Raw genomic sequence first — 60,948 nt, 5'->3', positions numbered from 1 at the left:
AATAACGTTAGCTGACTGTAGTTCTGACTTGTGTTTTAGTAAGACCATATTAGGACCGCCTCAGTTTCAGCACAACTTTTTTTTTTCAATCTCAGCAGGGCTAATCCTACGTTTAGATGGTACAAGGAAGACGCAAACCGGATGTCATTGTTTTCAATGAGAGCGCAACGGTAAATGCCGTTGAGGCTGGCGGTGAATGCCGTCGGCCACCACAGTAGACGGGACTTGCCGCCAGAGTTCCAATATTTCAACTTTTGCCGTCTGCTGTGGTGTTTTCTACCAGATGTTTGATTTGCGCTGATTGTTTACTGAAATCACCGTAGCAACGCATACGGTCGTGCTGGCCCTCTTTCTTGCTTTCTTGTCCCGCTATGCCGACTGCTATGACAGTTTTTGCGTCCCTCGTCTAAACGCAGCATTAGATTGAAAGAGGTTGTGCTGAGACCGAGGCTTCACTAATATGGACACTGTACTCCTCAGGAGTTTTCAGAGTTCGAGCTCAACACTCGACTGCAGATTTACCTGGCTCCAGACCAAGAAAACAGAACTTAACAGGCCATCTAACAGGGAACCTCTACCAGTGCCTCTAGCAGGGACCTTTTATGTTCCAGCTCATTGGTAGGAAGTCCAAACACCTCATTTACAGAAATCTCAGGCTATGAGATCAGGTACTTTAAAAGCCATCCCAACCCATTCACACCCCGTTCGGGTGCAAACAAATAAAAATACGATATTGCCCCAACTAAACTAGGATGATTCTGTCTTAATGTGCCATTTCAGGGACCAAGGAGCCCCTTGGTCGTTATAGTGCCGTAGACTCTCAGGTAGTAATGTCTGTCGCAACACGACTCATGCCTTCCAGATGATCAAAGTCACGAGTTCTGCCTCTGAGACCTGAAAGCCACTTCCAAAGGGATATTGGATGGAGTGAGATTGGCAGCTTTCAGGACTTTGGTCCATTTCATCCGCCATTACTCCCAAATAGGAAGAGCCAGCATGTGGAGAGATGGAGGGAGGAGAGGAATCGGAGATTACCAGACAGCTCATACAGGTGTACATGGAGTAGCTCAAGTAGCGTACAGGAGCCCTTTTCAATACACCAGCCCACGCACAGTGCTTCTTGCATGGAGGCTGGGATCTCTGAGGTATATGCTCACCAATTTCTCTATGACAGGATTAGCCAAGAGCTCTGAATGATTTCCTCCAATTCTGTGACTCAACAATTCCGTGATCCAGGTTCTAGCGGCTTTAAGAGCCGCTATCCCAACTTTGAAAAGCTTACCCTCTGGACAAGGGACACTCTGGGTATTTTTTATTTTTTTTCGAGATGGTTCCGCTTCCCTTTTTCTGCTGCTTTCAGGCGTTTATCAAACCCCCCCCCCCCCCTTTCCTCTCCCTCCTTTCCCTCTCTCCATCCCTCTCTTCTCACTACCTCACCATCTCTTTCCCCTCTTGTACATCTGCTGCGTTGAGTAATTTTTCTTCCTTTCTTTCCTCTGGTGGCTCGCTTGGCCCACGGCCCTTATAGCCAAATTGGTTTACATTGGGGAGATAAATGCACTGCAAATGCGCTTAAACACGTACAGTCAAAAATGCAGACAGTGCGTGTCAGGATTAGCACCGAAGTCAGGGGGAGAAAGGAGAGCGTCTCGGCTGCACAAAGCTGGGGAGCCGCTAGCGAAGCCTGCAGCTACAGGCCGTCTCATCCACTTTTCAGAAGAAAGAGAGAAGGATTTAGCATTTGCATGCAAGTCTGTAATTCCAGGAATTATAGGAACTTGTCGGCCAACAATCAAACTCCTTACGCTGTATTGTGAAAGTATTGTTTCACACGGGTGAGCAGACCTGGGAGTTACTATACGCCGCTGGTGGAAGGAGTCTTGGAGTTGGCCTAGTAGCTGGTCTAGGATCAGTTTCCCTGGTCTTGGTGATGCTCTATAGGGGAATTAGTAGCAGCCCATACCCTGACCTGGGGATAGTTTGGGATTTTGGCTTCCCCAAAGTCAGAAACTTGCGGATACCATTTTTATGTATCTGCCTGCAGTTTGAAGGAAGTTGCTAACTAGCGTTAGCATTTAGTTACTGTTGCTAACTATCATGCTAGCTGTTCCTGTAGACCAATCATTGCGCTAACACTAGTTAGCATTGGCTCGCGAAACTACCTCTAACTTCCTTCACACTGGACGCAGATACATAAAAATGGTACAATCCAAAAGTATCCCTTTAACCACAAAGTGGTTATTACCTAATCTTAATAGGAATGGGCATGTGTAATCGAGTGCTTGAGTACTCGAACGAATTTCAAAACCATCCATAACCAGAGATTCTTTTTATTATTTTTTATGCTGTAATACTATTTGTGATTTCTTTCTTTTTTAATTTTTAATTTTTTCATAACTCTTGTCAAAATAAAAAATGTGTTATATTGAGATGGAGTGGGTTAACGATCACAATACAACTTATTCAGTGATTCACTTTGCAGAAATCGCTCCGCCATTTCTTGGTTGCTAAATTTAGAATAGTTTGGCAAATCTTTGTTTATGTGACAAAACAAGCAAGTATAGCGTAGTAGAGAATCATTGTACCATCTACATCTCTTTGAAATATATTTTCCATACCCATAATATTGTATTTCAGCTGTTTTAGGTGTATAGCGGGAAGTTGGCACTATCAACATGGCGGCCAAAACGCAGCGAGGTTTGGAAGTGTTTTGATCAAACTGATGAAACCCATGTGTAATGCAAACTATGCAATATCAAGCTCTCCTTTTCACAGCACAACTAGCTTAATTAGGACGCATATGCTTGCCAAGCATAAAGAAACGTTCTTGGAGTGGGACAAGCGGCACCAATCTCTCGACATCTTTTGCCACTGCAAAGCACATTGACCGCGCCAGAGCCGAGCAGCTAACGGCTCATTGCAGTTTCAATGAATGATTCTCAAATGGCACTTGTTTTTATTGACTGAATATATGTGTGTGTGTGTGTGTGGAAATTTCAGTTCATGTTTAATTACTTAACCTACCTTTACATAGTCCTTTTGATTCCTATTATAAGGCTTCTACAAGCAGAGGTTGCTGCCTTTTTTTATGATTGTGTTCAATATAACAGAATTGATATTAGTTTCAACATGAATTTTAAATGGATCTTTATTTTTTTATATTTGTTATTGAACTGAATATACAGTTGAAGTCGGAAGTTTACATACACCTTAGCCAACTTCATTTAAACACAGTTTTTCACAATTCCTGACACTTAATCCTAGTAAATATTCCCTGCCTTAGGTCAGTTAGGATCACCACTTTATTTGAAGAATGTGAAATGTCAGAATAATAGTAGAGAGAATGATTTATTTCATCTTTTATTTCTTTCATCACATTCCCAGTGGGTCAGAAGTTCACATACTCAATTAGTATTTGGTAGCATTGCCTTTAAATTGTTTAAATTGGGTCAAACATTTCGGGTAGCCTTCCACAAGCTTCATACAACAAGTTGGGTGAATTTTGGCCCATTCCTCCTGACAGAGCTGGTGTAACTGAGTCAGGTTTGTAGGCCTCCTTGCTCGCACACACTTTTTCAGTTCTGCCCACACATTTTATATAGGATTGAGGTCAGGGCTTTGTGATGGCCACTCCAATACCTTGACTTTGTTGTCCTTAAGCCATTTTGTCACAACTTTGGAAGTATGCTTGGGGTCATTGTCCATTTGGAAGACTCATTTGCGACCAAGCTTTAACTTCCTGACTGATGTCTTGAGATGTTGCTTCAATATATCCACGTAATTCCCCCCCCCCCCATGATACCATCTATTTTGTGAAGTGGACCAGTCCCTCCTACAGCAAAGCACCCTCACAACATGATGCTGCCACCCCTGTGCTTCACAGTTGGGATGGTGTTCTTCAGCTTGCAAGCTTCCCCCTTTTTCCTCCAAACATAACGATGGTCATTATGGCCAAACAGTTCTATTTTTGTTTCATCAGACCAGAGGGCATTTCTCCAAAAAGTACAATCTTTGTCCCCATGTGCAGTTGCAAACCATAGTCTTGCTTTTTTATGGTGGTTTTGGAGCAGTGGCTTCTTCATTGCTGAGCGGGCTTTCAGGCTATGTCGATATAGGACTCGTTTTACTGTGGATATAGATACTTTTGTACATGTTTCCTCCAGCATCTTCACAAGGTCCGGGATTGATTTGCACTTTTGGCACAAAAGTACGTTCATCTCTAGGAGACAGAACGCGTCTCCTTCCTGAGCGGTATGACTGCTGCGTGGTCCCGTGGTGTTTATACTTGCGTAGTATTGTTTGTACAGATGAACGTGGTACCTTCAGGCGTTTGGAAATTGCTCCCAAGGATGAACCAGACTTGTGGAGGTCTACAATTTTTTTTTTCTGAGGTTTTGGCTGATTTCTTTTTGATTTTTCCATGATATCAAGCAGAGGGGCACTGAGTTTGAGTAGATGTCGTAACTGACTTGCCAAAACTATAGTTTGTTAACAAGAAATTTGTGGAGTGGTTGAAAAACAAGTTTTAATGACTCCAACCTAAGTGCATGTAAACTTCCGACTTCAACTGTGTATGGGGCAATTAGGATCTCTAATGGTTATGATAATTTGGACATTGTTGTGCACTGTTGACATATAAATAAATGCGCTATTTTGTTTCCAGTGCGGGCCTTGTGTTCAAGTACTCTGAAAAAAATGTTGGTAGGCTACTGCAGGGGTTCCCAAACTTTTTCACTCAGGCCCCCCTTCCACACCCCTCTGTCCCACAGTTTGGGAACCACTGGGCTCCTGGAACTGTGAAATTATTTAAAATGGCCATCCCTAAACCTTAACCCTTCATAGTTCTTACATCCTTGAAGTCATGATGTTGACGAGAGAATGTTATCATTTTGACAAGGCGCATATCATATTTTGATGTTCCAAAATCCGTTGGATAAACGTTGACTATCAACCTGAGCTTGTTAGGAAGTCAGGATGCAAATCAATTAAGTTTGCGTTGTGAGATGTGCTGAGAGTCAGCATCAGATCCTAACCAAGCTAGCAAAGAACTTTCCCGTCGTGGTCCCTTAATGTTCTCCTTTGGTTATTTGAAATATAACTTTTCCACCCTCATTCTGGGAACCAAAATGTGTTAGCTGAGAAGTGACTAAGACGTAATGACCCAAGATGAATGCGTAAGTCATTTGTGGGATTGTGTCATAACAAAAGGGGTGTGGATTTGGATAGTTCTCCTTGTTTAACACTATATCACGTTGTAGAGAGAGGTTAATTGGCAAAGTGCTCAATGCAAATATAGACCCAGTCCTGGCGGAGGGAGAGTGGGTGGTGCTGAATGGAGCATCGCTGACCTTTGACCCGTGTCATGGTGGCGTTTTCTCAGATTCTCAGCGGTGAACAAGGAGAAGTAAGTCAGTGAAGTAATCCTGTGGTCATGGCTGTGGGTCCATTCACCATGAATAATAAAGTCATATATGAACTATTCATGTCATTGTCTTCTATGTACTCTAGTCAGATGCAGTAGCACAACCCATCAAGTAAACCACGTCGTTGAGTAAATGAAACTCAAACCACCTACAGTCGATGAGTTATTAACTCAGCCCATGTAATCTATCGCTACTTTCCCGAGTCGGCCAAACATCAGGGATTTTACTGGAGAGATCACTGTAATATTCAGATCGCAATAGAGCTCAGACGGCTACATGTATGAAGCAATTCCTCGTTCAACACATTTTTTGTTTTTATATTACATGCCTGATTGACGTGAGATAATATTTGATGAATATGCCGTTGTCCCACATCGTGTAATTTGAATAGTATATATAGTATTTCGAGCAATACGGCTATACACCTGCAAAACCTACTGTTGGGCACTTGGACATCAAAGTGAATAAGGACAACTTTGCAACGTCAAATGCAGTCAGTCACAGAGTAAAAACAGCCTTGAAATGTAAAACGTACAGTTCTTTACAGCTCGACACAAGGGAATAATGTTCTACTGCAAGTCAAGGTTCTCAGGGCGCTGCTCCTCACCTGATGTTGTTCCTCATTGTGGGGACACCACCATGCCCGCCTCCTCCCTGTCCGGTAGCGTCAGTGTAACAACCCTCAGCATGCACAGCCAGTGGGGGGGTTGGTGTGCGCATGTGTAACTTCCCAAAGAGACCGTAGTCCTTCACCCAGCAGCCCTCCTCGTTCTCCTCGTTCCCCTCATCCCCTCTCTATCCCACCCCTCCCTCCGTATCCACGCCTCTAGACCTCCCAACACAATGCCCCAGCACAGCCTGAGCACACCCAATATCATAGTGCACCATTCATTCAATCATTGTTCCCTCCCCCCCCCTCTTTCACCCCCTTCATGGGCCTACTAAAGGTTTTAGCTGGGCAGAGGAGGGCTGTCACCCAGGGAACCTTAGCCCATTGATGAAGTGACAGGCGCTGCCAGAATATGATCCTAATCCTGTTTCCAGCATTATCTTAGCCCGCTGGCATGGCAATTCCTCCACACATTCTCCGAGCTGTCAACGATGAAAATCCCTCTAATAGCGCATTGCCCAGATACACATCAAAGAGCTCCTGGAAACCTTCCTTCAGTGGCTTAGCAGCGCCGTAGACACACAAGCACACACATACATGATCTCACACACACGCAAAAGTGTACACGCACACAAACAAGTGTGTGTGTGTGTGTGTGTGTGTGTGTGTACACACGCACACAGCGTTCACATGAACCATTTCGTACACAACTCACAATATGCAAAGTTGTGTACACGCGCAAACCCCATTGGTTGACAACATAATCATACAGGCTTGAACATCTTTTAAACCCAATATTTCTATGCCAGGATCTTTTATATCAACAAATGATGTTTAATGACATAGCTAGGATGTTGTTTTTTCCCTTCAAATAATTATTTTGTACACTAAGTTGATAGCCTTCAGTTAAAACTGGATAGAGAGATTTCTGATTTGTATGGGTTGTTGAGGGAGTGAGAGACAGAAAGGAAGAAAGAGGGAGAGAGGGACCGGAGAAAACAGGTGTCTGAACTTTGCTGACTCTAGGAACCTTTTCAGTTCTATTTCATCTTGTTCTATTCTTACTTAATCCATCGATATCCCAACCCAACTTAATCTTATTATGGCAAAGCATTCTGTTTCGGTGTAGCCGAACCTCGGATGACAGGGCCAAGAAGGGGAGTGGGGGATTGGGGACTCTTCAGAGCCTGACACTGTGCTTCAGTCATTTCATTTAGGATTAGTTACTCTGCATTCGGTGAACAAGTGGCAGGGGCTGTGTGTGTGTGTGTGGACGTGTTTAACTATACTTGTGGGTACCAGAAGTAAACAAACAAAAAAATATTAGACATTCTGTTAGTTCCCACAGGGTCAAATGCTATTTCTAGGGGGGTTAAGGTTAGATTTAGTCTTAGGGTTAGAATTGGGTTCATGGTTAGTAGCTAGGGTTAGGTTTTGTGGTTAATGGGTTAGGGTTAGGGAAAATTGGATTTTGAATGGGACTGAATTGTGTGTCCCCAAAAGGTTAGTTATATGAGACTTTGTGTGTACTGTTTGGCATGAATGTCCTTAAACAGGGAGGGACTTCAGTGCTCTGTACATAGGCGTTGGTTGATGGAAACAATTCCTACGTTTTAAAACTTTTAGAAATAATTTTTTGTAAGACTGTGTGTTCATATGTGTGTTTGTTTTCTGTAGGCCAGGTTCCCTGCTGTGATAGTGATTTCACACTGCAGGGTGGTGGGAGATGGGTGAAGCCTCCTGCTGTGTGATCCTCCATGGTTCAGGAGTTGTTCTGGTAGTCTGGTGAGCCACTCTGACTTAGCTGCTCCACCAGGTAGCCACCCATGATCCCAAAGCTCTGGTAGGTACGGTAGCCCTAAAGGGCAAACTACACAAAAATATAAATGCAACATGCATGTAATATAAACGCAACAAGTGTTGGTCCCATGTTTCATGAATTGAAATAAAAGATCCCAGAAATGTTCCATATGCACAAAAAGCTTATTTCTCTCAAATGTTGTCCACAAATTTGTTTACATCCCTGTTAATAAGCATTGTATCCTTTGTCAAGATAATCCCTTCACCTGACAGGTGTGGAATATCAAGAAGCTGATTAAACCACATGGTCATTACACAGGTGCACCTTGTGCCAGGGACACTAAAAGGCCACTCTAAAATGTGCAGTTTTGTCATGCAACACAATGCCACAGATGTCTCAAGTTTTGAGGGAGTGTGCAATTGGCATGCTGACTGCAGGAATGTCCACCAGAGCTGTTTCCAGATAATTTAATGTTCATTTCTGTACCATAAGCCGCCTCATCGTTTAAAAAAAAATGTGGCTGTATGTCCAACCGGCCTCACAACCGCAGACCACGACCGCAGCCTAGGACATCCACATGCGGATTTTTCAACTGCGAGATCGTCAGAGGGGGGAGGGCGGGGTGCTGAAGAGTATTTCTGTTTGTAATAAAGCCCTTTTGTGGGAAAGAACTCATTCTGATTGGCTGGGCCTGGCTCCCCAGTGGGTGGGCCTATGCCTTCCCCACCCATGGCTGCCCCCCTGCCCAGTCATGTGAAATCCATAGATTAGGGCCTAATGAAATTATTTTAATTGACTTATTTCCTTATACGAACTGTAACTCAGCAAAATGTTTGAAATTGTTCCATGTTGCGTTTATATTTTTGTTCAGTATAGTTCTCAAAACACGAGTAAAAAAAATAGAAGGCTTACACATGTAAATATGCAAATTGTCTCTGTTGTCTGTGATGTATTCACAACATAATTATTCATAAATTATATTGCATGATTTTAATTATCGTCTAAAATAATAATCTCATTCACCAATCGATCTTCATACATGTGGTTTATTCCCTTGCATTTTAACAGATAAATTACTCACATTTAAGTAAACAATTGAGAAATACATGTCTGGGATCTACAATGATAAAATACATACAGCATTGGCCTGGGTGCCAGTGTGTTTCTGCTTAAGTCAATAACACCATTTTTTTGTCACTGTCTTGACTCCGTAAAGATGTAGCGCTCTTAAACGCATGCAGAAACGACCTGGTACCCAGGCGAACATAACATAGCTAGATTAAACAGATTCATATTTGAACGTCGCTCTGTTCCCACCGTAGACTATAATCTTTACACCAGCAGGTATTGGCTCATTCTACTGTAGGTCCTTTGCATAAAGCCACAATGGAACAATTCAAAAATAGCTTGAATGTTTCCTGTTTAAGTCCTCGACACAAAAGGAGACACCGATTTATACTCCCTAACCAAGCAGATGGGATGGGAACAAACAAGGAGGAATATTTACAGTACAATGTGGAATAAATTCTTGCAGGTGGGATGTAGCTCTTTAACAGGAAGTACCATCCATCTGCCAGGTGCAGGGCATTGTGGGATTTGTAGGGCCAGTCTGTGCTGTTGTAAATCTTTGAATGGGTTTGATCTGAGGCTGGAATCTTGGTTCAATCTTTGTGCAGTTGTAATCCTTGTCTCAGGATGCATGCAAAGCTCATCTTTAATATTACTGTCACTCTCGCCAGCTCTAGTGTTGAGATCATCAGATACTGTAAACCGTCATGCATTTGCCCCAGTATGAGATGACGGCTTTGTGATATAGGAGTGTTGCTTTGAGTTCTCTGATCCACATGGTTTGGTAGGTAGCAGTAGTGAGATTGGACTGGGTCTATGCATCTAACCTGCGAGGGGTCAAATAAGCAGTGTCCAGTAGTGTATTGATCTAATGTCCAGTCCCAGTGTCCAAAACTGATGCAGTGTCTATAATGTCCAGTCAGTGAAGATGTCAGTAGAAGGAGTCGTAATGTCTGGCTGCGTCCTTGGTAGCTGCCCTGCACTGGGGGGGGTCAGGGGGTCAGGTCAGTTGGGTAGTGTGTCCAGGCCCAGGGAGGCTGCGTGCTGCTTTGCCCTCAGACGCAGGTTCTCGATGCTGGTGGTCTTGCTGTTGAGGCTGGGCATGCTGCCCGGAGGAGGCCAGGGGGCTGTTCCACACCTGCTGGGCCTGGGACATGGACTGGTAGTAGGATTGGCAGGGCAGGGAGCTCAGGGGGGAGGGCATGTTGACGTTCATGCCTAGGTAGGGCAGGGAGGAGGGGGTACCCATGTCGAAGGAGGGGTAGTGGACCATGTTGTTGGTGGCGGCCATGTGCTGGCGGAACTGCTCCTGCAGGCGGAAGAGGCTGAGGGGGGACGAGGCGTAGGAGCCCTGGGACAGACCACTGCTGCCCATGCCACCACTGGAGGAAGGGAGGGAGGGAGAGCCCAGGGGAGAGTCTGATGATGAGAGAGGGAGAAGAAGATTTTGGTTTTAGTTAGGTCAAAAGATAATTGTAAACCGGGTAGTTTGGGTCCTGGTTGCTGATTTGGCTAAAACAGCATTTCAGCACCTAGGGGTTCGTGGTATATAGCCAATATACCATAGCTAAGGATTGTATCCAGGTACTCCGCTTTGTGTTGTGCATAAAGAACAGCCCTTAGCTGTGGTATATTTAAGCAATAAGGCCAGAGGGGCTGTGGTATATGGCCTATATACCACGGCTAAGGGCTGTTCTTACACGCAACGCAACGCGGAGTGCCTGGACACAGCCCTTAGCCGTGGTATATTGGACATATATCACAAATCCTAGAGGTGCCTTATTGCTATATAAACTGGTTACCAATGTAATTAGAGCAGTAAAAATAAATGCTTTGTCATACCTGTGGTATACGGTCTGATATACTACAGCTGTCAGCCAATCACCATTCAGGGCTCGAACCATCCAGTTTATAATGGCCAATTTTCCACACCCCTTTGGGCTTTCTTGCATAAATAACCACCACTGTTTATGTATTGTTTTGTGTTTGTTGCAAAGACTATTAAAAGACAATTCTGTTTTGTAAGCAGGCTCAGTCTCTATGTATGGCCCAATATCTGTGACTGTGATAGAGGAATTCACACCTGATGTGGGGCTGAGGCGTTTGCAGGACGGAGAGCCGCCTCCCGGCTGCAGCCCTGCATCCCCCTGCTGCATCTCCCCCTGAAGCTGCTGCTGCGTTTCCTCCTGCAGCCTCTCCCTCCTCAGCTCTTCCTCTCCCTCACCGTTGTCTTCGGCGGCCGACTCGCTGTCTGAGGGCTCCGGGGAGGTGACGTTCACCTCCACGTTCATCTCTGCAGGCTGGGGCTGCATCGACTCCAAGAGGGAGGAGGAAGTGGAGGAGGAGGGAGGTGGAGGGCTCTGGGTGGAGGGCACACTTGTGGTGGAGGTGTCCTTGGTCTTGACATCCTCCTTGTCAACCCCCTCTCCGTTGGCCTCCTTCTGTTTCTGGAGCTGCTCCTTCTGGAGGCTGCGCTGCTTCTTGCGGAACTTGGCGCGGCGGTTTTTGAACCACACCTGGTGAGAGGAAGGATTTCAGTTGTTTTACAGTACTATTTAATCTCAGATTATCTTTTGGCTGAAATGTATTGCTACAAAAACTGGAATTCTCTATAATAGCCAAGGCTTCTGATAATGTCAATATTGGTCATTTTGATTTTATATACAGTACCAGTCAAAAGTTTGGAGACACCTACCCATTCAAGGGTTTTTCTTTATTTTTACTATTTTCTACATTGTAGAATAATAGTGAAAACATCAAAACTATTAAATAACACACATGGAATCATGTAGAAACTAAAAAAGTGTTAAACAAATAAAAATATATTTATATTTGAGATTCTTCAAAGTAGCCACCCTTTGCCTTGATGATAGCTTTTCAAACTCTTGGCATTCTCTCAACCAGCTTCATCTGGAATGCTTTTCCAACAGTCTTCAAGGAGTTCCCACATATGCTGAGCACATGTTGGCTGCTTTTACTTTACTCTGCGGTCCAACTCATCCCAAACCATGTCAATTTGGTTGAGTTCGGATGATTGTGGAGGCCAGGTCATCTGATGCGGCACTACATCACTCTCCTTCTTGGTCAAATAGCCCTTACATAGCCTGGAGGTGTGTTGGGTCATTGTCCTGTTGAAAAACAAATGATAGTCCCACTAAGTGTAAACCAGATGTGATGGTGTATCGCTGCCATCACATGGTAGCCATGCTAGTTAAGTGCACCTTGAATTCTAAATAAATAACTGACAGTTTCACCAGCAAAGCACCATCACACCTCCTCCTCCATGCTTCACGCTGGGATCTACACATGCAGAGATCATCTGTTCACCTACTCTGTCTCACAAAGATACCGCAGTTGGAACCAAAAGTCTCAAATTTGGACTCATCAGACCAAAGGACAGATTTCCACCAGTCTAATGTCCATTGCTTGTGTTTATTGGCCCAAGCAAGTCTCTTGTTCTTATTGGTTTCCTTTAATAGGGGTTTCTTTGCAGCAATTGGACCATTAAGGCCTGATTCATGCAGTATCCTCTTAACAGTTGATGTTGAGATGTGTATGTTACTTGAACTCTGAAGCATTTATTTGGGCTGTAATTTCTTAGGTGCAGTTAACTCTAATGAACTTATCTTCTGCAGCAGAGGTAACTCTGGGTCTTCCTTTCCTGTGGCGGTCCTCATGAGAGCCAGTTTCATCATAGCGCTTGATGGTTTTTGCGACTACACTTGAATACATTTTTTAAGTTCTTGAAATGTTCCATATTGACTGACCTTCGTGTCTTAAAGTAATGATGGACTGTTGTTTCTCTTTGCTTATTTGAGCCGTTCTTGCCATAATATGGACTTGGTCTTTTACCAAATAGGGCTATCTTCTGTATACCACCCCTACCTTGTCACAACACAACTGATTGGCTCAAAACGCATTAAGGAAAGAAATTCCACAAATTAACTTTTAACAAGGCACACCTGTTAATTGAAATGCATTTCAGGTGACTACATGAAGCTGGTTGAGAGAATGCCAAGAGTGTGCAAAGCTGTCATCAAGGCAAAGGGTGGCTACTTTGAAGAATCTCAAATATAAAATATAAAACACTTTTTTGGCTACTACATGATTCCATGTGTGTTATTTCATAGTTAGAATATCTTGACTATTATTCTACAATGTAGAAAATAGTAAAATAAAGAAAAACCCTTGAATGAGTAGGTATGTCCAAACTTTTGACTGGTACTGTACATCTTTGATGCGTCCAATGTGTATATTGTTGATTCTTACAAATATAATTTGAACTAATAACACATTTACTTCTACACTGAACAAAAATATAAACACAACATGCAACAATTTCAAAGATTTTACTGACTTACAGTTCATATAAGGAAATCAGTCAATTTAAATAAATTCATTGGGCCTAATCTATGGATTTCACATGACTGGTAATACTGATATGCATCTGTTGGTCACAGATGCCTTAAAAGAAAGGTAGGGGCGTGGATCAGAAAACCAGTATCTGTTATGGCCACCATTTGCCTCATGTTGCGCGATACATCTCCTTCGCATAGAGTTGATCGGGCTGTTGATTGTGGCCTGTGGAATGTTCTCCCACTTCTCATCAATGGCTGTGCGAAGTTGCTGGATATTGGTGGGAACTGGAGCACGCTGTCATACACGGTGATCCAGAGCATCCCAAACATGCTCAATGGTTGACATGTCTGGTGAGTATGCAGGCCATGGAAAAACTGGGATATTTTCAGCTTCCAGGAATTGTGTACAGATCCTTGAGACATGGGGCCGTGCATTATCATGCTAAAACATGAGTTGATGGTAGTGGGTGAATGGCATGACAACGGGCCTCAGGATCTCGTCACGGTATCTCTGTGCATTCAAATTGCCATCGATAAAATGCAATTGAGTTCATTGTCCGTAGCTTATGCCTGCCCATACCTTAATCACACCGCCAGCATGGGTCACACTGTTCACAACGTTGACATCAACAAACTGCTTGCCCACATGACACCATACACGCTATCTGCCATCTGCCCGGTACAGTTGAAACCGGGATTCATCCGTGAAGAGCACACTTCTCCAGCATGCCAGTGGCCATCGAAGGTGTGCATTTGCCTACTGAAGTTGGTTACGACGCCAAACTGCAGTCAGGTCAAGACTCTGGTGAGGACAATGAGCTCACAGATGAGCTTCCCTGAGACGGTTTCTGACAGTTTGTGCAGAAATTCTTCGGTTGTGCAAACCCACAGTTTCATCAGCTGTCCTGGTGGCCTGAAGGTAAAGAAGCCGGATGTGGAGGTCCTGGGCTAGAGTGGTTAAACGTGGTCTGCGGTTGTGAGGCCGGTTGGACGTACTGCCAAATTCTCTAAAACGACTTTGGAGGCCGGCTTAGGGTAGAGAAATGAACATTAAATGATGTGGCAACATCTCTGGTGGACATTCCTGCAGTCAGCATGCCAATTGAACGCTCCCTCAAAACTGTGACAAAACTGCACATTTTAGAGTTGCCTTTTATTGTCCTCAACACAAGGTGCACCTGTGTAATGATCTTGCTGTTTAATCAGCTTCTTGATATGCCACACCTGTCAGGTGGACGGATTATCTTGGCAAAGGAGAAATGCTCACTAACAGGGATGTACACAAATTTGTGCACAATTTGAGAGAAATAAGCTTTTTGTGAGTATGGAACATTTCTGGGATCTTTTATTTCAGCTAATGAAACATGAGACCAACATTTCACATGTTGCGTTTATATTTTTGTCCAGTATATATTGCTCTTCCTGTCTGCAGAATTCAAAATCATCCACTAGTCATGGCCAGAAAAAAATGTGTCTTCCCAAGACCGACATCATTGGAGATCTTTGGTATGTGCCTTGATATGTTTCTCCAGGAATGAAGAGGATTAAGTAAATATCGCTCTTTATCATCCTCGCGCCCACTCACTCCACCCCAGAAATATTTATAGTAGAAATATTTCCTTTCTTTTGACTCCGTAGTATCCTCACCTGTACACGGGCCTCTGGTAGGTTGGTGCACATGGCCAGGCGCTCACGCATCACCACGTCAGGGTAGTGGGTCTTCTGGAAGGTCTTTTCCAGGGCCTCCAGCTGCTGGGCAGTGAAGGCTGTGCGACTGCGCCGCTGCTTTCGGTGCTGGGAGCCATACCGGGCCTCGAGGATGATGTCTTGAAATGTGCAGCCGTTGAAGGAAAAGAGACAGGGCCAATTTAATTGAGAGTCTGGCTCTGAATATGGATTTAAGTAGATGCTTCAATTTATTGTGTAAGACACTAGTTCAAGAGCCCTTTAACACAAGGGCAACAGACTTGTCCGTCACATAGCATTAGCCTAATTGTATTGCAAATATTTCTGACTTATGGACAGATTTAAGCTATATATTCAGAAAATGTGCAACCAGTTCTTACCAGCCAGCCTCTCTGCCAGGGTGAGCGCGTGCACGGACGGCCGGTAGTCAGGGGCATGCTGGGCCTGCTGCGCCGCCTGCTGGTGGAGGTTGTACATGGCGCTTAGCGAGTTCATGGCGTGGAGAGAATATCCATTCACTCCGTAGTGTTGCATGGCTGCCGTCAACTTAAAAAAAGTGGGAAAAGTTGTTGTTTATGGGCATTTGTGAGTACACAAGTTTGAGGTTAAATGTAGCTACAAGTCAAACAATGTATTGTTATTGTTGAATTATAGCCTAAAACCATAGTGTAATATTAGTGTGGATTGATAAAGGCTATAGTCTTGTTAATAGCCTGTAGATGTAGATTAATAGATAATTCAAAGATCAAGTAGGCTTAAGTTATTATCACCTATTTTTATTATATCTTCATTTTCTATTTCCATACATTTTATTACAACTATTTCGCCTATCAAAAGCTGACTTCTTATACCTTTAATTGGGCATCTGCATTTGGACACGATCCAATATTGCATCAGCTATTATATGGCTATAACTGTAAATATGTGTAGTTGTAAAGATTAAAGCTGAGAGTGAGACATTATAATGTAATGGCATTGAGAAGCCAAGCCAGCCTCCACTAACCCTAACCCTCTGTTCCCACGCAAAGCTCGCTATTTAGCCAGCCTGTCCCAAGAGAGTTCCCCCTCCACTAAAGCCCCAGGGGCTGTATGAAATAATTAGCCTATTCTCCTGTGTTATCGCAACATTAATGCTGATATTGATATTCATTATTTGTATGTCGCACTTGACGTTGTGCCTGAAAGCAAAGCGACGTGGGCCTACTAAATTGGCAAAATATAGAGTCCCTACAGCACTAGCTGAAGTTAAAAACGTCAACTGAAAACTACACAATAATCAGAAATTAATCGGGGACTTTGCTCTGAAAAATCACACAAAAGCAAATAACTTGGCGTGACAAGCAGTTTAAATTATTAAATTCTATAACGTTTTCATTAAGAGTCCTATTAATTGTAGACTTATTGTCATATCCATGTGTAGCAAATTACCGCGTTTAATAGCCTAGCTAATTTGTATTTACACATACATTACGATCAAATTATCCAAGCCTACGACATAAATCTAAAATGTGTCAGTGCGTTGAGAATTTAATCGCAAACTGCTCATAAAACAAGTCACGACGAATCATGTTTATTTTTGCTATTATTTGTATTATTTATTTATTAAGACAAGTTGGCCTAGCTTCATGTGCGTGCATATTGCGTTCATAATGTGGAATACTGACTGCAATGTTGTTATTTTAAGAATAATAATTTTAAGTAGGCCTGCAATAATATTTGTCTGAATATAATTTCAACCCTTCAAATAGGTGGATTCGCCTGTTTTGGATCTATTTATTTGCTATATTTAGCAGTCTTGCACTATGTCCAAAAGATCATATAGCCTACGGTATTTTATTGTATATGCTCTTGGGAATGAAAGCCCTAAGGGTGACAGCGGGAATGTGGAGGCTAACACAACAATAATCTAAATACAGTAGCCTAAATGATAGTGTTAGATCCCAATCACGTTAACATTTCATCTTGTCTTTCATAAGGCAGAAATGTAGAATGTATGAAGTGAAATTATTAAAATTGGTAATTAAAGTTGAATATAATAATATTAATAATAACAAATAATAATAATAATAATAATAGTAATTGAACGCTTATAACCTGATAGGCCTATTACGTTATTTTCACTTTCATATATTGTCACCAAATGCAGGAGCATTAACATTTATCAAGATCTAACAAAATCTGAATGTTTGAATGCTGCAAATCTTGATTTGTCAGTTATGATGGAAGCCTATAGGCTACCTATTATATATTGACAAATGTTTTGCCATGCCAATAATACAGTAGTGTAATGACAAGGTAATTTCAGACACATTTACATGGATTATCATAGGCCTAAAATACAGCCTATACTAGATAAGGCTTGCTTTTAACTGTAATGTATTTGATAAAACATGATTTAAAATTACAATAAAATGAGTTACAATAAACTGGAATATGCCATAGCCCACAGGTCAAGGAATCTGTTTTTTCTGTATTCGCTAGCGAGTCTTTGCCAGCCAGCCATGAGGGAACACTTTACATTGGCCTGGACGAGGAGAGAATGTGCATTGCTAAATATTTACTTATCTCCCTGAGTGTTTGAGTTAAATGGGAGCCGTTTCTCCCGATCTTTGGCTGCTCGCGTCCCACTGCCCGGAGGCTTGCTGTGGCGGGGAGATGTATGAGGGCTCTTCAGTGAAATATGGTGATCCCCAGTTGGCTACCCCGTCTAATGTAGGTGCAAATAGGTTTCAAATGCTAGGCTATTTCATTTGTCATCCGTTCTGACACGTGAAAGGTGTGTGTGTGTGATTAATAATGTCAATTTTTGAATATGACAGTTCATCTTCCTATAAGTGCCATTGCCTGTAGCCTACATATGGTTTACAATTGGTTTGAGAATGTTTAAATATTAATATCTCCATGTGGAGAGAGTCAGTTAGCCTTGGGTATCTGATTTAAGCCTCATTATGCTAATTGCCGTGGATGTATATGTTCTACCCCAGACACTGAAGAGGCTATATAGGCCTATCGCCCAGGGGCCGCCGATATGTCTGTACAAGCGACACACTCCTCTTTGTGCATGCACCCCTGATTCAAGTTATGCCCAAACCTACGCTAATATACATGGATAATTTAATAAACTATTCATGAGATTAACATTTCATAAAATAATGTTGACATTTATGCTAAGTTTAGGCGTTTCCACTTATAATAAATGCATTTTCATAAGACTACAACAATATTTTTCTCCAAGGTTTAAATTGTTCAGATATTTTGACAGGCACACTTAAGAATGGTACTTTTCTAGCATGGTCCATCCCTGATTTGTTTTACTGATGCATGCCCTTCAGAAAGTTCTTACCTCTTGCACACGCCGCTCCTGGGGGTCTTTAAGTGGTGTAGCCTATGTCCGGCTGTTTTCAAATGGAATATTAGCTTTCAAAGTATCACCTCGTGTGTTTACTTATCAATTCCGTGCTGTTTAGTCCTGCATACTCATTTTTGAACTAGTGTCCAAACTCCTCAAAGCGCTGTCTTCTTTCAGGAATACAGTAGTCCGTTTTCAGTGCGCGGTGCTCTCGCTCTCCTGTCGTTCTCCCGAGTGTGGAAGAATCCAGAGTACTGCCATATATCAGGCTCGCGCACGAGGTAAGGGCTTTAAAGAACTCGAGCGCCCGGTGAGGTCATGCAAGATTTCAAATGGTTCTTTGCTGTGCCAATCAAAAGAGGTTACTTCTACTCCTGTCTTTCTCATGACTGATTTAGATTTCATTTCTGAATCCATGTCTGGACATGAATGTTAGCGTAATATTATAAAGAAAAAAATGTGTATGTGGATCTGTGATAATTAAAAGTCTTCATTTAGAATACTGACATTGGCAAGGTATTTTCATATTTACTCTATCAAATATCGAAACGATCAAATGGTGTTATGAGTATTTTCATCCTCTTAACTTGTAGGGCCATTGCTGTATGGGTCGTTCCACGAAATGCGTGCCCTTTGTGCCCCTTTTATTTTAAGTAGAAATTGTGCACCAATTTGGAATTTTCAACGTTTGTTATATTCAAGGAAGTGCCCTTTAATATAGACCACGTGGAGATTTCAATACATACATTTTTTTTCATATGTATAAAGACTAGCTAAAGTGTCAAAATTCTGCGTTTTGACATGTCACTTCATGCACCCTCTGTGACTTCCAGGAAGAGTTTAACCCACTTCACCCCAAAAGTTCTCACCATCATTGTAAAGCCTTAGTTATTTTGTTGCTTTGTCGTTATTTCTGAATATTATTTATTTAATGTGATTGGGTGATCTTTGGCAATTGTGATTCATTTTAAGGTAAAAAAAAATATACAACTTTCCCTCATTTTAAGGTTGTTACCTGAACTGTACTGTCGTTTAAATATGATAACTATTCCTTTAAAAAATATATATAAATAAACATTGAACATGTAATAGTAAAATCATAATGCATAAGCAGGTGAGCTGGCTCTACTCTTTTTGGTAATTTTCTAGTGTTTTGTGGTGGAAAACTGAGTGGGTCGAGAACTAGCCAATCCTGTTACCCATAGTCAGACAGGATAGAAATGTTTAAACAAGTGATCTTTTTGTGAAGCTTGCATTCAATTGCCCCTCCTTGCTGCACACAACAAGCTTCCATTCCCCCTGTCACAAGGGGATTCATGGCTGACTTAAGATAAAATCTTCAACCGTGTTATGTCAACCCTTTTATGGTCAACCCTGTTACTTTATTTGGCACATAAAGGCCCAATGCAGCCGTTTTCATATCAATATAAAATAATTTCTGGGTAACAATTCGAAAGTACCATATAGATTTCCATTAAAATATTTTTTACTAAAAACTTTTCTCAAGCAAGTATTTTGCTTGGACTGTCTGGGAGTGGTCTGAGTGGAGATGGGGAAAACTGAAAACACGCTGTTATTGGCAGAGGGGTTTGGAACTCTCTCTGTTATTGGTCTGTTAAGATAATTTACCGCGTGGTGATGTCACTATGCAAAGACTAAACTCCCCCAATGCAAACCTGCTGATTAGAAGGTCCTGTGTATGTAGATTGTGTTTTCAACCAGCAACTATCAGGAAATTACACATTTTTTTCTCTCACACTTTTACAGTGTTAGTTTCATCAGCTGTTGTACAATATGATATAACACGTATGAAAATATTGACTGTACTGGACCTTTAAAGGGCACTTACCATAGTTTAAAAAAAAAGTATTTAACCTCTTGAGATTGGAAAACGTGTTTTATTTTGAACATGTGCTCTTTATGACAGAATGTTAAAATGAGATGAAATCATGCAATAACGAATCTCAAATGTTGCTCAGTCTATAATTTCATATGCAGAAATTAAGGCTGTCAGAGTTCGTCTGTTAACTCGAGTGAATTTCTTGTAGTTTTAGTGCACTCTTTTTTTTTTTCATCATGATTAATTGCGTTGTCTCAAAGCGTTCAAAATAATCAAAAATACGGCATCTATACAGCTAAAAAAAAACATTCCATGTTAAAACAAGTTGACATTGAGGTCAAAGAAAGTGTGCTTCATCAATTTACCTGATTCTGCTTACCATTAGTCTACTTTGGACAAAATCAAGACATCAATATAATTTTAATGCTTTCTGTATAAAACGTCTTAAATTACAGCTCATTTTGAGCGAATTCTGCATTTGTGATTAATTATGATTAATGAAATCAAATCCCGCGATTAACTCGATCACATTTTTAATCATTTGACAGCCTTAGCAGAAATATAGCCTAAGTGTTTCTTTCCTTCAGTCTCATTTTCTTAATTAAAATATAGCCTGCATTTGGCAATTGCTTTGCATTTCGGCTTAAGCACTTTGTAGCCTATATCTTTGATCAATGTGCAGTCTTTTTTCAAATGGAACTTGGAACATCGACTAAAATCCACTATCCCATTTTGCAAACCCATGCAGTATTATATTAGCCTATATGTAATAGCCTAAAAGTGTAGCTATAATAATTAATATATGTTTGTTTATTCAAGAAGTGCCAATGGCTTCAATAACGCTTTGATTACAATGGTTTGCATGCAGGTTTTGGGTTGTTTTAAAGGGTTGATTTACTCATGCAATAATTTTATTAGCTTTTTGACTTTGTCGAGCCATTTGCTGAGGAGACTGCGGTGGAGAGATGGGTAATAGATGCCAGGGTACTACTGCCTTTAGAAACTCTCCCGGCCTCAAGGGATTTAGGTTAGGATTGGGGAGACAAGACGCCATTTCAGCCTCTAAAAAAACTGTCTTAAAATGACTGCTGGTAAGAGGATTAAAACAATAATGCCCCCTCTCTTCTTCAAGGTTTTAAGAAAAGATTTCTTCTCCCGGAGAAAACCCGTTTAGGCTGGAATTAAGGGCAGCGAAATGTAGCCTTCTAATGTAGCCCAACGCTTGCATATTTTGTTGAATTTCTCCAAGAGAGGAGAGAAAGAGAAGGGAGGGTGTGAAATCTTAAACTCAATTTGATCTTTGACCATATTCATCCATAGAAGTTTAGACTTTAGATCAAACACTGCACGAAAAGAAAACGTATGCACTCTCACGACTTGAGTTTACAATCCAGTCTTGACGTGAAATGCCAATAACGACTTTTCCTGGGAAATCGTCAAACACGTGCGCAATACTCAATATGCTGTTGTATTTTCTTTTGTAGGTTGTGTCATTCTCACATCTTAATTGATTAAATGTATTTCATGTAATACATCAACATGTAATAACAGGGTATGGGAGACAATTTGGGAAACCTCTGACGCAAATAGGGAAAATTATAGGTCTATTAAATGGTTGTAGATAATGAATAAGCCGTGTTGGCGTAGCCTGGTGGATTGAGCAGGTTGGCAGGGCGCCATGTGACATCTTTACACAGTGAATTTTTTAGAAACAATTTACTGCTGTCATTTATGCGTCACCCATCGCGCCCCCAGGAGTGCATTACGCGCAACAGATAGCCTTGTTCAATATATCTTACCAATGTTCTTGTTTATTTGTAATCCTTCATTAGATTACGTAAAATAATGATCTATGGCAGCTCTAGTATTTTCAGTGATGGGTTTATGCAACATCCGAATTGTTTTTTGATGGAACTCAGGCCTTCTCTTGTTTAAAAATGTCGATTTAGTGACACAATTTGGCATTAAGACATAGTTCATTATTCGGGTCTTGCGACTCCAAAACTATGATGACGTGATAACTCAACAGTCATGAAATTCCATTTCATAATAATGACAATGATATAACCCTAATTGTAATTTTCAAAATTCAATGAATAAGCCTTTTAACTTGTAATTAATGATAGGGTTGATCATGAAAATAAGGACAAGACATTTAGCAATTAAATAATAAAACAGATTTGTGACTTAATTCGTATATATTCACATTTGTTTCCAATTGTTTGTTCTTATTTTGGGGGAAGTTTTTAATGCTTCAAGCCGACCCTCTGTTCCTCTCCGTCTTTTGTCAGCACAATATATCACTGAGTATTTGGGTCTGGGAGAGAAATCGGATTAACTTGTGAACCGATAGAAATAAGAACTTAAACGGGAGGTAAATCTGGGCAATGTCTCTTTGTGGAAACCGTTTCTAAAGCAATTAAAGCGAGAAGGCATTCCTCTCAGCTGCTCTTCCTCAAATCAGCTTTCCATATAACTTAATGCAGGCTAATGTCCAGCGCGTTTGAGGTGTTTAAAGCCAAGTGTAACGACGAAGACGTACTCCTATTAGAGCAATATTACTGCCCCCACTGGAATCGCTCTCCCTCTCCCTCTCTCCGTCCTCTCTATCCTCTCTCTCGCTCTCATCCTAACACCCTCTAACTTTTCTAGCCCTTATTTCGAAATTCATCTCAGATTTCCACGGATTTGGCACTAGCGCTCATTGTTCTCCGCATACCCGGCAACGGCTCCTTTCAGACTTTATCATGTATAAGCCTCGACTGACGTGAATTATCGTCTTTGCTCTCCATCATCTCTGAATGACGCATAGGCCTGCCTGCTTTCAGGATCTAAAACTTTATCCAGTCATATCAGGATTTTGGCAGTCGATGCCTTCATAAACCAACTCGAGCGGTAAAACACTATGCAAACACTGAACGATTTTCGGTTACAGTTTAATCATGTTTATCATGCACAAGCGTGTGTAATTTTTACACCTAAAAAATTAAGGACAGTTTCGACTGATATTTTGCATAAAATCGAGTGGAAAGTTGAGTCTCTCAAAGCAGTCATCGTTAGGTTTTCACAACTTAACGAATACATTATTCTTCCAATCCTCTAGCTTTTAGCCTCACCTGCTCTCAGTCAAGGGTATTCAGGCCTGTGCTCATTTAGGCGAGATTAATCATTTTGATGTATGGGGAAGAATTGAGTACTACCTGGGGACTTGTTTGACAAGAGTAACAAAGCAACTTGTCAGGAGTAATCTTTCAGACATGTTATTAGCAGGGCCTTCACCTTAAAGATTTCCCCCCATCCGTGAGATACCTGCTTTAAGGGGACAACTCCACTTTACTTTGTAGAAACCTCTGTTTTATTTTTGGACTACATGAAATGGAGTGGTGAGCAAGTCCCCATCCATATCGAAGGGGCTGTAGTGGAGTGGGTCAAGAGCTTCAAGTTCCTTGGTGTCCACATCCCTAAAGACTTAAGAGCCTGGTCCTCCCAGGGTTTCTCCATTGGTCCCGACTAATAGGGAGTTTTTGCTACTGGCCGCCGTATACCGTCTCAAACGTGGTTAGCTCCAAGGAGTACAGGCTGGGTCAAGGGAACCATTGAAGTACAACTGTACCCCGCCATCCATCCCAGATATGGAGCGTCATGGTCCTTTCACACCAGCACGGTCGTGAAGAACGCAAAACAGCGCCTCTTCTCCCTCTTGGAGGTTGAAAAGATTTGGCATGGCCTCTCAGATCCTCAAAAGTTCTATAGCTGCACATTGAGAGCATCTTGACTGGCTGCACCACCGCTTGGTATGGCAACTGCACCGCCTTCAATTGCAAGGCTGTACAGAGGGTGGTGCAGAATGCCCAGCACATCACTGGGGCCGAGCTCCCTGCCATCCAGGACCTCAATACCAGGCTGTGTCAGAGGAAGGGCCGAAAAATTGCGAAAGACCTCAGCCACCCAAGCCATAGTCTGTTCACTCTGCTACCACATGGCAAGCGGTACCGGAGCGCCAAGATTGGGACAAAAAAGCACCTGAACAGCTTTACCCCCAAGTAAAACACACACACACGAAACACACACACACACACAGCACACACACACACACACACACACACACACATACACGTTCACACTCTCCACATACGCTGCTACTACTCTGTTTATTATCTATCCTGATTGCCTAGTCACTTTACCCCTACCTACATGTATAGTTGATGTCAGAAGTTTACATACACAGCCAAATACATTTAAACTCAGTTTTTCACAATTCCTGACACTTAATCCTAGTAAAAATTCCCTCTCTAAGGTCAGTTAGGAATCACCACTTTATCTTAAGAATGTGAAATGTCAGAACTATAGTAGAGCTTTTATTTCTTTCATCACATTCCCAGTGGGTCAGAAGTTTACATACACTCAATTAGTATTTGGTAGCATTGCCTTTAAATTGTTTTAACTTGGGTCAAACATTTCTGGTAGCCTTCCACAAGCTTCCCACAATAAGTTGGGTGAATTTTGGCCCATTCCTCCTGACAGAGCTGGTGTAACTGAGTCAGGTTTGTAGGCCTCCTTGCTCGCACAAACTTTTTCAGTTCTGCCCACAAATGTTCTATAGGATTGAGGTCAGGGCTTTGTGATGGCCACTCCAATACCTTGACTTTGTTGTCCTTAAGCCATTTTGCCACAACTTTGGAAGTATGCTTGGGGTCATTGTCCATTTGGAAGACCGATTTGCGACCAAGCTTTAACTTCCTGACTGATGTCTTGAGATGTTGCTTCAATATATCCACATAATTTTCCTGCCTCATAATGCCATCTATTTTGTGAAGTGCACCAGCCCCTCCTGCAGCAAAGCACCCCCACAACATGATGCTGCCACCCCCGTGCTTCATGGTTGGGATGGTGTTCATCGGCTGGCAAGCCTCCCACCTTGTTCCTCCAAACATAACGATGGTCATTAAGGCCAAACAGTTCTATTTTTGTTTCATCAGACCAGAGGACATTGTTTCAAAAAGTACGATCTTTGTCCCCATGTACAGTTGCAAACCGTAGTGTGGCTTTTTTATGGCATTTTTGGAGCAGTCTTCTTCCTTGCTGAGCGGCCTTTCAGGTTATGTCAAGATAGGACTCGTTTTACTGTGGATATAGATACTTTTGTACCTGTTTCCTCCAGCATCTTCACAAGGTCCTTTGCTGTTGTTCTGGGATTGATTTGCACTTTTCGCACCAAAGTACGTTCATCTCTAGGAGACGTCTCCTTCCTGAGCGGTATGACGGCTGCGTGGTCCCATGGTGTTTATACTTGCGTACTATTGTTTGTACAGATGAACGTGGTACCTTCAGGCATTTGGAAATTGCTCCCAAGGATGAACCAGACTTGTGAAGGTCTACAATTTTTTTTCTGAGGTCGTGACTGATTTCTTTAGATTTTCCCATGATGTCAAGCAAAGAGGCACTGAGTTTGAAGGTAGACCTTGAAATACATCCACAGGTACACCTCCAATTGACTCAAATGATGTCAGTTAGCCTATCAGAACCTCCTAAAGCCATGACATAATTTTCTGGAATTTTCCAAGCCGTTTAAAGGCACAGTCAACTTAGTGTATGTAAACTTCTGACCCAATGGAATTGCGAATTAATCTCTGTAAACATTTGTTGGAAAAATGACTTGTGTCATGCGCAAAGTAGATGTCCTAACCGACTTGCCAAAACGATAGTTTGTTAACAAGACATTTGTGCAGTGGTTGAAAAACGAGTTTTAATGACTCCAACCTAAGTGTATGTAAACTTCCGACTTAAACTGTACATATTACCTCAACTGCCTCGTACTCCTGCACATTGACTCAGTACTTGTTATTGTTATTTATTGTGTTACTATTTTTATTTGAAAATGTTCTTACTTTTTAACTCTGTATTGTTGGAAAAGAGCTCGTAAGTAAGCATTTCACTGGAAAAGTCTACACCTGTTGTATTCGGCGCATTTGACAAATAACATTTGATTTGATTTGAAATCGCTTTGCTGCATGTCAAGGACTGTAATGTCAAGTAGACCTGCTAGGCCTGTGTTTATCAAGCGGTGCTGATCTAGGATCAGGTCATCCCGGTCTATAGTAATCATATTAATTATGATCTTAAAGGCTAAACTGATCCTACATCAGCACTCCTACTCTGAGGCACTTATAAATATGGGCCCTGTTGATTCCTTTAAATATGAGACATGGTATTCCATCTGATTCTGAATCATTGTTTTACCATTTTACCCTAGGCAGTAAAACTCTTAGGTTAACCATAGACCTCATAGCAGCTCATCTCAACAGATGGGCAGGTTGAGATTCATTGGCGTTACAGTGCTTACAATAACCTACATCAATAGGACACGGATACCCCTATTAGCACTGTAAAGTAAGTGTAACTAGATAGGTAGGGCATATTTTGATTTAAACCCATATTGGGTAGTAGTAATGGATATTTTGTGGCAGTGGCACCCTGGAAGAGTTTGACCTAACTAATCCAATGGACCCTGTAGAATATAGATTTTACCATATTGCGTAACCTACGGACCACCATACATGCGCCACAGCTACTCTGGTGAACGGTTCCTCTGGCTAACTTGACATATTGAAGTTGGCAGGTTTGTTTCCTCCCTTTTTCCCTGAGCCAGTGTTTGGTTGTCCCCCTCGGGCTGCGGCCTAGCACAAGGGCCCCTATTGTAGCAGCCTAATCCAGGGGCAACACAGCTTTAGCAACATGGAGGGATAAAAGCCTATCAAACCACTACTTTATGGGGGCAAATCTTCCCTAATCCCTCGCTTTATCTAAACAAAAGGAGAGAAACAAGAGGATAGAAAGAAATGGTGCAGACACAGGGCAAGACCTGGAGCTATGAGATGCAAAGAAGTAGTTTAACTGGAGAAGCTAACCATTTCTGACAGGCTTTCACCTCCACACTGACAAAAAACGGGCACCAGGATTCCAAAAGGACCATGGAGTGTTTTTTTCTCCAAGCATATGCTTTAGGATCCCAAATAAAGTTGGGTAAAACATTAGTCTAACATTGTTTCTAGTAAAAATAAGTGTGAATACGTGAATGATACAGTATATCGTTTAACATTTTTTAGCTTGAGGTAGTTGTTAAATATGGCCGACGTTGTGTGATATGGACCCTTTTCTTTGCTCTTTTCTCAGTCCGAGACAAGGGACTACGGGAACTTTTCTGTCCCAGCACACACACTGTTTAGCAAATCTGCTTCATCACCCCGAATCCCCTACACACCCGGACTTGTGTCCAAACTCTCCCACAAATCCAGATTTGAACCAAGAACTTCAGTTAATTCCAGATCAGAGTGAACTCAGTAGAATATCCCTAGGCTATGGAGATGTTGCAAGACATGTTAAGAACTCTAGGGGAGTTACCGTATCATGTCGCAAAGACTGGGATCACATTCCTTGACTATTATACAGCCATAATTCCATTGTTTTATTGGACCCCCTTCTAAACCAGAGGTATCTCCTCACACATGCTGCCTGTCTGTGTCAAGACCAAATCCCCTGACCCCATTCCATATCGGCTGCCAATTCCAATTTTCCTCTTTGCGCCATATTGACTCACTCCGAATCCTAAGTGCAGCATCTGCAAATTACTCTGGGAGGGAATGAGGTAGGTAGGGAGTTTGGGATTACATTTTCTGCCACAGCCCAAATGGTCCACAGGAGAACCATTTGGACCCAGACAGGAGGTAGAGATTGTGAACAAGACGGATTCTCTCTGGTCCCATGCATAAACTTCCCCCAGTCAGCAGGCTTTCAAACTGCCTCTCCATTTTGGTTTCATTGGACAAGGAGATGGTAGATGGTCGCTAAGTTAAACTCCATTTGAATGAACATCTGACAGAAAGGAACATAGCCAGATAAGGCAGAACACATTTGATCCCTTAAAAACAATTAATAAAGACATGAATACAGAACACATGAGATCTACTTCAACTGTGCGAACTAAACTTCCCAGAGTGCCCCCTGCTGGCCAGAATCTGGGCCTTTACTAGTGTGGGGGTAATTAGGGGATAATGGACTGGGGATGCTCGTCAGGGACCTGGTGATTACTATTTCATTACAGGGGCTTAGTTAGAACCAGGAAGGGGAGAGTAGCGGGGGGACAGAGGGAGGAAGGGAGGACACACTGGCACAGCCTAACAAATAGCCAATGGATTTATCTGGGGTAATTAAACTATCAACCAGGGGACAGAGGGGCAAGAGAGAGACCGCACTGGGACTAGCAGTACCCCAGAGTCACACACATTCACCACAGGTGGTGGTGGTGGTGGGGGTGGGGGGTGGGGGGTTTTGTTATGTCAGGGTAGACAGTGAATTATGTGTCATTTAGGCTCTGGTTAACGTAATTAGTGTGCACTCCTTTAAAGGGAAAGTTCACCCAAATTACAACATTACATATTGGGTTCCTCGTCTGTCTTACCTTGTCCACAGACTGCTTACAGGGTAAGTAAACCAAGATGTAATTGAGGAATTTGGGTGAACTATCCCTTTAACTTGATTGCACTTAAAAGTGGGGAGAACATTGTAGAACAATCATCTGAACTCGATAGCGCAAGTGGTATGAGATACGAATCTTCATTTATAAATGTTCCAATTTAGTTTAACAAATTGAAATGTATGTATGAAAAAGTACAGGGTGAGTTTACACCCCCAACTTCCACATAGTCTCTCCAAAGCCAGCCTACCTCCCACATGTAATCCTCTCTGGGTGCGTATCAGTGTCAGAGCGCAGACTAGCACACTTACATGGAGAAGATGATTTTCTCCTACTGTTTTATCTGATTTGGGAGCACTTAGAAACGTCTCCAAGTCTTTTCTCAATTAAAGGAATTGGGGTAAAACTGTACTGGTGTGATAATAATATGATAATACCCCCTCCCCAGCTACCTCTCAGCCCTCTACATCTGTCTATAACTGCTAAATCTGATCTGAAGTGCTTTACAGCATCAGAGGTTTATCTGGTCCCCGACATTTAGAGAACTGAAGCTCATCTGTTGAGTTTAAGTCACTGTAGAGTTGCAATATGAACCACGTTTTGATCGCAAAGATACGACAGCAGAACAGTAGCTCTGGTTTCGGCACCTGTGTAAGCCCCTCTCTTGGAAGGAATAGCATAAATGATCTACACCTGAGAACTTGGTTGAAGTATGCTCCTAATGTAGGCCTAAGGAACCCCACCATTGACTCCTAGTAAATGTACTGATTATCTCTTAACTCATCCGCCATGAGCCTTGGATCCAAGCAGCCAGTTCTTAGAATAAGTGTGATCCCACTATTGACCTGAACCTCAGCTACAGTGCCTACACCGCCTAGCTATCTGAAGCTGTTTATTCAAGCCCAAACCCCTATAAGCTCAACTGTACAGTGTATTATGGAATGAACATAAGGGATTGTTTTATTGTTGTTCCCCTAATCTGGGATTTATGCCTTGTCCTTACAAAAAGCCCTTTTTAAAGGCTTTAGCTCAGCTGGCATGTATAGTTCTCATCCTGCATTAACCCACTGACTGACCACTGCCTGAGTGGAGGGATGGAAGCTACACTCTTAGAAAAAAGATGCTATCTTTAACCTAAAAAGGTTATTCGGCTGTCCCCATAGGATAACCCTTTGAAGAACCCCTTTGAGTTCCAGGTAGACAAAGGGTTCTACATGGAACCCAAAAGTGTTCTACTTGGAACCAAAAAGGGTTCTACCTGTAACTAAAAAGGGTTATCCTATGGGGACAGCCGAAGAACCCTTTTGGAACTATTTTTTCTAAGAGTGTACAGACAGGAAAGGAACAGAGAGAGGAGCCTAGAGGAGAACACCTTACTCAAGTCAAAACGTACACAAAGGCCGGCCAAGAAAACCGTAGTGTACATACTCTAGTAATACAGACTGGGAATGTCAAATCATTTTAGCCCAGCATTTGATATTTCAGCATGTTATGAGATCTGCTGTATTCTGGTGCAATTAGGGTTGCAAAATGCTGGTAACTTCACAGATTTTCTACTCATTCCCTGAATATTCCAGGAATCTTCCAACCATTTTGGGGAAGTTATCAGCATTTTACAACCCTAGGTGCAATGGTACATTTCAGTAGATATGTTATTTTATGGTATAACCTTGCCTGAAACCTGAAGCCTTGTGTTAGCGCCCCCGAGCTTAGCGGGTAAATACAGTCTTGACGTGTGCAGGAGACCGGGGTTTCGAACCCTGGTTGGTCACATACTAACCAGGTATGCTCCCAGCCATTTGGCTCTAATTATAGTGCTGTGAAGGCCTCCGTAGAGCAGACAAGCCAGTGTGGAAATAGTGCTTAAGAAATTACTGTATGAGTTGGCCTGAGGGCTTCAGTATCTCCACAGGAACCTTTTAGCCATCCCCTTAACCTTGATACCTGCTCAAATGGATCACCGGAAACAGGGACAAACATAACTGTCCTTTATTCTAAGGGGGAGATCAAGCTGATCCTATTCCTAATCACTATAGGCCAATTTCTGTCTTTCCCTGTTTATCAAAAGCATTACAAAAACTTTCTTGATGTCTATAGTATTCTCTCTGGTATGAAATCTGGTTTCTGCTCAGGTTATGGCTCCTAAATGATGTCACCACTGCCCTTGACTCTAAGAGTAGGTTGTGCTGCTACCTTTATTGCAGTAGTTTGTGTCGGGGGGCTAGGGTCAGTCTGTTACATTTGGAGTATTTCTCCTGTCTTATCCAGTGTCCTGTGTGAATTTAAGTATGCTCTTTCTTTCTTTCTTTTCTTTCTTTCTTTCTTTCTTTCTTTCTTTCTTTCTTTCTTTCTTTCTTTCTTTCTTTCTTTCTTTCTTTCTTTCTTTCTTTCTTTCTTTCTTTCTTTCTTTCTTTCTTTCTTTCTTTCTTTCTTTCTTTCTTTCTTTCTTTCTTTCTTTCTTTCTTTCTTTCTTTCTTTCTTTCTTTCTTTCTTTCTTTCTTTCTTTCTTTCTTTCTTTCTTTCTTTCTTTCTTTCTTTCTTTCTTTCTTTCTTTCTTTCTTTGGACCATGCTTCAGGACTACCTGGCCTGATGATTCCTTGCTGTCCCAGGTCCACCTGGCCCAGTCCTGCTGTTTTCAACTCTCTAGAGACAGCAGGAGCGGTAGAGATACTCTGAATGATCGACTATGAAAAGCCAACTGACATTTACTCCTGAGGTGCTGACCTGTTGCACCCTTCGACAACCACTGTGATTATTATTATTTGACCCTGCCGGTCATCTATGAACATTTGAACATCCTGACCATGTTCTGTTATAATCTCCACCCGGCACAGCCAGTAGAGGACTGGCCACCCCTCATAGCCTGGTTCCTCTCTAGGTTTCTTCCTAGGTTCTGGCCTTTCTAGGGAGTTTTTCCTAGCCACCGTGCTTCTACACCTGCATTGCTTGCTGTTTGGGGTTTTAGGCTGGGTTTCTGTACAGCACTTTGAGATATCAGCTGATGTAAGAAGGGCTTTATAAATACATTTGATTTGAGGGGTTTAGAGCTTGAGGTAGTCACTTCATACAAGTACTTGGGAGTATGGCTAGACAGTACACTGTCCTTCTCTCAGCACATATCCAAGTTGTAGGCTAAGGTTAAATCTAGACTTGGTTTCCACTATCGTAATTGCTCCTCTTTCACCCTAGCTGTCAAACTAACCCTGATTCAGATGACCATCCTAGCCATGCTAGATTACGGAAATGTAATTTATATATCGGCAGGTAAGGGTGCTCTCTAGCAGCTAGACGTTCTTTACCATTCGGCCATCAGATTTGCCACCAATGCTCCTTATAGGGCACATCACTCCTGTAAACTGGCCATCTTTGTATTCCCGGCACAAGACCCACTGGTTGATACTTTACATTTTTTTTATTAGCCTACCATGAGCTTTATGGTGCTATCAAGACAACTGGAAACTCTGAAATATACTAGGTCAAATCATGACGTCAGTGATCTTTCGGCCGGAAGGTTGGAGCTCTAGAAAGAGGCCCAAGTTCCCGAGTTGGAATTCCGAGTTGGATGACCGTATTTTTGCTTTGTCATTATGGAGTATTGTGTGTAGGTTGAAGAGGGAAATATGTATGTATGTATGTATGTATGTATGTATGTATGTATGTATGTATGTATGTATGTATGTATGTATGTATGTATGTATGTATGTATGTATGTATGTATGTATGTATGTATGTATGTATGTATGTACAGTTGAAGTCAGAAGTTTTCATACACCTCAGCCAAATACATTTAAACTCAGTTTTTCACAATTCCTGACATTTAAGCCTAGTAAAAATTCCCTGTCTTAGGTCAGGGAATTTAGGTTCTGACCCACTGGAATTGTGATACAGTGAAATAATCTGTCTGTAAACAATTGTTGGAAAGATTACTTGTGTCATGTACCAAGTAGATGTCCTAACCGACTTGCCAAAACTATGGTTTGTTAATAAGACCTTTGTGGAGTGGTTGAAGAAAGAGTTTTAATGACTCCAACCTAAGTGTATTTAAACTTCCGACTTCAACTGTATACACATTATATACTTACACCAGTGCGGTGTGATACATTAGTGTCACACCGCACTGGTGCTCATTGACTCTGGGGTCGACGAGAGCTTTATGGACGCAACCCTGGTGTCGGAGCTGGCAATCCCCACACACCCGTCCCTGTTCTGCTACGGGCAGAGCAGCTTATCAGTCCCCGCTCTTCCCAAAGCAAGAGGCAGAGGTCAGCACAGCTTCTGCCCAGGTATTCGTCCGTCGCTATCGCCATACCTGGAAGAGAGCTCAAGCTGCTCTTCTCAAGACGACCTCCAGGTAACGATGACAGGCGGACCACCACTGGACCCCTGCTCTCTGCTACCATCTTGAGCAGAGGGTATGGTTGTCCACTCGGTATCTGCCCCTCAGGGTGGAGTCCCGCAAACTTTCCCCCCATTTTATTCGTCCTTTCCCTATCTCTAAAGTCCTTTGCCCCTCTGATGTTCGTCTTCTGTTGCCCCGTACCCTCCGTATACATCCCACTTTTCATGTGTCCAGAATTAAACCTATGTCTCACAGCCTTTTGTCTCCTGTTCCCAGTATTCTGCCTGCCCTGACCCTGAGCCTGCCTGGAGTCCTGTATCTGCCTGACTCTGACCTGATTGCAAACCTCTGCCTGCCCTGACCTCGAGCCTGCCTGCTGTCCTGTGCCTGCCTGACTCTGACCTGATCACAAACCCCTTCCTGTACTCGACCTGCCCTTTGCCTGCCCCGTGCTTACAATAAATCATCTGAGAATTGTACCATCCACCTCCTGTCTCTGTAACTGGGTCATATCCTGAGTTGTGATACATTACATTTTACTCCAGTATACATATGTATATTGTTGATTGATTGACTATGATTCTTATTTATAAAACCCTCTTAGGCCTCACTTCCCTCTATCTGAGATACAGTGGCAAGAAGTATGTGAACCCTTTGGAATTCAGCATAAATTTGACATCATCGAAGTCACAACAATAGACAAACACAGTCTGCTTAAACTAATAACACACAAATTATTGTACTTTTCTTGTCTATATTGAATACATCATTTAAACATTCACAGTGTAGGTTGGAAAAAGTATGTCAACCCCTACGCTAATGACTTCTCCAAAAGCTAATTGTAGTCAGGAGTCAACTAACCTGGAGTCGAATCAATGAGACAAGATTGGAGATTTTGGTTAGAGCTGCCCAGCCCCATAAATAAAACACTCACAGAATTTGAGTTTGCTATTCACAAGAAACATTTCCTGATGTGAACCATGCCTCGAACAAAAGAGATCTCAGACCTAAGATTAAGAATTGTTACCTTGCATAAAGCTGGAAAGGGTTACAAAAGTATCTCTAAAAGTCACTGCACGGTAAGACAAATTGTCTATAAATGGAGAAATTTCAGCACAGTTGCTACTCTCCCAAAGAGTGGCCATCCTGCAAAGATGACTGCAATTGCACAGCGCAGAATGCTCAATGAGGTAATGAAGAATCTGCGAGTGCCAGCTAATGAATTACAGAAATCTTTGGAAGATGCTAACATCTCTGTTGATGAGTCTATGATATGTAAAACACTAAACAAAAATAGTGTTCATGGGAGGACACCACGGAGAAGCCACTGCTGTCCAAAAATAACATTGCTGCACGTCTGAAGTTCGCGAAAGAGCACCTGGATGTTCCACAGCGCCACTGACAAAATATTCTGTGGACAGATGAAACTAAAGTTGTGTTGTTTGGAAGGAACACACAACACTATGTGTGGAGAAAAAAAGGCACAGCACACCAACATCAAAACATCATCCCAACTGTAAACTATGGTGGAGGGAGCATCATGGTTTTGGGCTGCTTTGTTGCCTCAGGGCCTGGACAGCTTGCTATCATCAATGGAACAAAGAAAAATGAATTCCCAAGTTTATCTCCTGTATGCAGGAGAATGTAAGGCTATCTGTCCGCCAATTGAAGCTCAACAAAGGTTAGGTGATGCAACAGGATAACGACCCAAAAGACAGAAGTACATCAATAACAGAATGGCTTCAACAGAAGAAAATACGCCTTCTGGAGTGGCCCAGTCAGTCCTGACCTCCACCCGATTGAGATGCTGTGGCATGACCTCAAGAGAGCGGTTCACACCAGACATCCCAAGAATTTTGTTGAACTGAAACAGTTTTTTAAAGAGGAATGGTCCAACATTCCTCATGACATTAGTGCAGGTCTGATCCACAACTACAGAAAACGTTTGGTTGAGGTTATTGCTGCCAAAGGAGGGTCAACCTGTTATTAAATCCAAGTGTTCACATACTTTTCCCACCCTGCACTGTGAATGTTTACACGGTGTGTTCAATAAAGACATGAAAAATTATAATTGTTTGTGTGTTATTAGTTTAAGCAGACTGTGTTTGTCTATTGTTGTGACTTAGATGAAGATCAGATCAAATTTTATGACCAATTTAGGCAGAAATACAGGTAATTTTAAAGGGTTCACATACTTTTTCTTCCCACTGTACCTTCTGCAACCCTCATCCTCCAGATACAGCACCCTTTCTGCCAGTCACATTCTGTTAAATTAAAGATCCCCAAAGCACCCACATCCCTGGGTTGCTCCTCTTTTCAGTTCGCTGCAGCTAGCGACTGGAACGAGCTGCAAAAAACACTAAAACTGGACAGTTCTCTACATACAAAGACTCAATCATGGACACTCTTACTGACACTTGTGGCTGCTTCGTGTGATGTATTGTTGACGCTACCTTTTTCTCCTTCATGCTTTTGTCTGTGCATAACAATGTTTGTACCATGTTTGTGCTGCTACCATGTTGTGTTGTTGTCATGTTGTGCTGCTGCCATGTTGTGTTGTTGTGTTGTTGTCTTAGGTGTCTCTTTATGTAGTATTGTGGTGTCTCTTTTGTCGAGATGTGTATTTTGTCCTACGTTTTTAATCCCCTGTCCCCACAGGAGGTCTTTTGCCTCTCGGTAGGTCATCATTATATAATAAGAATTTGTTCTTAATTGACCTGACTTGTTAAATAAAGGAAAAAAATAAAAGTAGTCTACATTCATTGTAATGGCTCACCAGAAACGGGAACAAAATAACCTATGAAAAGTAATCTACATTCATTGTAATGTGTGGATTCAAGTTTATTACCAGAACAATTTTACAGTATACAGAGATCCGCCAATTCCTCTGTGTAATTCTATGACACCACAGTCTGGAAACTCTAACCATCGTGTGTGTATTTGTGCATAGACCTCGTCCACCTTAAGACTGCAGCTAGGATCATTAGGCATTTGGTGGTATTGACAGCTCAGCTATGCCCTCCCCTAGCACCAATTTCTGGTTCTACCCCACTGCACTAAACCCCCCACCCCAATCGTCTGAACCACGCACGCACCCAGGCACACACCCACACACATACAGTACACACACACACACACACACTTTACTCGAGACTGAAAGGAGTCTTGCTGGGCCCAACTGGCCATGTAAAGAGACTGTGGTTGGCCTGTCAGATCATCACTGGGGATCCCAGGAGTGAGCACTGCTGTCTCCTCGTTAGATAATCCCGCACGCACGCACACACACACATACACACACACACAGCACAGCGGGGAGCTGGGCACAGCTGATGGATAATGGATATCTTTGTTTACCTATCTGTTCCTAATGATAAGTTGATTAGCTGCCTGTAGGGCTGAAACAGGGTGGTGAACCATGAGAAAGGCATGTAAGGGGAACGCTGCAACTTCATGTTAGAAAAAATGATGGTATGTAATTGTCTCTAAATACATGCTTGTGAGTTTTTCCACTCCTCTGTCAATGTTTAGAAGTTTTCATACTTGATCATTTCAGTACAGTTGATTTCCTAATAATAATAATACATGGGACTTATATAGCGCCTTTGACGGAACCAACGTCACTTTACAATTTTAGAAATGAAAAGAGAAACAACAAAAAAACCAGAGTCAAAACAAAACATCAGACTGAACAAAAACCTGAATAAGGAAAGAGAGGTTTGGGAAAGAGTATGATGTATCAGTGTATGGGTATGGGGATTTGAATACGAACCTGGTTTAGGATAAGGAGTAGGATAAGGGTTTGGGTTAGATGTTGTCATTCACGATTATGTTACTTGTTTTTTTAAAACCTTATAAGAAGAAGGCCAACATTTAGTTATTTAGCCATTCAAAATCCCATCTAGGCCTATAGTAAAATCGTACAAATACAGTAACACAATGTGTGTGTCTGTAATGATTTGTTGGTGTTGGTTAGCCCAGGGGCCTCTTGTGGCCCCCAGTAGAAGGGCGCTTGGGGACATATCACATAAAGCTCATGAATATGAATGAAGAGGGAACTCTCTGGGGAGAGTCTGAGGATCTGATGACAGTGCAGGAAAATGACTTGCCAGTCCTGTCACAGTTATGATAAAGTAATGTGTGTTTGCGTGGGGGGTGGACATGTGTGTGTGCTTGCGTCGTGAATGTATGTGTGTGTGTGTGTGCGTGCAAGCAAGCAAGCAAGCTTGCATCATGTGCATATGTGTGTGTACGGGCGCGCGAGCTTGCATCATGTGCATGTGTGTGTGTGTGCACGTGCGTACGTGCAAGCTTCCAACATGTGCATGTGTGCGTGTGCGTGTGCGTGTGCGTGTGCGTGTGTGTGTATCGCTATCACTCCATGCTGATCTATATGTGTGTGAATAATGCATTATTACTTATTCATTATACTTTCAGGGCTGTCTGTGTGTGTGTGTGTGTGTGTATAGAGGCCAGCTGCCTGGGTCTCTGGACACACACACACATTCTGCCATCCTCCCAAGAGAGGTGTGGGTGTATGTTCTCTTTTCATCATCAATCAACAAGGGCACACAGTTTAACCACGACAACGAGACAGCTATGAGAGAGCCACCCACCCCTCTCTTCAGGCTTCAAGTGGTGATAATTACTCAAACATGAAGATGTCAATCTCTTTAACCCTGCCTCCTCCTCACTCAGCCACACATGCATTCATTCATATTTTGGATTTCACATAGTGAGCACTGGGCTATTAATATGTTGTTTTTTTTAAATATTTTTTTATTTCACCTTTATTTAACCAGGTAGGCTAGTTTCATTTGCAACTGCGACCTGGCCAAGATAAAGCAAAGCAGTTCGACACATACAACGACACAGAGTTACACATGGAATAAACAAAACATACAGTCAATAATACAGTAGAAAAAGTCTATATACAGTATGTGCAAATGAGGTAAAATGAGGGAGGTAAGGCAAATAAATAGGCCATGGTGGCGAAGTAATTACAATATAGCAATTCAACACTGGAATGGTAGATGTGCAAGTAGAGATCCTGGGGTGCAACGGAGCAAGATAAATAAATGAATACAGTATGGGGATGAGGTAGTTGGATGGGCTATTTACAGATGGGCTAAGTACAGGTGCAGTGATCTGTGAGCTGCTCTGACAGCTGGTGCTTAAAGCTAGTGAGGGAGATATGAGTCTCCAGCTTCAGTGATTTTTGCAGTTCGTTCCAGTCATTGGCAGCAGAGAACTGGAAGGAAAGGCGGCCAAAGGAAGAATTGGCTTTGGGGGTGACCAGTGAGATATACCTGCTGGAGCGCGTGCTACGGGTGGGTGCTGCTATGGTGACCAGTGAGCTGAGATAAGGCGATGACCTGGAGCCAGTGGGTTTGGCGACGAGTATGAAGCGAGGGCCAGCCAACGAGAGCGTACAGATCGCAGTGGTGGGTGGTATATAGGGCTTTTGTGACAAAACGGATGGCACTGTGATAGACTGCATCCAATTTGTTGAGTAGAGTGTAAATGACATCGTCGAAGTCGAGGATCGGTAGGATGGTCAGTTTTACGAGGGTATGTTTGGCAGCATGAGTGAAGGATGCTTTTTAGCGAAAAAGGAAGTCGATTCTAGATGTAATTTTGGATTGGAGATGCTTAATGTGAGTCTGGAAGGAGAGTTTACAGTCTAACCAGACACCTACTAGGTATTTGTAGTTGTGTCTTGAAGATGGGTGAGATTAAGCTTTTAGAAAGGGCAGGACCTCATTTTGGTTTGAAATAACGCGGAGTTGCTTGCAATGTGACAAGTTTGGATCCAATATCACTGAGCCTGACAGTGAGTTTGAACAATTTGGTCAGTTATATGAATGAGTGTACTTTGGAAAACATCAACAACTGGACCAAATCCAGCTTCTCCATGTCCAGTCTCTACACACTCAGGCAGTACAACTGATGTACAACGATGGTTGTGTTACAACTGATATGTGCTACAATAGAGATTTTGTCTGCACAAAAATGTTTACACAATACTTGTTATTATTTTTGTACTGAAAAACTCTCCGTTGTGTTCCAACAGTTGTGCCATATGCATTCTACATCAGTTGTACAACTTGAGTGTGTACGGGCCTCATCATTCCTGTTTCACCTTTCCTTCCAGGCCTTCACAGGGCCCTTACTGACGTTTTCTGTTACCTGCCAGCATCCCCACGAGCTTGTTAGGGGTTCACCTTCGACACCTTCGTCAACGACCTCTGAAGCCTGACCCCCTGGGACTCTTAGCCTACTCTTAGCCTTCCATTGATTTCTGCTTTCTCTTACTAAAGAGAGAATGATGACAATAGACAGGACTTTCCTGGGGAATCAAAGTGATCCATAGGGAAGGATGAAGGATCTGAGGCAGGCTCACAGCAGGACAGAACCCCTCAGACTAGCAGGGATTCGGAGAGGGAGGATGAGGTAAGAAGAAAGAAAAAGAAGGAGATAATAGGTGATACTGTGTGACTTCAGGAGCCGTATGTATCAAGCGTGTCAGCCTGTCCATATACTTGCCTCCATTGTAATCTAGAAGGCCAAAACTGATCCTAAATCAGCACTCCTACTCAGAGATGCTTGATATATATACAGTACAGCCTTAGATCTGATATTCTTGAACTGACTGGGATAACCTGGAGGAATATTTTGTATGGTGTACATTTTAGGACATCCCTACTCCTTATCATCGTCATAAGACCATCATCAGTGCAGTTTAGTTAAGATTCAGTATGTACAGCTGCACAGTATAAATGGGACAATATATTGCATGGACTCAGAGGCTCGCAGCAGAAACTAGAAACATGTGAATTGGCTGAGCGGAGTAGTCTTGGAACACAGAGCCGAATCCATGATATTGATCAGTGTGTTTCATATCGTTCCCTGCCATCCATCAACCCTATACGCAGTGGATAGGGCTAATTTATATCATCTGAAAGGTGTAATCAAAGATGAATGAACCACAGCATGATAGAAAATAAATGTGCACTGGGCCATAATTCAATTTTTTAACATTGTGAGTAATGGTCATGGAGGATATATTCAGCTAAGACTGAAACTTGTAGTACTGTACGGCATCCAAATTAGGAATGTCTGTCAACTGGGACTTTATAATATGGATGCCATAATACCCACTGGGAACAGACGGGTTCAACGTCTAGTTTTGATACAAATTTGGATGAGTTGTCAACTAACGTGAATTGAACGTGAAATCAACAAAACATTTCACCATTTCATTGGATTTAGGATAAAATGTAGGTTAAAAAAATACGAAATTCCCTTAGGTTGATGACCTTTTTCAAATCCATCAGTTTTCCACATTGATTCAAAGTCAGCACATTACATTTTTTTGTTGAAATGAAATGAACTGTTTTTGCCCAGCGTGTAAAAATATGTTAGGGCATGTTGACACTGGTTGCCAAGTTACCATTGCACTCTGACCCCACAATCCTCTCACACAGAGTAATTTCATTGGACCAGGCCTGTCAGATCACTCACCTTATTGGTACTTCCCCTCTGTGTCAATTCCTGGTTGTATACTGAAATATAACCCGAAATTAACAAATATGTCAGTTTAAGTCACATAACTACAATGGTCAAATGTCACCATTTTTTACATATTCTAATGAGACTATGTTGAAAGTAAGCAATATTTCCTGTTTGGCATGAACTTTAACTCGATTCTGTCTCATTTAGGAGCACTGCTATAAACGTCAACTGAGGTATTTATGGTCGTGTAATACTATTGACTGTGCCTAACGGGTCAAATACGACACTTAAGGGCTGCTAGAAGTGGCTGAAGTCATAAGGCAGGTTTCCACTGACCCAGGTGTATTCGCCAAAAAACATGGCGACTTGTAATAGAAACGGCAGATATAGGATACATATTCTAAAGATCAACAACATTTTTATCCATTTGATGGGTGGATCTGTTTTATTTGAATAAATGATGATTGCCAGGGCACGTGATGTCAGCGCGTAACTTTAAAGCTCCACTCCACATTTAATTCTAAGTGCCTACTGCTTGCAAATGTCTTTTTTTTTCGACAATAAAAACAAGGCCTCTTTGCAGGACAAGGATGGTCCTGACTTTCAAGAATGCCAGAATTGCTACGCCTTGCTTTTCTGCTTGGCTGACAAGTTTCACCACGTTGGCACATGAGAATGATTAGAATATGGCAAATATTAGTAAATTATTGCATTCTATACGTGCTGGCTTTCGCGGGCTACCTGAGACATGAAACAGATAGGTGGGAGGGCACACGGGCTGTCGCCAGTTCATTAATGCGCAATTTGGCTAAATGGCTAATGGAAACACTTCCACCACTACATTTTTATTCGACACTGTAGTTTTTTTAAAATGTGTGACTTCATTACATCCAGCTGTTTTTATCGACACAAGATAGTTGAATGGAAATGCAACCTAGCAGGTAATTGTCGCATCTATTTTCTATGCAAACTTTGTAAGTGTGACAACAAAAAAATCACTGGACATGTTCATGTGAAACGTAGCTATAGTCAAGAGAGGGAGTAGTCATAGCCGTAAATATATGGTATATATATATAAATGTTTCCTTTTGAAAAGCCACTTAAGCGCTGCAGCCCTTTTAAATAAGGCCAGGGAATAATCTGTTTCCTCCGTCGCGGTAGATCCAGCGGGGATTTGCAGAAACATTCGACGGTGACACAGATCTACATAATCATTTTAAGTTTCTACCCGCTCCTTCCAATGATTCTCCTGCTGTCACTTTAGATACCGCTAAAACTGATTTGGGCTCTCTAATCTCCCGGTATTTCTTAGACTTTTCAAAATCTCTAATATCATAAGGAGATTATTTCATTTATAATTGATTGAGTGCATTTGCCGGAGTGCCACTTCAAAGTTGTGTGAATTAAAGATGTGTTTAAGAAGGAGCTGGGTGCTGGGCGCTGTGAGTCGGGGGTGGGGTGGCGAGGTTGGGGGTGGGGGAGAAAGTAGGAGGCTTGTGTCTTCTTCGTTCTTGGCAGAGCGAGCTGGGAGCGTGAGCGAGAGGGAGCTGATCCACGCAGATTGTGGAAAATTGGCTCTAGCAAAGAAGTGGCTCGCCTGTAGAAGGAAGGCGTCGGGGGATGGCAGCCAATGGCAAGCGACCAGCCATGGTGACTGAGAATCTGTGTCTCTTATGGTAAGACTCTGCAGGGAGAAGTTTGCTTTAATTTAACCCTTCCTCTTCCTTAGCTACATACTAGGTGACATTCTGACATTTCTGAGAGACTGGTGACAGGTCTTCTCTGGTAAAGCCTACCTGTAAGAGCCTCTTTCCATAGCAAGCCTTTGATAGCTCACCTACTTTTCACTGTCAAACCACACTGTACTGTCCTCAAGTGTAACAATGCTAAGTTTTCAGGAGCCTTATTTTTCTTAAGCTTTATTTTTGGATTTCCAGCACAGGGACCTGTAAATCTCCACAGGGCCAGGGTGGAAGATTTGGAGCCCAAAGATTCCTCTTTTCTTCCCCCTGCCTATCCCAATCCCAAACCCCAATCCCCAGGACTCCCCTACTGGCTTGCCAATACCTCTCAACACCTAGCCCAGATTGGCCAACTTTTTGAGGGGTCTTCATTAACGCAAAGCAGGGAGGAGAGGAGATATCATGGAGGGTCTTTAGGGAAAATCCCCTCTGGCCCAGAATACGATATTTCCTATAATTGGAGAAGCTCAGGGCCTATTGGACTGCTTAGTTCTGGCTAAATGAGTCTTGACAGTGAGGAGGATACTCTCCCTTCTGTCCATGCACCGTACCCCCCTAGCCCCCCCCCCAGCCCAGTGCTATACACCCCACCAGCCCCCTGAAAACCTTCCTCAGAAGCATTACCTCCCCCTCCAACCCCTCTCCCCCCTCCAGGCCACAGCCCAACAGGATCATAATCCCTTTAACGCTCCGCCTTATTAACCACTCATCTAAATGACATGAAAGCAGCAAGAGACTGGCTGGAACTAGAGCTGCTGGAGAGAGAGAAAAAAGTAAATTATTTCCCCCTTTCCCTTCGAATAAAGTCCCTCGCCCCTTTCACCATACAGTACTTTGTATTTCACATTTGATTATGTGACAAGTGTATCTAAGTCTGCTCGGGGCTCAAGTGGAATGTATTTGAGAGCCCATCAGGCAGACTACAGAGGCGAAGGAATTTTAAAAAGGGGGGTCCAATGTCCCCCCTCCCACCACACACACTCATACACAGACACACACACACACACACACACACACACACACACACACACACACACACACACACACACACACACACACACACACACACACACACACACACACACACCACTAAATTGAATTCTAATTAAGACAGTTCCACAGAGAATGAATGGCTGGACGATCTATTTGGCTTTTGTCTTTCAATTGAAGAATTTCTGAATTATTGACCACTCCCTCTCTCCTCCCTTCCCCTTTTGAATCCATTCATTAAGTCCTAATCTAAAATAATATCTACATTTCCATTTACCCCACACACCTTTCACGTTTCCCTGTGCCCCTCATCTCAGCCCCCTCTTTTTAGAGCCAAGTGAACCTTCATTGCCATGGTACCGGTACCTGTAAATACATTTTCCATTGGACCATTTAACCCAGTTTCTGCTCCTGCTTTAGAGGGTGACAAAGGTTTCCTCCCTGGACTCGTTCTCTGAGGAGGTACAACACAGTTGACACGGTTGATGCAAAATGGCCGCTTGGCATCCACTGGGAGCTGTCCAACACACAGCGCACCACGGAAGCTGTCCGTCAGGTCTCTGGCCAAGTGTTAAACAAGTGTGAAGGAGTAACATTTGAACCTCATGTACTACACAGTTGGAAAACTGGACACCGGTCTGAGAATTTCATTACATTCTGTTTGCTGTGGACTAAAACTAAGTATATTTGACAATTTCTCAGGGAACTCAGTGTTCTGCTCCTAACAAAACAATTAAATGAACTTCACCACCAATAAAACTTGCATAATTTTTACACTGAATCAATCACATCACATGAAAAATGAATCAATTTAAATAATTATTAAAAATTAGATAAGACTTTAAGCAATCAGCGCCATTCATTGTGTTCTTGTTTATCAGATTATAAGATTTATATAAGACAATATAATTGCCCATTGCCAGTTAATCTCTTCTATAAAGAGAGAGCAAAAGAGAGAGAGAAAGCGAGAGAGAGAGTGCTCTTCTCTGGTCCACGCCAGCCATGTCAGCTCAGCCTGTGAAATAGTTCTCACTCAGATGCCAGGCTGCATCCCAAATAGCACCCTATTCCTTACTTAGTGTAATACTTTTGACCAGAGATCAAACACTACACCTCCGAGATCCAAATCGTTATAGGGAATAGAGTGTCATTTGGGACGCACTCCAGCAACACCCCCACCAACGTCTAGTGTTTGATCTCTGAGCTACCTCCTTGACATCCTAAACGATACCCTGCTGGTGCTCCGTTGATCTTTCCCTCTCGGAGGTGAGATGTTAATTCCAAGGTCCTGACTCGATGTGGTCAGTAAAGACGGACCCAATGACCACCTATTGAGTGAGTTCGATCATGCGAGTTCTGGACACAATTAGAGCATATCGAATCTAAGTAATGCAGAGAACATTGCACTAGCCCAGGAAATACTAATGGACATTTAATAAAATATATTAAACGTGTATTATTTTTACGAGGTTTAAATCATTTTCAAACTATTAGAAGAACCATTTTTCACCTCTTCGGTCAGAGTAAATTGTTTTGGGTTTTGAATTCCTCATATACTTCCTGCCTTTGCTAAGCCAGTGGGTGGACTGTATTATCGCGGCCGTGCTAGAATGTCTCACCCCCATTACAGATGCCTCCACTGGGCCTTCAGACTAGAATACGATCAGCTCCTCACTGACCCACACTCAACACACTCACATGCACTCTCATCACTTTCACTGTCATTTATATGCAAATATTAGCCAAGAAAGCAGTTCAGGCTAGCTAGTATGTCATCAGTTGCTCTGTTGTTTGTGTGACAGGTGCAAACATACGATGCGATATAAAATATTTGATATTTTGTGATAATAGATACAATACACGATACAATATGATGTAATACGATACTTTATTATCCATTTTCTTGGACAAGCCATGGACAGCGATTCTTTAAAATCAACACAAACAAAAAATAACACTTTTCGGAGAGAGTGATGAATTAATCTTGATCACAAAAAGCTACTTTGCTCCTTTTCTAGCTGTATGTAAAAAACAAACATAATTAGTTAAAATTTGTCACATTTGTATTGTGACTGAAATCCACTAGGCGACACAATTAGCACGGTAACATTCTTCTGACAGGATTGAAACAAATTGCTTCTACAAGAGTCTACACGCATGAAATACAGCTCGGCTCTGTTTTCGGGGGCTGTAGAGATTGTGTTCAAAATTGTGTTCCGACTCCCGATCACCTCTCCTTTCCTGCTCTTTACTCTCTTTCTTCACTCTCTCTGCTCCACGTCCAGGGCTTTGTAAGGGTCTGTTTGGTTTGCCCACATTTTGTTTTCTTGTTGCTCTTCGACGCTGGCTAAGTCCTTTTCAGGGAGGTTTATAAGCAGGGGCCTGACTTGTGGAGAGAAACCCTTGACTGTGTTTGCTTTGGGAATAGTCTTCTGACAGGGTGCTAAAGGAGCATGTCAGGGCACTTCTCCCAATGTGTTTGGGTAAAGAGGGTCCGCTACCTCTTTGCCACTGAGGAATCCGCCTCGCCGGTAATCTGTCACACCTCCCTCCAAATAAAAGCAGCTCAGAGATTTCTCGCACGAGTCTGTCGGTGTGAATATTTACCCTGGCCCCTTGGGTCCAGGGAGAGAGTGAAAAAGAAAGAGAGGAAGAGAAAGTCGTCTTCTTTCTTGACACGGCGCAAGTCCTCTTTGTGTCCTCGGCCTGCGGCATTTTGTGGCCAGAGTCTAACCAAGACATGAGGAGGAATGACGTGGGTGATGAATGCTCTTTTTCTCTTCTCCCTTCTCACTCTCGACGACGTCGCAGAAACCCCTGACAAGGGGTATGCTTAAGCTGTTATGTACTGATCAATTAAAGAAATGATCCCTGTTTTAAACCAAATGTATTGGCCAAGAGGGATGCAGGAGATCTCTGAACTGATATGTGCAAGGCTACCACCTGCCTGTCTGTCTGTCTCTCCCGCTGTATCTCAGGCCCTTAGCCCAGTGGACACGTGCAGTACGGGGTGAAATAGGGGGGATGCAGTATGGGGGCATAGTATCGGCGGCGAGGCTGGAGTGTGGAGCAGAGGGAGGGGAGTTGGGATTTAGCGCGGCCTGTCGGAGGGCTAATTCCTATGCTGGCGTTGGGAGCGTCTCAGCTACTCCGCTGTGGCTCAGATATTCAGATTTGGGGCTGGGCTGCCATGTGGGCTGGGAGATACTCCACAGCCGGCTCCTCCCTCCTTCCTTCCCTCCCTCCCTCGCACCCAAGCTCCACGCTCTATTCAGGGTTCGTCGAAGAGCCTTGGGATGGCGTTAAAAAAGGAGATTAAGTTTCCTCCCGAGCGCAAAGCTTCTTAAGGGGGTATCTCTGTGCCTCTCAACCGCCTGGTCAGTGAGGGAGGTTCGGGGGGGGGGGGCCTCGCTGTGAACTCCCCTGAGACAGTGGGGGTGCAACGGAGGGGTGTGGGGGCTTGGGGGGTTGACCTGACTCCTACCCCGTGATCGACTCCTCCTCGGTCATCCTGGGCAGCTCAAACACTCTGATATCCACTTGGATTTGCTTCTCATGCTGGAGTCTGGAAGGCTTATGGTGGCATATGAATGGATCCCTTGATACTGTAGGAGATGCAAATGCATGGATTTCCTTGAGGAGGAGTTGAGAGAGAGTAGTATTATAGTGTATCGTGACTTTGTGCTGTTGGTAAATATTGATAGACTCATGCACAGAGATGTTGTGTGTGTATGTGTGCATTCGAGTATGGATTTGCAAGCGTGAGCCAGATTGTGATAGGTGAGTCCTGATATGTGTGTGTGATATTTCAAAGTGACGCTCACACACTGTGAGTGTCTTCCTGATACGATCTGGTAACTCTCATCTGAGTGCGAAAACATCATACATCGCACACACTCCTTACCAAATGCTGTTCGCTATGTTCTGTTGTGAGCTTGGAGATGGGCGTTGGGCCTTCTACATTAGGTCTAGCTCTGGACCCAAATCATTGCTTTACCTTTACATCAGCAGATACAGTAAGACCATGAGAATGAGGCAGTGAGTGATATGGATTAAGCCGTACAGCATTTGCACTCACCAGGCTTTTACAGTCCAACTCTGAGATTTGATAATTAGGTGACTATTCAAAACAGATTTATATCCATCGCCCACCCATACCAAAGATTCTGTCCATAGAGCTGATATCTGCACTTCAAATGGTTCTGAGGATCTCTTTTGAATCTGAGAAAACCTTACGCATTCCTTTAGTTGATTAGCAATAGTGATGACTGAGGTTGAATGAGAGAGAGAACTCTAATCACCTCCTCAGCTTTGTGCCTGTAGGACTGAAAATGCCTTATCTGGCCCTATTCAGAATCGGAGCCTGGCTCCTCTCTCTCTTTCCCTCTCGCTCTCTCGCTCTCTCTCTCTTTCCCAGGAGAGAACGAGGATAACTGCTGGTGCTGTGGGATTGTCAGGCCCTGCCAGACCCTGCCAACAGCCCTTAATTCCACATTAATGCAGTCTAAATGAAGTGTCAGTGGAAGATGGATCTGTGGAGGGCAGTGGCTTGATGAGGGCTGTCTGCAGAGTGGGTGGACCCGCCTGGGTGGACACCTGGTTACTCACCGCGGGCTCCACAATGCCCCCAAGGGCCCCCTACATCTAGAGGGTCTGAAGGGCAGGCTGGGGAGCAACCTGTCACACTGCTTGGGTGTGTGTGGGGTGGGGGGCGTGCATGTGTGTGCAAATGTGTGTGTGTGTATGTGCACGTGCATGTGTGCGTGTCTGTGTACAGTATGTGCGTGTGTGTGTCTGCCCCTATCCACAACCAATTAATAAAAAGTACACTAAAGGTTTCACTAATTTAGAGAGCCCTAAACACCCTTTTCAGAAAAGCGTAAACATTATGCATGCTGAAAGGGGGATGGAGAAATCCTGTCTCTTTCATTCTGACAAATCTCATAATATTTGCCAGACTTCTTTTGATGAAGGTACGTTTTAGTGTTGTCTGTCAGTAAGTAGCACTGCGAGGACAATACTGCCAGTGGGAGACTTTTACAGGCCGCTTAAATACAACCATCCCTCCTACTGTACTGTACATATCTACAGTAAAACCCCATTTTACTCCATTACATTTTCAAACGGAAAAATCCTTTTCGCTCCTTGTAAGTATAAACTCACCATGCATTGAGTATTATTCAAAATGTAAAGCCTGAGTATGACGTTGCTGGGTTATAAAAACCAACTTGGCAGGTCGGTGTATCTGCATGTGTGTGTGTGTGTTGTATGACCTACATATGTTTAAACATATACATATTTTCACCCTTTATTTGACCGGGTAAGTTGACCGAGAACACATTCTCATTTACAGCAACGACCTGGGGAACAGTTACGGGGGGGGGGGGGGGATGAATGAGCCAATTGGAAGCACGCATCACACAAAAACGTTACTCCTAAATGTCAACCATGTATTAAGAGAGCAGATTTGTACGTTTATGTCATTACGCCTACATCAGAGGTACACGACCTTTGTATCTCCCTGGCACTAAATAGATCAATTGGTGACTGACCGTAGATTTCCCACGCTTCACCTTCCAGGCGGCAGGTATCCTAGCGGTTAGAGAGGCGAGCTAACAAACCGGAGGGTTGACAATTCGAATCCCGGGTCCGACTGTACAAATTTGGTGGGAAGTGAGCTGGCAACCGGGGTTTTTTGTTTGTGTCAAATCCTAGATGCCGTTGCCTGCCGTGGCCACCCGTGACAACAGCTCCCAGGGCGCCCAGTGTGGTAACCCCCCGCACCTCTCCAAAAACCTGTATATGTATGCATTTGTTTCGGAGGGGTTTATAAGTGGAAGTCAAATTGCAGTTGGACCTTGTTAGCATTTGACCAATAAAGTGATCTTAATCTAATTTATTCTGTCTTTGATTACATAAAACGCAAGGATGGAACCAGCATTGACTGCAGTCCTTGAGAACTAGCATTGTGCTCTTGTGGTTTTACAGCTTTCAATGGCAATATATGTTGCACTTCATGTGTAAATAATACACTTTAGTCTTGAGAGTTAATAGAGAACTTTTAAATAAGAAAATAAATCACATCCATGAGTGGGGAAACACTTTAAGGTTCCATTTGATGTTTAAATCACTTCCTCTCAAGATGAATATTTAACCATGTGACCTAAAGTTTTGGACACGCTTCCAGAACATCAAATGATGGTTGGTTGGTCTACTGTAGCTAATATGACCCCTTTAAAAAATAATTCAATTTCGGGTATGTGGTGGCAGAGTCTGATATTTAATGCTGCCAGAGTGTATCTGTGCATGCGTGCGTGCGTACGTGCGTGCGTTCAAGTGTGTGTGTGTGTGTGTGTGTATGATTACACATTGGCCCCTTGATGGGCGTCCCAGGGTGACCTACAAGACAGCAGTGTGTGTGGCGGGTTGTGTTTGATTAAGTCTAATACCAGGGCTTTTGGCACATGCAGTCAGGTTAATGAAACTCAGTCAGAAGGGAGCGTCCCCTGATTTCCACCCCGCCACGAAGCTGCAGGTGACGGGATGAGGTTCAGCAGCTTCCCCCGTCCCTCCACCAACCCCCCTCTCTACTTCCCACCTATGGGACAGTGTGATACCCTTTCTAGGTTTCAAGCTGTTCATATACGACTTCTCTCCTCCACCTCCCAATGATTACAGTTCTACAATTTTTGTGTTGTTTTAATTGTTTTAAAGGGCCCCTGTGGTAGAAAATGACAACATTTAGGGCTGGAGTCAATCCGTTTCACGGAAGTATTGGAAAAGTATCGAGGCAAAAATGTAAAGGTCATTTCCGATTGAGCCGACATAGTTTATCGTGAATGCGGTCCCAGGAACATGAGAATCTTCTGCGAAACGATCTTCCGCCATACGGATTGAATTTAGCCCTTAGCTATATTAATAGCATCCTAATACTTAAACATAGGAATATAGCTTCAGCATTTCCCCCCAAAGATTGTGGCTAAATCTTTCTTTCTGAGATTGAAACTGTAATTAAGAAATAAAATCCTATTATGAACTTGCTCAAGGCAGTCCATAGAGTATTGACATGAGAGATAATTGTGTAAATACTGTAAGGAATAATGTATTAAATAATATCTAAATACTTGAATTTGTGAATTATTAATGGGATTCTGGTAAATTGCATTCCATCTAGTTAGCATTGGCCACTAAATCATACTGTTACTGTAGCCACATGAAACAACAAACTCAACCATTCTCCCCGTTCACCACATATTTCATCCTGTCATCTCCGAGATAGACTTTCCACTCCACAATCCTGTCACCTCCGAGATGGATTTTCCACTATGAAAAGAACAGAAAAACAAGTCCACTTCACTGTATGTTCACAAAGTACAGTAGCCTATAGCAAGCCAACATAATAGAGCTCTCATAGCAGCGATCGTTCATGTTGGCCAAGATTTAGAGATTTTATACAGATTGGTTTAAACACGGAAATTGATGCGATTTCATATGAAAGTATCTTCTTACACTACTTATCTATACAGATGTAGGATCTTAATTTGAGCTAGTTTGCTACAGCAGGAAAATAGTCCTGCAGCAACAGGAAATGTGAATTATTATGTGGATTATAATTAACGGACATCTTTGTAGGGGTTGATACATTTTTCTTAAGAGAAAAGTCAAAATTACTAACTTGGGAAGCCATTTTAAACCTCAAATATACTACATGCTTTACATTTCCTGCATTGCAGGAAAGTTCTTCTGCAACAGGGTAATCAAATTAAGATCTTACTTCTCAGTGGTGTAAAGTACTTAAGTAAAAATGATTTAAAGTACTACTTAAGTCGTTTTTGGGGGTATCTGTACATTAGTTTACTATCTACATTTTTGACAACTCTCACTTTTACTTCACTACATTTGGGCTCCCGAGTGGTGCAGCGGTTTAAGGCACTGCATCTCAGCGCAAGAGGCGTCACTACAGTCCCTGGTTTGAATCCAGGCTGTATCACATCCGGCCATGATTGGGAGCCCCATAGGGCGGCGCACAATTGGCCCAGCATCGTCTGGGTTTGGCTGGGGTAGGCCGTCATTGTAAATAGGCATTTGCTCTTAACTGACTTGCCTAGTTAAAAAAATGCAATAAAGAAAATTATATACTTTTTACTCCTTACATTTTCCCTAAAAGTACTCATAACATTTTGAATGCTTAACAGGACAGGAAAATTGTCTAAATCACACACTTATCAAGAGAATGTACATGGTCATCCCTACAGCCTCTGATCTGGCAGACTAACTAAACACATGCTTTGTTTGTAAATTATGTCTGAGTGTTGGAGCGTGCTGGCTATCCGTAAAGTTTTTTTTTTTGAAATGGTGCCGTCTCATTTGCTTAATATAAGGAATTTGAAATAGTTTATACCTTTACTTTTACTTTTGATACTTAAGTATATTTTTGCAATTACATTTTTTCAAATAGTATTTTACTGGGTGATTTTCACTTTTACGTGAGTCATTTTCTATTAAGGTATCTTTACTTTTACTCAGGTATGACAATTGGGTACTTTTTCCCCCACTGTTACTTCTGTAGCTCAGAGAGCTCAGAGGAGATGTTTATTAACAACTTTTTTCATCATTGGACAGTTAAAAATCCCCAGAATTAGTAATACTCCACAATATGGTCGGATCATTTTGATATTACAATTTTTGGGGAGGGAAAAGGGTTATCAAGACACAACTCCCCCATAACCACCATTTGTCTGTTTGCTCTCTCTCTCAAGTGACATAGATGTAGGGCACACAGTAGAAAGAGGAACACAATTGTGTGGCATCCTGTCTCTTTAAGAGGGCCACCCTTCTAATCTGCCCCTATCCACTTGGGCCTCGGATTTTAAAATTCCCAGCAATCTGGAATTCTCAAATCCGTCTTGATTTTGAGAGAGTGTGTACGTGTGTTTGTGAGAAAGGAGCGAGGGGAGGCGCGGGACTGGCAAGGGTTAGTATTGGGGGGTTGCGGTTTGTTTGTGCTGTCCTTTAGAAAAAGAGCTTACGGGTTCAGCAGAAGAAACGCGGGGAGCTAATGTGAAGATTTAGGACTTTCTCGAAGACTTGGCCTCGTCTAAGCTCTGTTTGCTTGAGCCGTTTGTGGGGTCCTGCTCACACTAAACCCAGATTAATATTCCCCTCATATCCAACCAGCCCAGACATCAACTCCCCGGCCTCCCCTCGCCTCACGCCCCCATCCGCCTCCCTCTCCCCTACCTCTCCTGGCCATGATCGTTTCCCTCCTTCCCTAATCCACGTCCGCTCTCTCTCATTTCGCCCTTTATCTCGCTCTCGGTAAGCACCTTTCTCATGGCTTCTTTCCGTTAAGGGGAGGCAGTGAGAGGAGCGTAAATATATATTTTTTTCTCTACCCTCCCCATAGCTCAGTATTACTGACCTCCATAGAGTGTTATTATCAAAGAGGGAGTGCTAAGCTTTGGGATTGCTTTTAGTGATGTTCAACCAGGAGAGGGGAAAAGTCTTCCTTTACGTGCTCTGTGTTGGTTTACATGCCACTCAAGCCTCATATTAACAATGGGTATTTAGGCTGTCTGCACATTAAGGGGTATATTTGATCCACATAAGGTTGTTTTTTCTCCTTCGAGAAGTGATGAAACATACTATGCATCAACCATGTGAGTGAGATGCTTCTGGCCTTGTATCGAATCAAAATGTGAGAGTTTGTCATCGTTTGGCTGGCTTTGAAACTAGAGGCAATCTACATACATACATTCCCCATTAGATGACCAAACATTCCCTGTCCATAACAACCTAGCTTTTCAACTCCCCTGATGTCATCCTATCATCAGGACAGAAGGATGCTCTACTTCCTGTACCAGATATAACTGTGGTACTTCGCTACATTTTAGACTCTACCCACTGGGCACTCACTGGTTGAATCAACATTGTTTCAACGTAATTTGCTAACGTATTTTGATGTGGAATCAAAGTAAGAAAATACATTGGATTTGAAAAAAATCTTCAAACAGTACTGTTTTCATCTAATTTCAACCAGGTTTGTAAACATTGAAATTAAGGTATAACCTAAACTTAAATACATTGATTTAACCTGACTAACATGTTGTTACATCAGTCTAATTTCAACATAATCTTCAGAAATATGTATACGCTGAAATGTGTGTATTGTGTTGAAAATTCCACAAAGAAACCAGCGGAGGCTCCTCAGAGAAGGAAGGGGAGGACTATCCTCCTCGGTGAATTTCAGAAAAAACAAATAGTGAATCATTAAGAAAGTTATCCTTTTTAGATAAAACCATAGCAGGCTTGTGGTTCTCATCCGCTTCCATACACACAGCAATTATGACCACTTCCGGAGGATGTCCTCCAACCTATCAGAGTTCTTGCAGCAGAGGGATGCTATGTTACCTAGCTGACTATGGCTGTCCAACACTGGAACTCTTTCAAGTCAAGTTAAGCTCAGTGTAATTGCTAAACTGCTTGCTAACTTGACACTGTACTCTATGATTGTTCTTCTAGCTATGTTGACTTGACGTTAGCTAATGTGGTGATAACGATGTAGGCTGTGTGTAGCAGTTAGCAGTTATGATATGAAGGTTTGGCTTGGAAATTATTTTTTTGCCTGGTCACAGACAGCTGATGTGTTGTGCACAAGTGAAGGGGAAAGGTGAGAGGAGGAGAGCGCGTAGATGCGAGAATGAATTATCCAACAATCAAAAGGATCATGCTGTTTTTATGTGGCTGCTATGAAAGTGAACTGTGTTTATGTGTGATCAGGGGTGTATTCATTCTGCTGATTCTGTTGAAAAACTTTTCTTTAACAGAAGCAAATGGAAGAAAACGGGTATAACCATACTTAAATTTGTCCAACAGAAACTCTCGTTTGCAAATGATTATACCCTAGATCAGCTAAATGCAGGCAAGATTGTGCAAGGCGGTATTGAATGTGTCAATGTCTGTCATCTTGAATACTCAAATTTCTCTCGACCTGTTGTAAACTTGAATTCATAGTCTAGGTTGTAGCAACCTCATGATGGATATAGGGAAAATGTTTGTATCATGTAATAGCGTAAACCTATTGATGTTAGATTGAGCTGGGTGAATGGAATATGAATGACTGTCATCTAACATGCTGTAATAGAAATAAGGCCATGCTCATAAAAATAATGATCGTCCTCCCTCATTTTAAACGTCACCGACCCCCACTGGTAGAATTTCATGCTTCAGTCCATAGCTAGAGGACTCCTGATATCGCCAGTAGTGTATGTATACTTTTATTGTCTTTATCTATTGTGGTCTAGTACTGTCTTTTTGCTAGCTAGTGTGAACTGCTAGTGTGAACTGTTGACTGCTCATCATTTACAGATAGTTGCTGACACCCCAACCAGGATCAAAGATCAGGGCAATTTGTGACTTGTTTTGGTAATCAGTGGCTGCATTAGAGGAGAAATGGTTTCACCTCTCCTAGGCAATTAGCAATTAGTACAGGGAGGCATGCTCTCCACCTTTGCTAGGCAATTAGTATGTTAGTTCTTCAGTCTCTCAGCGGTAGATGTAAGCGGCGGTCGTGTCAGTGGCGGTTTTGTCGCAAAACTAAGTCCGTCGCCGAAACGAAGACGGTTCTGCTGTGCTGTTCTGCATAATTATTAGAGGAAGGAAAGAGAGGAAGGCTCCACACCACTCTCTCATTTGAGTATCTTACCTAGTTATTTACAGATTATCTAATGTTGCTCTTTTGTAGCTTTGTCCACTATGTGTGTGTTTTCTATACCTGTTCTCACCTCTCCCTGTAGGTTTTACAGACGCTCCCCACCCCTTGGCTGCAACCCTTCTAATTTAGTGTACCCTGCGCGCACAACCCATGTGGAATTCCTGGTCTCTGGCAGCGTTTGGAACTGCCGATCTGCGGTCAAGAATCAAATCAAATCAAATCAAATTTATTTATATAGCCCTTCGTACATCAGCTGATATCTCAAAGTGCTGTACAGAAACCCAGCCTAAAACCCCAAACAGCAAGCAATGCATGTGAAAGAAGCACGGTGGCTAGGAAAAACTCCCTAGGAAAAACTCCCTAGAAAGGCCAAAAACCTAGGAAGAAACCTAGAGAGGAACCAGGCTATGAGGGTTGGACAGTCCTCTTCTGGCTGTGCCGGGTGGATATTATAACAGAACATGGTCAAGATGTTAAAATGTTCATAAATGACCAGCATGGTCAAATAATAATACTCATAGTAGTTGTCGAGGGTGCAACAAGCACGTCCGGTGAACAGGTCAGGGTTCCATAGCCGCAGGCAGAACAGTTGAAACTGGAGCAGCAGCACGGCCAGGTGGACTGGGGACAGCAAGGAGTCATCATGCCAGGTAGTCCTGAGGCATGGTCCTAGGGCTCAGGTCCTCCGAGAGAAAGAAAGAAAGAGAGAAAGAGAGAATTAGAGAGAGCATATTTAAATTCACACAGGACACCGGATAAGACAAGAGAAATACTCCAGATGTAACAGACTGACCCTAGCCCCCCGACACATAAACTACTGCAGCATAAATACTGGAGGCTGAGACAGGAGGGATCAGGAGACACTGTGACCCCATCCGATGAAACCCCCGGACAGGGCCAAACAGGCAGGATATAACCCCACCCACTTTGCCAAAGCACAGCCCCCACACCACTAGAGGGATGTCTCCAACCACCAACTTACCGTCCTAAGACAAGGCCGAGTATAGCCCACAAAGATCTCCGCCACGGCACAACCCAAGGGGGGGGGGTGCCAACCCAGACAGGAAGACCATGTCAGTGACTCAGCCCACTCAAGTGACGCACCCCTCCCATGGACGGCATGGAAGAACACCAGTACGCCAGTGACTCAGCCCCTGTAATAGGGTTAGAGGCAGAGAATCCCAGTGGATTCGCCGAGTTCATCTCAGCCTATGCTGCCCTTCAGTCCCTTGACTTTTTGGCCCTGACGGAGACATGGATCACCCCAGCGAACACTGCTACTCCAGCTGCTCTTTCTTCATCTAACTATGTTTTCTCTCAAAGTCCGAGAGCATCTGGTCATGGTGGTGGTGGCACAGGTCTACTAATTTCTCCTAAGTGGAAATTTTGTCTTTTCTCCCTCTCTCACCTGTCCATCTCCTCAATTGAATTCCATGCTGTCACTGTCACTTGTCCACTCAAGCTTAACAATATTTTCATATATCGCCCAGCAGGTGCCATTGGAGAGTTCCACAATGGGCTTGAGACCTTGATAAGCTCTTTTCCTGACCATGGCTCACCGCTCTTCATACTTGGCGACTTCAACCTCCCAACGTCTGCCTTTGATTCATTTCTTACCAACTCTCTCTTTCCCCTCCTTTCCTTTTTTTTTAACCTCACCCTTTCCCAATCCCCTCCAACTCACAAGGCAGGCAATACACTTGACCTCATCTTTACTAGAGGCTGCTCGTCTACTAGTCTTACTGCAACCCCCCTCCAAGTCTCTGATCACTACTTTGTTTCCTTTTCTGGCTCCCTTTCCTCCAACCCTAACCACTCAGCCCCTACCGAGATGGTCATGTGCCGTCGCAATCTTTACTCTCTCTCTCCCACTACTTCCTTCTCTTCTATCCTACCATCTCTCCCTTCTGCTAAATCCTTCTGTCTCCTGATTCTGCCTCTTCGACCCTACTCTCCTCCCTTTCTGCGTCCTATAACTCGCACTGTCCCCTTTCCTCCCGGGTCGGCTCTCCCCTCCTGCGCCATGGCTGAGAGACTCATTGCGAGCTTACAGAACAAGGGCTGCGGGCAGTTGAGCGAAAATTAAGGAAAACTAAACTTCCGGAGGACCAATCATCCTTTCACTCCCTCCTCTCTTCTCTTCCACTGTATCCGTTGCTAAAGCCACTTTCTACCACTCTGAATTTCAAGCTTCTGCTTCTAACCCTAGGAAACCCTGCCCCTTCCTCCTCCTTCTCTACGGACAACTTTGTCAACCACTTTGAAAAAAAGGTTGATGACATCCGCTACTCATTCACTTAGCCTATGGAGTCCATTGGTCACTCCCACAGAACTACCCTATGCCTTTACCTCTTTCTCCCCTTTCTCTCCAGATGACATCCTGCGACTAGTGAGGTCTGGCCGCCCAACAATCTGCCCGCTCGACCCCATCCCCTCCTCCCTTCTCCAGACCATATCTGGAGACCTTCTTCCTTCCCTCACTTCCATCATCAACTCATCCTGACCACTGGCTGCATCCCCTCTGACTTCAAAATGGCCCAAGTTGCTCCCCTCCTCAAGAAACCAACACTTGACTCATTCAAACTATACACCTGCATCCCTTCTTTTCTTTCCAAAACATTTGAGCATCGCTGTCTTTGATCAACTTTCTCATTATCTCTCTCAGAATTATCTTCTTGACCCTAACCAGTCAAACTTCAAGACGGGTCAATCAACCGAGACTGCTCTTCTGTGTCAGAGGCTCTCCGCACTACCAAAGCTGACTCCCTCTCTTCTGTTCTCATCCTCCTAGATCTGTCTGCTGCACTCCGTGAACCATCAGATTCTCTCCACCCTCTCAGGGCGGTGTCAGAGGCTATGCACACTCTTGGATTGCATCCTACCTGGCAAGCCACTCCTACCAGGTGACGTGGAGAGGATCTGTGTATGTACCACATACTCTCACTGCTGGTGTCCCCCAGGGCTCGGTTCTAGGTCCTCTCCTCTTCTCTCAACTACGTTTCTCCTTCTGACACTCAGGTGGCGTCACGCATCTCTGCGTGCCTGTCGGATATCTCAACTTGGATGTCGGCCCACCACCTCAAGCTCAACCTCGAGAGACGGAACTGCTCTTCCTCCCGGGGTAGGCCTGCCCGCTCAAAGACCTCTCCATTACGGTTAAACCCTGTCATTCTCTGCAAACATCAATGCAGTGATCCCCTCCTGCAGGTTTATGCTCTGCAACATCCGTAGAGTATGACCCTACCTCACACAGAAAGTGGCGCAGGTCCTAATCCAGGCACTTGTTCTCTTCCGTCTGGACTACTGCAACTTGCTGTTGGCTGGGCTCCCCATCAAACCCCTGCATCTTACCCAGAATGCCGCAGCCCTACACCCAAACCCAAGCACTACATTCTGCCACTTCAGGTCCCTTGGCCCTCCGACTTCTGTGTGAGGGCAGCTCCCACTCAGCCTAGTCCAAGCTCTTCTCTGTCCTGGCACCACAATGGTGGAACCAGCTTCCCCCTGAAGCTAGGACAGCAGAGTCCCTGCCCATCTTCCGAAAACATCTGAAACCCTGCCTCTTCAAACAGTATCTTAAATAATCCTCCTCCTCACCTCGACCCCCCCCAATTAAAAAAATGTATATATATATATTTTTTAAACACTTAACTAGCTCTGACTCTACTGATAGCTACTTTATTGAGGAAAGATGTATTTTCTATGTCTGTGATATGTGGTTGTCCCATCTATCTTAAGATGAATCCACAAACGGTATGTCGCTCTGGATAAGAGCATCTGCTAAATGACTAAAATGTAGGAACATTACATCTTTTTCATCCCTTATTCATTATACACTGAGTGTACAAAACATTAGGAACACCTTCATTATATTGAGTTTCACCCCTGTTTGCCCTCAGAACAGCCTCAATTCATCGGGGCATGGACTCTACAAGGTGTCGAAAGCGTTCCACAGGGATACTGGCCCATGTTGACTCCAATGTTTCCCACAGTTGTGTCAAGTTGGCTGGATGTCCTTTGGGTGTTGGACCATTCTAGATATACACGGGAAACTGTTGAGTGTGAAAAACCCAGCAGCGCTGCAGTTCTTGACATAAACCGGTGCGCCTGGCACCTACTACCATACCCCATTCAAAGGCACTTCAATCTTTTGTCTTGCCCATTCACCCTCGAATGGCACACATACACAATCCATGTCTCAATTGTCTCAAGGCTTAAATCCTTCTTTGACCTGTCTCCTCCCCTCCATCTATACTGATTGAATTGAATTTAATAACAAGTGCTTTCACCCGGATTCACCTGGTCAGTTTATGTTGATACAATGATGTTGATTCAAACATACCATTTTACTATCAACATAACAAGGCCAAATAAAATCTAATCAAATAAAAAAGACAATTTCAACCAGGATGAAAAATATTTGTTACATCTCTGTGGAGTTTTCAATGCAATTTCAATGTGTACATTGTTCTGATGATTATTTTGGAGTTAGATTAAGTACACGTTTTACCCTGATTTCTATTTTACGCTGGTTGAAATAAGATGAGAACAGTACTGGTTGTTTTTTAAAACATTTATTCCACGTCACAATACATTGAAAATGACATTAAAACAACGTTGATTCAACCAGTGTGTGCCCAGTGGGTATTTTGCAACTTAGAGCCATCTTACTGTTCCATAAATGAAACAATAGTCATTCTAATATACGTTAGTGCTTAAACGTAATCACCCAGATGTGGCACCACTTTGAAATATTATACTTATTAAAAAGAAGAAAAACTTGATGAATCTTGATGAAATGAAGAATGTGGTACCCAAACAAAGTCCATGCCTCCATATTCCACCCGTCTCTATACAACTCCCCCTAAACTGTTCACAGTAAAGCAGCACAAGCAGACAAAACAGCGTGAGAATCCGCTGCATGCGCAGAACCACTTTACTGCATTCAGCTGCACTTTACTGCAGCTTGTTTCACCGCCGCTACAGCCTCTCAACAGATTGTCACCCAAAGCCTTTTCTTTTGCCTTCTTTTTTTTTTCTCTCTCCCTTGTTCTTTTTCTTCCTTTCTGGATCAAGCCTCTGGGAGGAGAATGAGACACAATTGGAGCCAAGAGAAAGAAGAGAGGGAAAGAAGGATGAGTTGAGCGTGCTAAAGAGGCAGCCTAAACCCATTACCTAAGTGTCTTTTATCTTCCCATATGCTTTTGTTGTTTAATCAGCTTTGTATCTCTTCAAATCCTGGATTGAGATAACAAACAAATGGATGAGCCCAGCAACGTGCCGAGGGAAAAAGCCTATTCCCTGGCACACAGAGGGAGAGAGAGCGAGAGAGGCACAGCGCTGCATAGTGGTCAGAGTGGAAAATACTACTGGACTGGTTCTTCGGCCTGGTTGACCATCCCTGGACCGGTCCAAACCACTACTTCCGCCTACCTCACTTCCTATTTCCTTCATTTTACTTCCTTGTGATTACAACAGGAAAGTGAGTGACTGGTGTATCTAGTAGAGAAGTAGAGGGGAGGGGAGTGGGGGGGTAAAGCCACAGCTCACAGATTTGCACTCTCTCTTCATCCATGATTCCTTTGGCTTTTTCTCCGTGCGAAAAGGAGGATTGTAGATTACGGCTGGCATTCCAAGCCAGTGAGAGCTGAGGACTGGGAATCACTGTGCAAAGAGAGGACTTTAAAAGAGGAATGTTCTAACAATAGAGGTCAGCCTCATCTGATTCATTATTGAGACTCTGGATGAGGTTTGTGTCTTTGATGCTGAGGGCCCAAAAATAGAAATCTTAGACCAGGATTCAAGGCCCCTATTCAAATGACCTTCAGTATAGGCATTTAATGACTCGCATGGAAAAGTCGTATATTCACGATTTTTATATGGGATGTCACATGCTGTGTTGTTTGATCCGGGATGGGACTTTGTTTTAAGGCCGCCTTACTATGAATGGCTTATGGGTGACTCCTTATGAGTCGCACACACACGCAATCGCACACACACGCACACATGCGCTCGCACACACACACACCTCTTCCCCCACACA

At 43.0% G+C, this 60,948-nt stretch overlaps 1 protein-coding gene across 1 annotated transcript; it reads right to left on the bottom strand.

Annotated features, from left to right (window-relative positions):
• Positions 1-8,864: 8,864 nt before the first annotated feature.
• On the bottom strand, positions 8,865-18,569 carry LOC106613550 (diencephalon/mesencephalon homeobox protein 1-B). Its single transcript, XM_014215922.2, is given in 6 exon segments — positions 8,865-10,013; positions 10,015-10,321; positions 10,986-11,418; positions 14,908-15,086; positions 15,327-15,492; positions 18,290-18,569. Coding segments are annotated over 5 exon segments (1,179 nt in total). The 5' UTR covers positions 15,481-15,492; positions 18,290-18,569; the 3' UTR covers positions 8,865-9,907.
• Positions 18,570-60,948: the final 42,379 nt, after the last annotated feature.

The sequence above is a fragment of the Salmo salar genome, chromosome ssa10 (assembly GCF_905237065.1).
Source record: "Salmo salar chromosome ssa10, Ssal_v3.1, whole genome shotgun sequence".
NCBI classification, from domain to species: Eukaryota; Metazoa; Chordata; class Actinopteri; order Salmoniformes; family Salmonidae; genus Salmo; species Salmo salar.
Note: the sequence above shows the minus strand (reverse complement) of the source record. Positions and strands in the feature narration are given on the sequence as shown.